The following is a 62,285-nucleotide window of genomic DNA, read 5'->3' as shown; positions in this document are numbered from 1 at the left end:
GAACATTTTCGATGGTTCTTCTCTGTCCACGTCATGCCTAGATAGCAAGCCGAGACATTCTAGTTATGGATCCAGTGTCATTGTAACTACCCCGCATCCTTTTATTCGTTGGTTCGCTAACCCCGGTGTTAGCCGAGAAAGTTCGTCGGGGTTTTCCGGCGTCATTCCCTCTTGTAAGTGGTGCAGGACAGAGGGCCTGGTAAGAGACAGTGTATAGTCGTTCGGATAGTACGGGAAATCGAGGTCTCGTTAACACATTGACATGCACGTAAGAGATCCCCTGGCAGTTGGAATTCGATATAAGAGTAGGTCGTTGCGACGTTGTCCGGGCAAAATTTCCCCTATAGCACACTGTGTGGCATACGCCCGTCTCCATTAGCCCGGTTGGAGCAGAACAGCAGGACGTTAAACCCCATTTCATTTCATTGGTATTTCGTTTCATCTCGTTTTCCTAATGTTATATTTTTTTTTTTTTTACATGTACCACATGGATCATCTCAGTTGAAAGAAATGACTGAAATATTTGTCCCTGAACGTTCCCCAATTAAAATAGCCAGATTTTCACAAAAATCAATTCTACAAATCAAAGTTACAATTGCAACGAATATAGCTCTTTATGAAGGTCATTTAATAGTTATATTATTTTAATTTGATAACACAGTTCGAAGGTACCCCCATAATATCCACGTTTACATCTTACGTCGTCATCATGTATCGTCTAGTGCATAGTGGGCTTTATGGTCATTCACCTGTACATTCCACGCCCTAAAAAATACGACGGAATGTGACGCAGTATTTTCAAACAATTTGAAACAACTATAGTAATATAGGTCGTCTTTATCTATCAAAGTGAATTATCTGAAGTCGCCCTCCATGATTCTTTACACAAAAGGGTAAAATATGCCTTAGAATGAGTGTTAATGTCAAATGTAAAAAAAATAATAACAGGAAAAATGTTGACTATGGGTTTTGGACCTATAGGCTATTTCGTTGAAATTTTGTGAAAATGCAGAGCTTAACAGAATATAATATTACTAATAATATTAATATTTTGTTTTATCTTTTGCTTAAATCTTGTGCTTGTACATGTATCTGTAAATCGCTAGCAAGCATCGAAGTTCGAAATTGCACAAATGGCGATTTAAAGGACAATTCATATTGACTTCAAGGAGGTAAAGTACTCTGTTAAAATGTTAAAATCATATTTGATACCAATTTTAGAAATAATCTCTCTTTTCAAATTAAACTATTGATTAGAAATGGAGTTTAATGACTCGTCAGCACGGTCATTATATTTCGCAATTTTAGTTTCATTTTTTGCCAATCTTATTAAAACACAGATCCAATTTCGTTTCGTTTTTTATAGTTCAAAATTTCGTTTTACTTGTCTTTACTACACTAGTATCTGGAAGAGTTGTTATATAACCCGCGTTCTGGTTGGTGTGCGATGTACGGAACTGTAGGTATCCTACAAGAAACATCAACGCTGATTGGTTAATCAAATATTTTACGTCATAGGTCAAAAGCCGCTCGTACGAACCCTGTCGCGACCTCCGACCAGATCTTGCAGTAGATCTGTATTTTAATCAGATTGATTTTTTGTTTTCCTTGTCGATATATTGACACAGATATACACGTATCTCAACAATGGCTCTATATGTGGTTATATAGTCTAACGACAGGAGATATATCAGATAAATGTTAAATACAATTTAATTTGAACACCCCCGATATCTTTTATATCAGATCAAATTATTTATGGACATTATTTTATCCGATCGTGATTTATTTGTATATTGTAATCTAATCTGTTGAGGACAATACATTGGTAAATCTAACAATGCTGTATTAATATATATGTATTCCAGGTAATCTAATGAATGAAAAGAAGCGGAAAATAACTTACTACTTTTCTCCACTTATTGTGAGTGAATTTTAGCCCGGGTAGCAGTTGAATTCCAACTGTCAAATGTTCTTTTACGAGCACACCAACGTGTACACGGGGGCTTGGTTTTTCGACCAACCGAATGACTAGGTATTGTCCTCACCAGGCCCGCTTGTCCTGCATCACTGACAAGGAGGAACCAGACTGGAAAATCACACAGCGACCCCCTTAATGGCCAATCTAATAAGTCGCTCGACAAATTAATCTGCAGTAGTTTTGTGATACACTGATATTGTGCTGCATGTGTGTTGACAAAAACCACAAGTGAGAAGATAAATGAACATCTATTGGTCAAGCCCATACCATATTGATGAATTTACTTCAGCCATTTTGACCAGTAATGTCTAAAACATATGCACATGACCTTTAATGACCATGCAGATAAATCTTGAATCACAGATGTTGCTTGTTGTTTCTTCTTTTAAAAGAAAAAGTTTTATCATAATCAAGTAATCATCTTATTATCTTTCACAAAAAGGCATTTTAGGGTTGTCAATAGATTGTCGTGTATATCGTGTTGGTTAATTGACCAATATGTACGTATAGTGTAAACGACAGTGAAGGGCTGTGTTTTTGCACACGTGGTGTTAGTTTTACAAACTTTAAACCATGTGAGGTATAAATTCTGTCAATCACCCGAAAAAGATCACACAAGATGTCCTTGATAGCCGGTCATTTCTCATTCAAGACAGTCTAGCTAAAAGAGGTATTGAAATTGGAGAAAGAAAATTGGGAAAATATAGTAAATAACAGCAGATCGGGTAAGCCATTTTCAGTGATAAATATGCATGTATTATAGTTTCCATTGCAATCTGTGACTACAATTTAAAGAAAGGTAAAATTAAAAAAAATAAAAAAACATTGCTGATTTTATTTGTGTGTGATAAAACATATTCAGATTGTCTTTTAAAGTTTGGGTTTAATGTACATTTAAAATTTAAAGTAAAATTATAACTCTTGTGGTCCAAGTTCAAGAAAATAAATGTAATTATTTAACCCCTGTATTGACCTACTTAGAATAAGATATTTTCACTGACGTTCGTAAAATACACCGAAAACCACAAAATGATAAATTAATGATAACTATAGGGATTGTCAGGCTTGTCTCAAATTTCGATTACATCAACTCGAAAATAGTTTTTTTTACCAATCGAGCAACGCCATCAAAGTTATAATTCTTCTTTAAAATGTCAAGCACTAGGTATGTTCTCACTAGACAAGAAACGTGGACATACGCATTGTCTAGGGGATCTGCCTACGTCACTTCCTGCTTACTTTGTAATTTTGAAAATAAATGATTAGAAATGTTACATTCCCTTTAAAGATGCAATATATAAGATATAGAACTGCCCGTTCTTGGTTCAATAGTTCACTAATAGATACTGAAAAGTACATATATTGAAAATTTCATTCAAATTACTATATTCTGAGCCAAGCCATAACTGTTGGAAGATGTAGCTGGCGTTCTAGCCAATTTTAAATATCTGCCACCCCGATGTTCTAGAGAGTTGAGTATGGCCTTGTCATGTTAATATATGTCGGAATAATAGTTTATATAACATTTGAAGCCAAAAAAAAGACCCACAATAGACAGATTTAATTCTTACACAATGTACCTTAAAGAATTTATAAAGTACATATAACACGTGGTAAAATTATTTGGTTTCTAGCCTTTAAATCTAAGTGAATAAAATCATCAAGTGTCACATACTTATGGAAAACAGCAACTATTATATTTTGTCGACCTTTCGAAGAGTATTCTGTCAACGTTATTATTAGTTGTGCGCGAGTCCGGATTAACTGATTCATTTTCGGGAAGTGATGAAAATTGGAAAAATTAGATTGGATTTGTTTGTTTTAAAATTTGTCAGTGATCATTGACTGGGGTCCTGGCACCGAAAAATGTCTAGTGTCGCCATTGATCCGGTGGGTACAGAAAAGTAGGACGTTGAATGCTTTATCATAACATTTAACATTCCATTTGTTTTCAGGTCGTTGTTTGATTTGTAACAAATTATACACATATAATTAACATATCTATTTGGAATGTCGTTAACGCACGGTGAAACAAAAGAAAATTTCTGGGTTTCGGATGTTTCATTTTTAGATTTTGATCTTGTGTCCCTGGATCATTTTCCTGGGATAATAGCCTACCTGTTATAATGGTCTTAATCGCACGCTTTAGATCTAAAGGTATGTCACTGAGTCAAGTAGTGTTTTGATTTCCTGCTTGTATGTAACAAGGAGTAGGGTCGCCTGTCCAACCTCGTGGGTTTTCTCCGGGCCCCCGTTTCCCCCCGCTGCTCAAGACCCATCCATGTACGTAAGAGAATTATTATTGAAATAAAATTGAACCATTTGATAATCTCGAAATGAACTAGTTTGTGTCGAGTGGACGTTAAATCCTATATCTCTCTCTCCCCTGTATCATCCAAATTACATGAATATAAGTTACATTACTTCAGATGGTCCGTACTATATAATACAAACTGAAGAAGTTGTACACGGGAGAGAGAGAGAGAGAGAGAGAGAGAGAGAGAGAGAGAGAGAGAGAGAGAGAGAGAGAAATGGGTTAACGTCCACTCGACACAAACTAGGTCATTTTGGGACTAACTTATGGTTCAATTTTATTTCAATAATGCGCTTGCGCTTTTGGGTCTTTGCAGGGGGGGGGGGAACCCGGAGAAAACCCACGAGGTTTGACAGGTGACCCTACTCCTTGTTACGTAAAGCCGGGGAATCGAAACCACACCTGTTGACTCAATGACAGACCTTAAGATACAGCGCGCACGTGCTAACCATTCGGCTACCCCCGTCCACCACAGATTTAGCCTCCTACTGTTCTACCTGGCTAATGCATACGGGAAGGCATATATTGCCAGATAGCGGCCCTTTACCCTTATTTCGAATTCCAAATGTCTTGCGTTCTTTTACGTTCACGCCGATGTGTACACTGGACTTCGGTTTTTCGTCTCATTCAATCAACAATATAATGGGAGGACATATTATGGGTATGTGTTTCGGTGTCGATTAGTGCCGGGCGATACACCGAACGTGACGTCATTTCCAAAATTAATATTGTTCAGATTAAAATTGGTTTTATGATTTTTGGATATTTCAAATTAAACATCATATATCGTCATCGCAGACCGAATCCATTATATTGTTTGTTGCCAGCTAAGTACAGTATGAACTACATACGTCACAAACTATAAATCTATCAGAACTCGCGCACTAGTGCTAATCCTTAAATCAGATAAAGCAAATACTCTCTGTCAAAAGCTAATGATAAATGTCATAATAATCGGTAATATTTAATTTATATTTTCTAAAAATAATAGCTACACTTACTTATCATAGTAAATATTTTGGTTACTACTTTATACTTTCGAATTAGGTGAATTTGCGAACAGTGCGACCTTATGTGAATTAACAAAGTAATGAAAAGCCACGCTTGAAATCCATGTTATCAATTCACTTGGCTATTTAACTGCACGAATCGCGAATATGAGTAGATATGTTAACATTTATTGGAATATTTCCAATGTTTCGGGGACCGTTAAAGATTGGCGGGAACTATGATATAATATTAGGATATGTCTAAGATTGCATATCAAAGCTGTTGGCTGGTAGTTGTAGCCAGGGTGCCCTTATGGCTCCCCAAAGCTAAATATATGACGGTCCATTTATAAAGTACCTCACTTTGCCAGGGGCAGGGACAATATTTAAATTAATCATATTGATATTAAAGCAGAGTATTGGGTAGCAGTCCCGCCTCCACCTACTGTTTTTTTTTTAAATTTCCGATACCTAAAAACAACATTATTGTTGTAATTAATTAAGCCAGTTTTACGGTGTGTCTTGTAAAAATATAATTCCCGGCTAAAAGGGGAGGCGTGCGAGTGCATATATCTAAGGTCGTTCGACACAAATATGCACTGCACTCGCACGCCTCCCCTTTTAGCCGGAAATTATATTTTTAGTAAAAAGTAAATTAATTTTGACATTTTAATTTGTGTGTAACCAAATAAGGGCGAAGGGTAATTTTAAAGATTTTACAGGTTTATCGATTGTTGTTATTGTGTAAGCGGTTATGTAACGTTAGTTTAAACTCTATAATTAATCTTGCATTAAACTTTAGAATTAATCTTGCACCATTTTCATGTATAGTATAATGCAGACAGATGGATATACAGCTTTCATTGGACTATTAAACCTGTAATTTTAGATGAAGTAGCCGACACAACATGGACGAAATGCAATTACCCTGTCCTCCCCTTTCGCTTTCACAATGGACGATTGATAATGTCCACTAACATAATGGTAATGCTTCTCTGTTAAAGGAAATTTGATATCCCCTGTCCAGTACTGCATAACACCTAAATCACTTGAATGATTCATTTATTCTTAAGGGAACAACGAGTTGGTTTAAGACAGAGGTCAGATCAAGAAGGAGGGAAGGATGAAGAACGGTTCATATTCTTCACTGAACGTGCCTCAAAATGCACAGGAGAGCCAGTCGAAGTTACAAAGAATTAAAAACGGAATTTTGGAATTTTGTAAACCAATTTTGGCAGAAAATTACAAACTGAACGAAAATTCGGGATGTTGGCACCAACTGAAATACAGTTTTATGTGTCCAATACATGGAAAAGTTGCAATGTGGGTTACCAAAATTATAGGTGCAATAGCTATTTGGGGAACTTTCTGGGCTTTAACTGGTGAGCAAGCATTACCTGGAGGAAACTTTTTCGGTTTGTTAATACTCATCTACGCTTGTGTTTTAGCAGCTGCTTTTGTGGAGTTAACTCCCTTTCCATCTCTTCTAGGTAAGTTGTTATTGTGTCACGTAAACTGTTTAGTTATTCTTGATGTGTGTGTAGCCGACTGATCTCGCTGTCAATTATTAGAGCAGTTATCCATGTGATGGGTTCAACAACAGGCTGACAATGATATCAATTTACTGGAAATTTAAGAGTACAATGTCCTTGGGATATTTTGACACTAACACATCGATATTATACTATAGATTCTTATATTATAGTATTTTAACAGATAAGATCGCGTCAGTGGGTACTGTCAAAGACCCTCACCCCTTTAGATAACACCCGCACAACAAGACTATGATTAAATCGCACTTTCATTTTTTTACCCTAGTCAAAACGGTCTTGTCATTTTAGATATACGCAATTATTAATTAAATTTTGTTATTATATTTTATGTATAAAAATGTTTATTATTACTATTAGGTATGCTTCTTGTTGGATTTTGCTTGAGAAATGCTCCGGTTATAGACGAAGCTACTAAAATTGATAAAGTGTGGGCGTCAACTCTCAGGTATATTTACATATATTTATTTTATAATTAATTAAAATGGGATCGTATGGCACCAATGTATAGCAACTGCACAATAATATTAAAGGCTTGGCAAACATGGCATTGTGTTCATTTTTAATTACAATGTACTAACTCTAAATTAGTTTTGGATATGAACCCTTGTTCAGTGCCCAGGGAAGAGACATTTACAGGGGTTTTTCCTCCCACCCTTCAGCGAATCGAATTTAAACTGTCAAGGGGCCATTTTGTGCACTTACACCTAGGGCAGACGAGCGTATTTTTTGGCCCGATCGCGCCGATTTTGAAAATAGCTCGACAAAATCGCCCGTGTGCCCGTTCACGGCAACAACGATCCTGCTCGGCGACCATTCGAACGACCGATCGTCCGTAATTAGCATGTTAGATATGTTCGGTCAGATATATTACATCGGCGATCGATTCGCCGGCATATCCGCTCGTCTGCCCGGGTCCAGCGTATATTGTCGCGAAACATTTTCATAAGCCAGTCGGAGACATCATTGATATCACATGATCTCAAAATGACTGCCTCCACTGCCGAATCGTGGAGTCTGACGAAAGAAGAATTGGTGATTCTTTGGGCAGAAAGGACTTGTGTGTTTGATGTCACGAATCCAGAGTTTTAGGAGCAAATAACTTCGCCATTTTGTACAAGTCACGTGATCGACGTAATTTACTCGTGTCTCCGTTTGTGGTCGGCCGTCAAAAATCCCTGGCGAATTTCAATCGCCGCGATCAGGCGAAAAAATACGTTCGTCTGTCTATAGCATAAGCGTCATAATCATACCAAACACTGAAATAACACAATGTTAGTAAAATTCATATAAAAAATGATACAAAAAGCGATGTTTATCCTGTTAAAAAAAAACATTCCATAAAAAATCAACTTATTTGTTTTATGCCAATTAAATGACTAAATCAATTAATCATTTAATGGCCGGGTAAGAATTTATTATTATTTCAAAACATGTATTTTCCTATTTGCCTAATTGATTTCAATTCAGTTAATTGCATGTGAATACAAATATGATACGGTAATACATTACATTTTCATTAAAACATTACAAAGAAATAAATGAAACTTTTGTTAAGTCTAAATACAAACATCCTATTTAATTAAAGCCTGTGCACATAAAGGATTAGCCCGACATTTCGTCTGTAATATATAGTGCACTGTGTTGGTGAAATATGTTTCCAAACACAATGAATAAATGAAATAACGTTTAACGTCCTACTTTCAAGCTATAATCAGGCTAATGAAGATGGGTATATGCCATGCAGTGTACTATGAGGGAAATTTTGCCCAGACAGCAATACAATTCCAACTGTTAGTGGTTCTTTTAGGTGCAAGCCAAGATTACACGCAACCTTATTTTTTCGTCCCATCCGAACGACTTGACGCAGTTCCTAGCCAGAATCTCCGGTATGTACCACTGACAAGGGAAATTTGGCGGGAAAAGTTTCCAAAAGCAGTCTTTGTTTACTTTAGTCTTTAATTGTGCCCATTTAGTATAAACTAGTCATTGTATGGGTTAACGCTTAAATAAACTTTGGTCAAATAAACTGAAATGAAATGGGAAAACGTCACCAAATAGGATAGAATCGGAATTCATTTTAAATTCTCTTTAATCCAATACTTTGGTTATTTTGAGACTAAAGCATGCGGTAATTATTTTTATCTATGGTCGGAAAGAGAATTTTGCGGTGCTTTCCACAGGCGGTACCTCTTAAACAAATGGGAATCTGGAGATTCAATTCTAGGTCCACGCTACAAGTCAGGAGTCCGATCAAAAACCGCGTATGACCTCCCCAAATACAATACGATGGTGATGGAGACTATTGATGCAAGATATATTGGCGAATTCGGTATGGTGGTCGAATTATCCGCTTGCATGAAGGGAGAGAGAAACTGGCGTTTAACATCCACTCGACACAAACTCTAGGACATTTCGGGACTAATGGTTCAATTTCATTGCAGTAATAGGGGTCGTTAGCAGTGGGAGCAAACTAGAGGACCTAGAGAAAACCCTTCTGTTGGTCAGTCGACCTTTTTCCTTGTCACATACAAGATTGGGATCGAAACCACACCACTTGAATCAATGACAAACATTACGATCTAAAGCGCAGATCTTAGACCATTCGCCCCTCCCCTTCCCCACAAGGATGAAGGTTGGGTTGGGTTTTTGAATTCATCTTTTAGTTTTAGTTATCTACGAAGAGCATAACAAAGTAATTTCGGTACTCGAGGCTGCTGATGGATATTCACTAAATACTAAACAAATAAATGACAAAAAGTGGGGAAAATTCTTAAAATATCTTCTTTTGCTGTTGTTGCGTATATATCTATATGTTTCAGATTTAAACATGTGTCTATTTCAGAACCATTGCTTTAGTAGTAATCCTAGTGAGGGCTGGATCAGGGCTGGATCCAAGAGCTTTGAAAAAAGTCAAATGGATGGCGCTGCGGTTGGCATTTGTTCCGAGTATCGCAGAAGCCGTATCTGTAGCAGTTTTGGCTCATTATACTTTGGATTTCCCTTGGATTTGGGCATTTATTATAGGGTAAGTTTACAGCAGCCAACCATTATACTGTAAAGTATTTTCATTACCGGGCGACGTTAACTGCAATCACTTGATATTATCATTGAGACAATGGCCTCTATCATTACGTCTTGACTAAATACTATGGTGCCATTAATTATGACCTTATATTGAAAGACTTTATGCATGAATTTAGCGATATAGAGTGCCTCGTCAAAGTTGAATCCCTAATAGGAATTCTAGTCCAAAGGTATTTACAAAGATATGACGAACTCAAAATTCCATCGATCTATGCTGTGGGCCAGTTAAAAACCCGGGATATAATCTAGTGATTGTATTTTGATTTTGTTTTCACAATTAAATGATAATCATTCAATCTGTGTACATAATTATAAGCATGGATTAAGTTGTAAGAAATTTGATATTTTCCGAAAAAAATGCAAATCACGTTAAGTGATAGTGATAAACAATGACCTGTATGATGACGTTATGATTTGTTCAAGCCAATAGAGAATCCCATAAATTAAGGTTTGATTTTTGTCTGACTGGTTTACATATGTCAATGATATATATACAAGAGGTCGGGATACAATCAATAGGTACAGTCCAATAACGTAGGTGGAGTCGGATTCGCTCAAGGTGTTGGTCGAGAAAACAGAGGTTTCGCGTTCACAGTAACGTGCACGTAAAAGAACCCTTGACAGTTCCAATTCAACATAAGAGTAAGTCGTATCTCCGCTGCCTGGGCTAAATTTCCCTCAACCCACACTATTATACGTATTGTCGTCTTCGTTAACCGAGGCGGCGCAGGAAAGTAAAACGTTTATCTCCATGTTATTTCATATTTTGATGATTTTATAGATGTGAAATGTTGATACAATTTATTCCCTTGTTTCGTTGATAGTTTTACATTGTCTGCTGTATCACCAGCTGTTGTGGTACCAAGTATGATTGGAGTACAGGAAAAAGGATATGGTGTCGCAGAAGGCATACCTACTTTATGTATAGCGGCTTGTAGTTTAAATGATGTGTTTGCAATCAGTGGATTTGGTGTAATGTTGGGAATCGCCTTCTCAAATGGTAAGTGAATTTCTTGTATGATTTTAAAATGTGTAAAATGAAAATTTACCAAGGTTCTTCAAATCTTTCTTATATTTCTTAACACTAATAAGAGTAGGTTTGCATGTCCAACCTCGTGGGTTTTCGCCGAATCCTCCGGTTGCCTCCTACTGCTAAAGACCCCTATACACAAATGAATTATTGATATGAAATTAATCGCATTTGTTAATCCCGAAATGACATAGTTTGTGTCGAGCGGGCGTTAGCACTCATTTCTCTCGCCCCGGACACTGGTAGAAATGCTTTAGTAAAATACAGACGTCTGTATTAATGACCTCTACTAAGCGTCCATTGTCGATGGCTTCAATTCAACAAATACTCTTTGGCCTGTCCATGCTCTTAGGATCATCTTCACCGTGTTACAGAATTCTTGTATACCAATTATACATAGTCGAGTCGTTCGTGTTTGTGGACCCATGGTGGCGAAGTTAGACGTTGAATAGCTAACCTAGAAATCCCGTGTTCGAGCCAGATGTTGGCCGAGAAAGTTCATAGGGATTTTCCGGCTTGGCAAGGGACAACGTATAGTTGTCCGTATGGGATGGAAAAACTGAGGCCCCGTATACACATTGACAGTTGAAATTCGAAAAAAGAATAGGTCGTAGTGCAGTCATCCAGGCATAGTTTCCCTCACAGCACACTCAATAGCGTATGCCCTTTTCATTAGCCAAGTCATTTCATTTCGTCCCAGTTGGAATTTGACAGAGATAAATAACAAAAGGTCGTGATAGGTACGACAAATGAGTTTCGCTAATATTTTTCCCTGTTAAAAGTCAATTAGGATATTGTGAAGATGATTTAAGACAAGATTAAATGTTTTTTTATAAATACCCACCTATAATTTTAATGGAATTCTATAATTTTATTTTTCAGCTGATCTTGTGTATAATATATTCCACGGTCCACTAGAAATAGTACTTGGAATATTATTTGGTGTTGTAGTTGGTGTTATAAATTGGTATATCCCCAATAAAAACAGTGTAAGATTCTCCTTCAATATCCAAATAAAAGTACAAATCTAAAGGCACATTCGACTGTTTGATACGTCTTTATTGTATGTCAGCTGCTGTGTGTATTTTACGAATCCGGGAATGTGGTTTCTATTTCCAGTTCAGTGGGGGAGGTTATTTGCAGACGGAAAATTCATTAACGCGGGAATTATGTGTTATGGTTAGGGCTATGATTAGTGTACGTACCTCGGTCGGTGCTTTTGACGGAGTTGTCACTTGTTTGTGTCAAGACTCAACGTGTTTTACTACCCTTATGTTGTCCTTGTGGGAATTTCTCATTTGATTTAGTGGCGTGTTCCTTGGTGAATAATCGCCATCTTGAATTGAAATAATCAACACCATCAGGCGGACCTACAGATTCAAATACCGATGTTTCGAATCAGAAAATCTTTAGAGCATAAACTGATTGTATTTCGACAATCAAGCACGTCCTTATGACCGATCCTGCGAGATTTTGTTCTTTTTTTCATCTACATGTACAATATAAATATTTTTCTATTTCATATTTATTGAAGCTCGTATATCCTAATACAAGTTTCTTAATGATCATAGATTCTTAAATAATTGTATATTTGTTTGCTTTTTTTCCAGAAAAATTTATTAATGTACCGATTGATATTAATTTTATCCTTGGGGATGTTGGCTACCTTTGGGTTTCGTGTTGTTAAATTCCCAGGTGCTGGAGCTCTTGGGACACTAACGATGGCTTTTGTTGCTGGAATAGGATGGAGGGCGCGTGGCTGGGAAGATCATGTAAGTTCTCCATGTACAACAATTCATATATTGATTTCAGAATTTAAAGCGACATTAGTGCTTTTCGGGGTCTATTTGGTTTTGACTAGTTACACTGGGAATGTTCAATTTAATGTTTGCAAATTAAACACGAATCAAATAAATAATCGCCGTAAAGATATAGACGTTTCAATTTACGCGTCATACAGATATTTAGTGGTTTTCATGGAGTTTAAGGAATTGTCGTGAAAAATACATTGTTATATACTGTTATTTTGGATACTGGATTTTTTAAAATATATTTATTTTTTGGTAAGAAGGATAAGGCCTTTTCATACTCAATTCTAATTCATGATCAGTAAAAGAAATGTGAAATATTATAGCTTTCGTAAATAATGCTCATGATTTTTTTAGAGTGTCAGTGCAAAGGATCGTACTCATTTTTAAAATCAAAGAGAAGTAATTTTCGAAATTAGGCGGATATGCCGCTAGCCGGACAAAATCTTCCCCATAGCACACTGCATGGTGTATGCTCGTCTTCATTAGGGCTGAAAAGTAGGACGTTAAACATTAATTCATCGATTCTTTCAGTACCCAATTAAACCGGCTTTAGCTAAATGTTGGCAAGTATTTCAACCTTTACTATTTGGACTCATTGGTAACGCCGTATCTATTGAAAATTTACAAAGTGGAAATGTTGGTAAGTATGCTTCTTCTCTAGTCTATTAAATATTGATTTTTCTCATAAGAACGGGTATTTATTGAAATGATTTCATAGATTAATCGGTTAATTATCAATAAATATTTTTTTATGAATAGAAAAAACAAAACATTATGATTAAATACTTCAAAATATAGTGTATAGATATTGATTTTACACTATATGTAAAGACAGCCGGATTCGGAGATAAAACAATGCCTTGATTTTTTCTTTATTTATGACACGATCAGAATGTGGGATTAATCTTTAAGCAGTTATGTTACATTTTAAGGTCATTTAGGTTGCACGTACCCAACTATAGTTATCCATACGTGTATCCATAACTCTAAACCATTGATCAAAGACTTAAAGTATTTGCATGATCGGAAACAGGACAAATTTTGAAGCCTTCAATCAATTCGCGTAGTTTTCTATTAATGACCTTCATGATACGGATAATTTTCGTATTAATTTTAAGATTCTTCTTTTGACGTTAAAGTCTATAAATGGTATGGCACCATGTTATTTAACTGAACTTTTGGTACAGAAGCTTATGGGATAGCCTCGGTTTGGTTATAAAATTACTTCCTGGTGTAAAATTATACAGTTTACAAATTCAATGGTTCTTTATTTAAATATTTAAATTTTTCGTTTGTTTTTTTCAGCTCTTGGTATGCTCACGTTATTTGTTGGTCTTGTTTTTCGTCTCATAGTAACATTTTTCTCGGCTTATGGAATGAATTTTAGTATTAAAGAGAAGTTATTTTTGACAGTTTCCTGGTTACCCAAAGCTACTGTTCAGGTAGGAAAAGGGGTGTAAACACAAAGTTCTTTTATCAATATTTTGCGTATTCACTTGCATTGTTTGAGGGTGTATATGTTAATGTCTGAATTAACTGGTCTTGGAATGTGTAGTTACTTGGTTCCAGTCCCCGTCTTCATTAGCCCAGTCGGGGTAAAAAAAACTATGACGTTAAATCTCATTTCATTTCATTTTGGTTTCAACCAACATTTATACTGCACAGAAATATATTTCATATCTAAGTACTGGTTGTTATTTGTGAGGCAATCGCCAATCCGAAAGGACAAAATTCTGACTAAAAAAAAAGAGACCGAGAAAAGTTCATTGCTGATCGAGGTGTCTTACAAAATAAGTTATAAAAATCAAACTCTGTAGTAGTCAAATATTCAGAACACCCCAATCCACCCCCTAAATAATTAGAAAAATGGAAACGAAATCTTGCATATGTGATGTATTTCGCTTCGTGATTTGCCGAAATCTTCATGCCGAATGACGATCTGTGCATTAGACTTCTAATACGATTCCGATCGAATTTTAAAAATCGGCCCAAAATCAGTTCGGTTATGATAGGAGGAAGAGATGATTCGGGTTCGATTCGTAATCGAACATCTTTAATCTTTAAGTATGATTCGGGTTCGATTCGTAATCGAACATCTTTAATCTTTAAGTATATTTGATGAAGCGTTAAGCCGGGTGTAATATCTAGTGCATGCTAAAAAAAATGGTTGTATTTTATATTATATTTTAGGCAGCTATTGGTCCAGTTGCCCTAGACACAGCACGAGCTAAAGGGGCTAGCGATGAAATTATTGATTTTGCAACGAATGTAAGTCATTTTGAAACAAAATTTATGCCGTAATATGATAGAGTGCAATCAATGAATTATGGTGGCAATATGAACCAGAGGGTGGCTCATCCGTTTCTATTTTGTAATGTGTAATGTGGGTCTAATTCGCTTTGCGTCTTTCATAAACACAGAAAGTAAATAAACATTTTCGATTTTATTAATTCGAAGCAGAATACATACTTCTCGAATTCTCGAGGTATTAGTGTTTTCGACTGAAATCGTCTATTTATAAATAAAAATGTCGGTCAATAAGCTTCCTGTCTGCTCTCAAGTGGTGCAGACAGCTTAACTTTCAGAATATGATGTATACAGTTGACATCGTAACTTTCGTATGATATGCAATGATGGTAGCTACTCGCGATGAACTTTTAGAAATATTTTGCATACCCTTAATAAATGAACCCCGCCCCTCACACCTTATTCCCACAACCTTAAAAGTGGTGTTGTGTTTAGTATACAGGCCAAATGTATTTAGTTTGTGTAATTTAGAGTGGCGTTTGTACGGAGGCATGTAAAAGCTTTTAAAAAGATGCATTCAAGAGCTAAATCTAACCATTGGCCTTTCTTTAGGACTTAAATGTTATATAGATTATTGATTAAACATTTTTTTTTTAACTTACCAAGACCATAATCAACTCTCGATGAAATGGGATACTTAAGATTTTCAACGGATTTAAATACAATTGACAGTTAATGATTTAATTTTAAAATGGATAATCTAGACTTTGTTTATTATCGTAATAACGGTAGCAGTGACAATCGAAGCTACACTGTTCTTCTAAAGCCAATAACTCGGCTCAGAATGAAGTGATTTAACTGAAATTTTCAACATATTCCCGTTTCAGTACCTTCTTGTTAACTATTATAGCGAGAACTGTCAGCTCTTTAAGAGAGAATTCTAGTACATATGTTATCGTTATCAATCTATTGTTGGAATTAAGGTTATCTAAAGTTTAAAATGATCTTTATTTATAAACATAGAAGATATTTTATCAATCGCGACAATCAAGTCTTTATGTTCATCATTGATATGAACTGTTTGGCTTCATCGACTAAAACCTTGTTAATATTCTATTAAAAAACTAAGGTATTTATTTAAAACATTTTTTATAAAAGCAATATTTATTCTATTTTAGATTCTCACGATTGCTGTATTATCAATTCTGATAACGGCGCCCATTGGAGCAGCGGGCATTGCAACTAGTGCTCCGTTATTACTTAAAAAGAGCGGCACGGACGAAACTGAATTAAGCGAAGATATTCCTGATCCACTGGAGGAAAAGGAGAAAAAATATGAACTAAGCAATTCCCTTATAACCTCAAAGACAGACCCCGATTCCAATTGTTGATATAAACTGGTTGTCTCTGGGGATTTTCTTTATTCTGGCAAAATGGCGAATCAAACCAAATCCGTGAACATAATTTAATGCAATTGAATCAAAAATACTTCGGATTCATTGTGTACGGGCTAAAGAAAGTGGCACCGACATGGATTGGTTTGTTTTTGTCGGTGTTTGCAAAATCTAATGAATGGCTTTTGATTTCATTATCAAATTACTATATATAAATTTAGACTCCCTAATTTCATATTGTTTAATGCATTATACTTATATGCATATGTACATACCCACAACATGCATCATAATCCTATAATCTACTTCCAATATAGGTCATGTGAAAGTAATAAGTTTTGTTTTTCCAAAAATATATCATATCTTAGTAAATCAATAACTACAAGAGATATATTGTGTTTGTTTTGTTTTGTACACCAAAGAAAAGTAGTCTATGTTCTAATATTGAGGTCGGGATGAATTTATATTATAATAGAAATCGCAAAAAAGTGGAATATTCCGACAATTTGTTTTTCATTTAATCAACTGTTAAGGATTTATTATTTGGTTGAGATTTTCTTGATGGCGTCTCACAAATTAGGGCGTCCAGGATTCGATCAGGGTGCAGGGCGGATGGTCTGGTAGTCGTTCAGATATGGGACGAAAACCTGAGGTCCAGTGTCCACACTGGCGTGCACGTAACAGAATCCTTGGCAGTCGGAATTCTACAGCAGACGGGAAGTCACTGTTTGCAGTAAAGCATGACAATGTAAATACATGTATATATATCTGACAGGGAGAGGGTTTTAATATATAGCCCGTTCAGACGCTTAAGTTGAACTGGTTTAAAAAAAAACCGGGATCGTTAAACCAGTTTAACTTAAGTGTCTGAACGCAAATGTGGGGCAAATAAACCAGTTTAAAAACCCCTGCCGGCGACCTTTTTTCGAGAAGGCTTTTTATTTTAAACTGGTTCATCTTAGCCGTCTGAATGGGTTGGCTTAAAAAAAAACAGCTCCAGCTTGCTTCGAGCATGCGCAGTACGCAGTTAGTTATATTCCTGTGAAAATATTGGGGTCAGACGGTGCCAATGTTATCGAAAGCGTGCGAGAACCGAATAAAGAATATGAAGCTACCCATGCGTAGTTAACTCTAACCTCCGACCGAAGAGGTCAGAATAGTTAAACTGGTTTGGCTTATAGTACGTGTGAACGCAACACGATGCTGTCTTAAAAACCCCAGCGATTATGAAATAAAAATATTGTTTATAAAAAAGTAGGACGTTAAGACCATTTTATTCCGTTGATGACATAAATGATACCAAAAATAATTGGGATATACAATCATCTTGTATAAGGTCAAACAAAGATGTTACGTGTGTAAATATACATAGTTAATGGAATAAATGAATTCCATTAATTGAGGTAATTATATCGATATTGATATTTCATGGTGTATTGTTATTTTACAATAATTTACACGTCGTAACAGCTACCGCAAATATAACGTGTTTCGATTGCCTCCCCATAAAACACCGGGTATTCATTTTAAAATTCCATTTAATATTTCAAAATTGGATTAAAGATACATTATGGGAGATTTTTTTATAGAGAATTGGCCATTCTTGCTATAAATGTTCAAAAGTAGATGATGAAAAAAGAATATATTGAAAATTTCAGTCAAATTACTTTATTCTGAACATAGTTATCATCGTTGTAATATTTGACTAGAAATGGTAGTGAAATGTGCCTTTACCTTGGCCGATCGTTTGATTGACAGGCGTTAACTCCATCTACATATCTCGATTATCAAGTAAAGTTTTCAATGGCATGCGGAAACGCTCTACAGCGGCCTCGCTAATGATATTTTAATGGAAATCGATAATAGAAAATGTACATTTTTAATTTTATTAGATTTATCTGCTGCTTTCGACACGGTGGACCCTTCCATTTGTCATCTGGGGTTCCCCAAGGTTCTGTTCTTGGTCCGATTTTATTTACCCTCTATACGTCACCATTAGGAGATATTGTCAGAAAATATGGTCTCAGCTTTCATTTGTATGCCGATGATACTCAATTATATATTTCATTTACACCTAATTGTCCATCTTCTTTCAATTTATCAAAATTGCAACTTGAGAACTGTATTAGTGAAATTAGAAAATGGATGTCAAAGAACTTTCTAAAATTGAATGATGATAAAACCGAATATTTGTTATTAGGCTCAAGGCATCAATTAAGTAAATCTGCACAAGATAACCCCCCTGTTGTAATTGGTAATTGTGATATATTTTCATCTTATTCTGCTCGTAATATTGGCGCTATCTTTGATAGTTTTATGCTTATGGGAGCTCAAGTAAATAATATTTGTAAATTGTGCTATTTTAATATTAGAAATATAGGTAAAATACGTAAATGTGTAACTGTAGAGGCCACTAAGTCACTTGTTAATTCTCTGGTCACTTCTCGATTAGATAACTTTAATTCACTTTTAGTTGGTTTACCTTTAAAGCTTATAGATAAATTACAAAAAGTACAGAATACTGCGGCTAGACTTGTTACTTTAAGAAATGTGACCACATAACTCCTGTTTTATATAATTTACACTGGTTACCTGTTAAATATCGAATTGATTTTAAGATTTTATTACTTACTTTTAAATGTTTAAATAATTTAGCTCCTGTTTACCTCTCAGATCTTTTAGAACTTTATACACCTGGCCGAACATTACGTACATCAGATAAACTACTTTTAAAGCCCAAAACTGTTCAACTAGTCTCCTATGGTCAGCGCTCTTTTAGTTATCAAGCACCTTTTTTATGGAATAATCTACCATTTAGTTTAAGATGTTGTACATCTCTGTATTCTTTTAAAAAACAACTTAAAACACATTTATTTAATCAGGCTTTTAACTGTATACAATCGTTTACATGCCCATAATCTTGTTGTTTATGTGTGATTTACATTGTCACTTTGTAAAGTGCCCCTGAACATGTTATATGAAAGGGTGCACTATAAATATGCTGTAATAATAATAATGATAATTTAGCCTCGATCTAACTGACGTATTCTTATCAGGATGCGCCATATTTGAATTAATTAATAAGTGAAATCCTATTTAAATCCGAGCTGTAGCCGAGCCATCCGTGGGTCTACAGAGTTGATTTTGGGCTTGTTGTTTAAATAAAGATCTAATTTATAATTTCTATTACATCTGAAGCCTAAATTAAGACTTGCAATAATCAGATTTTGCTCTTGCATAATGTATGTTTAATAAGACTTATGTTAATCGATATCGACTTGAATTATTATATTAATCGATATTGATATTAAGAATACTATACTGCTTGTATAGTGTATAAATCAACCGCCTGTATTTTTAACCAGCTTGGGGCCGGTTGCTCAAAACACAGTTATTTTAAAGATCCGTTAAATTCTAACGGATCGTTATATTGCTATCCCGTCGTTTGTTAATTGTCCGTTAAATTTCTCTTTCTGGAAAGTCCAATTCATTAACCGTTAGCTAGGACTGATTAAAGTTAATCCAAGAGAAGACTGTTCAATGGCTGAATTTTAAATTTAATGTACATGTATAACAACTTCATAGAAGTTAGTATTAACAGGAAGAAAGAGGGACAACTGGGCAGTCCGTACACAAAACTTGAAACCCCCCCCCCCCCCAAAAAAAAAAATGCAGAATACTTTAGTATTTTCCATAAATTTGTAGGATTATATAATTTGCATTACAGAAACTGTAGAATATTTGGGCTGTTATTGCCAACAGCCCCCCCCCCCCGCCAAAAAAAAAAAAAAAATTATGTAGAATACTACTGAATTTAATCCTATAGAAACTGGGACCCCCCCCCCCCCCCACACACACACACAGTATTCTATAGAAAACTGGGGGTGTTGGATGACCGAATGGTTAACACGCGCGCGCTGTATCATACGGTCTGTCACTGAGTCAACTGGCGGGGTTTCGATTCCCCGGCTGTACGTGACAAGGAGTAGGGTCGCCTGTCCAACCTCGTGGGTTTTCTCCTGGTCCTCCGGTTTATTCCCACTGCTAAAGACCCCTATGCGCAAGCGAATGATTGAAATAAAATTGAACCATGTGTTAGTCCCGAAATTACCTAGTTTGTGTCTAGTGACGTTAAACCCCATTTCTCTCTAGAAAACTACACAGGTAATCAAAAGGCCTTTTTGCTAAGAGTATACTTCGAGTGACAGCAGACTAATGCCATCGTTAAACAGATGACGGAAGCCAACACCTGCGTTAAATATAACGGCTAGTTAACGACATGTTAAAGTTAACTAGGCTTCCAGCAACAGACTTTCTCTCCTTTAAAGATAACGATCCGTTAACTCCATGTTAACGAGTTGTTATAAGTTAAAGGACAATATTGGTGCCAGTCATTATCACATATGTGATAGAGCTGGTTAAACACATTTCAAATATAATTTTAACACAGAGATCATTGCTACGATAGCTGAGTAATACAGGTTTCCTGAATCGGAAGTGACGAACGGCAAAGGAAAACACGAGCCATCCCTCTATATAACTGACTGATGCAACGAGTGATACGATACACGGCCGAATTTCTGCTCACTGATAATTCTTTCGAAGACCAAAAGTTGTTATATGGGACTGTAAGAGGATACCTGACAATTCAATAAAGTAATTGAATGTCATTAGATAAGAGAACACGAGAAAAAAAGAAATAATCCGTACATTCCCTTGTTTATATTCATTCTATACCTTATCAAAACATGGTAATGCACCGACTTTTTCTGTTTTTCTTTCGTGTTCTCTTATCTAGTGGCAGTCAATTCTTTTTATGAATTGTCAGATATCCTCTCACAGTCTCAAACAACAACTTTTGGTCTTGGAAGGAATTATTAGTGAGCAGAATTTCGTCCATGTATCTGTTATCACTCGTCACTTCAGTCAGTTATATAGAGGGATGACTCGTGTTTTCCTTTGGCGTTCGTCACTTCCGATTCAGGAAACATGTATTACTCAGCTATCGTAGCAATGATCTCTGTGTTAAAATTATATTTGGAACGTGTTTAATTAGTTCTATCACATGTGATAATGACTGACACCAATATTGTCCTTTAACGGAGCTTTGAGCAACTGGTCCAGTAGTGTCGTAATCCTGTAGTGGTGTGGTCAATATTTCCATGTACCAAGTACTAAAGCCAAGGGTCAATCCATGTCTTATTGATTAATTTCGTTGCAATAAGGAAGTGATCTTTGGCTATATTTCCTAAAATTGAACAAAAAATCTCAAAAAGTTACCTGAAAGAAAATAAATATAAATAATATATTTTGGTAAATCTGCTTAAAAGAGATAGATGAATAAAAATCCAACTATGAAATGTTTAGCTGTTGATCCGCGTTGGTATACAATACATCATTAATTTCATTTTCACAAACAGGTCATTGAAAATTACTGATGCAAACAAAGCAAGACTCCATACTAGTCCATACCAACCCACAACAGTAAATTTGGTGTATATCTGATAAGGTTTTACTCATGAGTGGGGGGAACAATTTTAAAGGCGAATTTGAGGACAACTCAAAAGCCGTAAAAAGAGGCCTTATTATGAGTTTCATTTAGCCAGGGATCATCACGAATAAAGGTCTGATTAGCAGTTATAGCAGAATGACGATTTGTAAGGCAGAATGAGAAATCGTGTAATCTTTTATTGGCAGGAATAGCAGTGTCGGTGAGGTGCAGAAGAATGGTATATTTACTGGTGCCACTCCTTTGGACTGTCCAGATGATCTTGAAATCTGGGTACAAACATATTGCTCCAGTTTATTTGCTGAAGGGTGACGTGCATGTAACGGGCGTGCTTTACTCGCTTAGAACCCCTTAGCGATCAGTTATGATTTTAAATGTGATGCGAAAGGTATACACTGCACCCAGGGTTTTTTTTGTAGAGGAAATTTCTCGACCAATATCTGGTTTGAACCCAGGGCCTTCCATTTAGTGAGGCATTGCATTAACCACCAAGTCACCGTGACCCCCCAAGGAATATTGGTTTCGTTTGCTTGATACAAGACGACATTAGTGATTTTTATTCCATATTTAAGATTCATTGTGTTATACGCGTCGATTACTAAATGCCACTCAAAGAAGAGGGCATCTTTTGTTGTAGAAACTGTTAGACACATGTGAAACAGTTCGCACTCTTACATAAATGGCCACTCATTATTGTAAGATGAAAATTGCAACTATTAAAATTTATATTGATTTTGAGTTTTAACCTTAATGCAGAAATATCAGATGACAGGAAATAAAAAGGTTCCTTTGTTATTAGTATAAATATATATGAAGCCTTTATGTTACGGATCACGTAGAGTTTAATATCAAACAATAAGGTGCAAGTTGAGGTTTATCAAAACTGTAATATTGATTGAGGTAGTGATGACGTGGCAAAGCCAGGAGTACACGTGCGAATTTCTTCGCTTGTTGAAACAAAGAGCAGATGTTGGCTCAGGAACTGTTACTACTAATCTTATGACTAGTCAAACTGACTAGTTTAGGCGGTCACAATTATTTCAAATCACATGCTATTTTAGCCTCTGCTGATTGATCAAACCAAACAAATTAATGGCCAATTAAACGTCGCATTGGGCATAAGCCCATTATGATATTGTTTCAGCCAATACATGGCCACAGGCCGTAAATAGAAAGATTGTAAAATTATATTCTAATATACAGAAGCAAGTATCGGTTTCTCCTAGATCTTGTTCGCGATATCACTAGTGTGGAAGCAGACGTCAAACGACTAAGGTACACCAGGTTTGAATTTAAATATCATTTGAAGTACTAAAGCACCTAAGTCAATTTATACAACGCTATGGAAAAACACTTCTTTTCATGAATAGCACTCGAATATAATATGTTGTATTCCGATTTATTTTGTCATTATAAAGAGGCAACAAAGTTAGAGCTGTAAGTATTTATAGATCAATAACAATACCAAGACCAATGCTTTATTAATGAATGGAACGTTTATTAAACTAATCTAAAATAATTTTAAGGAATTTTGGCTGACGTCAATTCCAACATAGTTGTGAAGGTTGTTAAGTTCTTGCTAATAAATCGCGAAGTAGTACTTAAAACAATATTTGACAAAGCTTACAAGAAGTTTCATTTAAAACTATATTTAACTTTTCAGATGGTAATAACATTTCAAGAAGTCCAATGTTACTACTCGATCCATCAACTTTATAAAATTTAAAAATTGAAATTTGGGTGTGCTTAAAATTATTTAATTGTTTACAATAGTGTATTGCTTTCATTTAGTATAAATCGATATCTCCGATTTATTCAGTCGATTGCCTCCGTCATAAAATATAGCAGAGCTTATTCATTATTTTATACAGAAAAAGAAAGGCCAGATCACGTGAAATGAAATAGGTTTAACGTTCTACTTTTCTGTAGCGACTGGGCTAATGTAGAGGGCCATACGTTATACAGCGTGCCGTGACTGCAATTTTGCCTGAACAGCGGCACTACACTCTTCTATTTTATCGAATTCTAACTGGCAATGACTCTTTTACGAGTACGCCAATGAGTACACGGGACCTCAGTTTACATCCCATCCGAACGATAAGACAGCTGTCAATGTCAGAACCTCGGCCCTGCACCTAGAAGGGAAGCCACACCGGAAAATCCCGATGAATTTCCTAGGCCAACACCGGAAGCGAACTCAACCTCCAGGCTAGCGAGCTAGCCTCTTACTCACTGAGCCCCCCGAATCACGGAATTTGTTGGGTAAATACTACTATTTTACTAAACGTCTCTGTTATGAAGTGACCATCCGTCGGTGTTTATAACTCGATTGACAATTTGCATATATTATCACAAAATGTTAGATAGTTTCATGTGACAAGAAATTGTTAACACATAATTTATTAGTTTTATTCACTAAAATATATCCAGACTAGATTTACAATCTATTAAAGAACTGAAAAGAAAGTAGAAACCAAGATTTTAATAAGGTGAATTTCATGAACTGTTTCTAATTCGGAGTACAAATCTATAGCTTCGGGCAAACAAAGATGAATTTCCATCTAATTTAAAATCGTTTAACCTTTAAAAAAAAGCAGCTATATCATTGACTTTCAGTTAGGGACGATGAGGATGATGTGCTGTTGGTGGTACAATTTGGGATTTAAAGGTGAAATAATCTTTTGAATAACCAGCGGCTACCAGGCAGGATACGCCCACAATTTTCAAGAGATGGATAGAGAACAAGCTAAAAAAAAAAAAGATTTTTCGTACAATCAAGGGCAATAATTCAGGAACTTACGACATGATATGCACGCCTATCAACAGGAACCAAGATCTTTGGGTTATAAACATGTGTTTCGAGTTTCATCAAAATCGGATCAAAATTGTGTCCTCTAGAGGGTCCACAATCTTGATATACGATATATTTACGCTATTTGCGTACGAGGGATGGCCATTTTGTCCTGCAGTTTTGGTCCGATTTTCACGAAATTTGAACTCAACCAACATTATCGTGTAACGGTGATAAATTCAAACGTTTTCTTAAATTGGATAATAATTGTGACCTCTAGAGGGACCACAAGCTAAAAACGCGGTTTTCCATACAATCAGGGGCTATAATTCAGAAAGTTACGATCCGATATGCGCAAATATTAAACGGAACCAAGATCTTTGAGCTATAAACATGAATTTGAAGTTTCATCAAAATCAGATGAAGATTGTGACCTCCAGAGTGTCCACAAGCTAAACACGTGATTTTTCGTACAATTAGGGGCCATAATCCATGAAGTTATGGTCTGATACATGCCAAAGGAACCGAGATCTTTGGGAGATAGGCATATATTGCAAGTTTCGTCAAAATCGGATAAAAATTGTGACCCGTAGAGTGTCCACAAACAAATTGTGGACGGACAAACAGACAGACGTCCGGACGGACATGTGCGACGACAATATGAAGAGATAATGGCTATTTATTCATTTATTAGGTGTTTAATTAAAGGTGTCTATTGTAGTGTTATATAAATTACAATTCAGATATTTATTCACATGACAAGCTCATAATCAACTCTCTAGAACATCGGAATACCTGGATATTAAGTGGATTAGATAAGATCTGCCAAATCTTCGTTAACCGGTAAATGGATAATCGAGATCTCGTTTGTTATTGTAGCAATCGAACTTCACATTTGATCATTTTTAGGCTATATTTAGGCTAATATTCATAACTTCGCTCATAATACATTAATTTGACTGAAATTTTCAATATATTGACTTTTTATTATCTATATTAACGACGTATAGGAAGAACGACCAGTTTTGTTTATCCACATATTACATAATGGATCTTTAATGGAGGGGTCGCTTTCATATTTATATGCCATTGTATAACTTTATAGACGTATGATAAACAGACTATCTTTGATACTTTTAGGAAACCACAAATCATGTTTCTAAACAAAATTTAGATCGCTTTGACACACGATCATAGAGAGTTAGTCTCCTCACGGCAAATCCTTTGATCTTCCTCATCTCGCCTAACGTTCATCCAGCATTAGTTTCTAGGATACATAAAGAGATTCACTTTTATTTTTTTTTAAAAACAAACAGTGAATGTAGATAGAATATTAATTGCTATTAAAAAGGTAAGTAGATGTAAGTACTGCCTGAGCTAAAACCCAATACATTGAATCTGAATGTAACCTATATATAATTAAAGATACATTATGGGAGATTAGATAAAGAGCTGGCAGTTCTCACTATAATAGTTAAACACTAGATACTGTAAAGGGAATTTGCTGAAAATTTAAATCAAATTGATCCACTATGAACCGAGATTTTAGCGATTGGATTTTCGAACTAAAGTCGGTAGGGTAAAAAACATAGTCTCGATTATCCATTTCATGATTTAATTATGAATGGAAGTCGAACAGCAAATCGGAACCTAATCCAATAAACATCGCAGCCTAGCGATGCCATCGAGAGTTGATTATGGTCTGGATAAGTTAATTAATGCCTAATTAATAATTTAGATAACATTTCAAGCCCAAAGAAAGACCTACAATAGACAGATTTAGCTCTTGCATAATGTATGTTTAATTATAGTCTTACTTTGCCTGATACTTTATTAGACGGTATACCGCTATATTACTAATATTTTTTCATTATGTATTACGTACATGTATTATCGTGTACTTCACTGCAACTTCCTAAGAGGTCGCTATATAATATGTAAAATAAATCAATACCAACCTACAGAGGGGGATTGGATGGCCGAATGGTTAGCGCGTGTGTTTTGTATCATAATGTCTGTCATTGAGTCAACTGGCGTGGTTTCGATTCCCCGGTTGTACGTGACAAGGAGTAGGGTCGCCTGTCCACCCCCCCCCCCCCCGTGGGTTTTCTCCGGGTCCTCCGGTTTCCACTCATTGCTAAAGAAGCCAACGCGCAAGCGAATTATTGAAATAAAATTGAACCGAAATGACCTGGTTTGTGTCGAGTGGACGTTAAACCCCATCTCTCTCTCTCTCTCTCTCTCTCTCTCTCCAACCTACAGTCTAGTGTTCCGTATCACCGATTTTGTGGGCTACTCACCAAGATCTAACATTAGGAAATGAAATGAAATGGGGTTGAACGTCGTACTTGTCTGCACCACTCGGGCTAATAAACACACTGGTATATACCATTGATGCAGTGTATATGAGAGAATATTTCTGTCAGTGGCGCAGCGGAAAGCTCTTATTGCTTGATTTCCAACTCTCATGGGATCTTTAAAGATAACCTGTTTGTCCATCCCATCCGACAGACCTATAGACGATTTTCAATGCCAGACCTTCCGACCTGCTCCACTGACGAGCGGGAACCTGTCTGAAAAATCCAAAAGATCTTTCTCGATTAACCCCGGGATTGGAACGTCCTAGTTAATGAGCCAGTGCCATAATCAATCATCGAGTCTCTTATATTAAACAGACATTATGCAAGAGCTAAAATCTGACTATTGTAAGTCTTACTTTGGGCCGTAAATGTTATCTAAATTATTAATTAGACATTGATTAAAAGGGAATTAGGTAAGAGAAGATAAAGAGCTGACAGTTCTCGCTTTAATAGTTAAAAAATATAATAAAAACAGAATATGCTGAATATGTCAGTCAAATTGCTTTACTCCGAACCGAGATATTAGCGATTCAATTTTAGGCTAGCCTCGGTCGTCATTACTAACGTTGGTGCGATAATAAACAAAGTCTCGATTATCCATTTTTATGTTAAATTCTCCATCACTAAATGTATTCAAATCCACTAATTATCACAGGCTAACGATGTTTATAAATGTCTAATTAATAATTTAGATAACATTTCAGACACAAAGAAAGACCTGCAATAGGCAGATTTAGCTCTTGCATAATGTATGTTTAACTTACCAAGACTATAACCAGCTCCCAATGCCATCGAATACTCTAGATTTTCAACAGATTTAAATACGATTTGCGGTTGATAATTTAATTTAAAAATGGATAATCGAAACTTTGTTTATCGTCGTAACAACGTCAACAATGACAATCAAGGCTACACTGTTCATGTAACGGCGATAACTCGGCCCAGGGTGAAGTAATTTGACTAAATCTTTTAGCATATTCCATTTTCATTATCTATTTTTTAAATATTATAACGAGAGCTGTCCGCTCATACATAATAATCCTAAGTAGAATAAAACTAATCACTTTCAATCAATATACATCGTATTTTATAGTGGAACAATCAGTTTTATAATGGAATTGTAGAATTGGTGTAATCAATATCTATTTATTTAAAAAGAGCTATATATTCCAAACTAAAGCACAAATATCGACGTCATCATGTCTTATCAAAAAGCATAGTGGTCCTAAAATTAATAAAACAAGCGGCTGCCAGTCAAGATACGCCCACATTTTGCAAGAGATGGACAGAGAACGAGCAAAGAAAAAGGTCAATTTTCGTACAATCAGGGGCCATGATCTCTAGGATATTTTAAGTTGTATCAAAATCGGATAAAATTGGCCCCTCTAGAGGATCCACAAGCTAAAAAACGCGAATATGAGTACAGCCAGGAATTTGCCGGTGCCCAGTGATTAATGATTATATACAGTCATGGCATATTGATTTTTGTAAGTCAAAGTGAAATTTTGTTATTCTTTATGCCATTATAGATCCGATCAGTCTTATCCCAAGGTAAAACATTCTGAAGAATATTAAAAGTTGATCGGATACCGGAAACAAATAAATATTAGTTGATAAAAAAATATTATTTAAAACATTATTTAGTCTAATGAAGTGCTGGAATTTCATTTGACGATAACTAACAAAGAACAGTTCAAATATTAATAGGCATGTCGACTATCGAGATTAATCCATCTTTTTCCCCGAAGTTACAAGTCAGCCATTTAGGATCCATATCTATGCCAACAAACGCTAAATTATAACGCTTTTTACACCCAGAGAAGCATCTGGGGGATTGAAAGTTCGTGCAGTAACTTTCTTCTGTATGTCGTCATGACGATTGAAAGGGGCGGATGCAGAATACGTCCACGTGAAAATATGGTCGTATATAAAATGGATGGTAAAAGAGTTATAGACAGACGCAAGGTAAAATAAATGATCGATATTTTCAAAGAGATGGCTGTGAAATACGTCTTAAAGTAGCCAAGTCTTTAAACATGCATTATGCAAGAGCAAAATCTGCTTATTACAAGTCTTTCTTTAGGCCTGAAATGTTATCTAAATTATCAATTAGACATTAATTAACTTATCCAGGCCATAGTAAACTCTCGATGTCAAGGCTAGCCTTCGATGTAGGCTGGATTAGATTCCTATATGCCGCTAACATCAAAAGATAATTAAATCAGAAAAAGTGGATAATCGAGACTATGCTGTTTATATTAATGATTTTAGTAATGATAACCGAGACTATGCAAAAATTTCACCGGCTTCTTCCTCGGCTCATAGTGGATCAATTTTCAGCAAATTACCTTTACACTATTATAGCGAGAACTGCCATCTCTTTATCTTATCTCCCATAATGTATCTTTAACTCAATATCATCCACAGTCTTCGACATTGAAAACAAGATTTTTTTGTCAATTTAAATCAACATTGATGTTGTGATCTTACAGGGAAAATATCTAATATCAAAGACAAAATAAACATGTTACCATTGTTACACGAATCGTGTACCATAATGCGTTTCAGTGCCATTTGTAACAAGGGACTCGAAGAACGAGGCTAGACGTATTCCACAAGTAATGTTAAATCCACTCGGCAAACCTCAGCAGATTCCAGTACCCTACATCTAGCCTCGGTTGTATGACGAAGTCCGCCATTGGAAATATTTTCAAGTTCCAGAATTTACCAACGGCGTTGCTCATGACGACGCCTTTGAAGAATGTTTTATCATACAAATATTTCAAAGTCTGAAGCTGTTTTTCTTTCAAGTTTTTCCGATTTTCTTCAAACAAGGACAACTTTGCACTGAAAGTTCTAAACACGCTTCCAACGACGCAATTTTGATAACTTCTTTTTAAAAGCGGCAAGTTTTCCTAATAAGTAAACCGGTGCCGCATCGCATTTGCAAGGCGTAGGTACATATCACTTAACGTCATACAGCCGATGCTAGATGTAGAGTACCGGAATCCTCCGAGGTTTGCCGAGTGATGTTAAATCCATATTCTTATCGGGAGAGCATGCGCAATAAATACTACCCGTGTAGACTTCAATAACCAGATGCTAGAGATTACCATTTGATTGAGACTTCTCGAGTATTTCGCCGAACATAACTGATTTGAAATTAAGGTAAAAGCGAAAGCGATTGAATGTAAATCATTTTATATACATTCATATTACATTATTATATGCGTTGCGACTTATTTGTGTCAATTTCTAAATCCCAAATATTAGCGATTTAGCTTCTTTAAAATATAGGTCATTCCAAGGGTGTTTATTTTCATTATCAGGTTTTTTAGCTGTGAACTCGGTAATAAACTTTCTATATTATTTCCTCATTATATTCTTCGCTATTATATAAGGTATAATTTTCAGTATTTTCATAGTTTTAGTTTTAAAACAACATCCAATTACTCAACACTTCTCCCTGAAGATATTATGTTTTGTCCCGTGCCTAATAATTTATTAGACATCATTATGGCTTTATTCTTTATCAAATTTTTCGTCGAATGTGGTATCGTTTGTTATTATTTGATCGTCACAAAGTTCAATAAAACCATAGACATCGAATATCATACTAGTATCGCGTGAATTCGGAAAATTTATTGAGCGTGAATTGTTAATCAATACATACTTATAAACTTGAGTCTTAGAAAATATTAACACTGTACGATCTATTTCACATGATATAAAGTGGTGTGGTGTACAAAACAACATTGATGATTAGAAAATGGATTTAGTGCTACACCTTTTATTTACCGTAATAACTTATAAATTTATAACGGGTAAGTTAAGCTCAGTTGATTATAATTTTAAGGATGTATTCTAACTCTTACCAAGATCTAGTTAATAGGGAATAATATTTAAAATTTAGACACATTTATCGAAAACTCTAGCAATGACTTTCTTAGAGCAAGATACTTTTCCCAATGGTTCCTTAAACTAGTTGAAAACCACCCAAAATTAAAACTTGGATATCGCATCGCGAGCTTTGCGGATTTATTTATTTTGAACACGCCACAAAAATAGTTTAACGTAACAGAATTGTTCAAAGAAGAAGCATGCCAATTTTTATGTCTATCGGACTTGAATTGACTGAGCTTTAGGCTTTTCGAAGAGTGTCACCCCAAGAACAAGGTGAGTAGAATTAGAATGCAACATATTACTGCCAAAATTAAATAACAACTTGCTAAATTGATACATCAATACAATAAGAAAATTTTGACCCAAGCAATAACGTTTCCAGTAACTCACCCAACGGTACCAGCAATTTTAAAATCAAACTATTTAACACTTCCGACATGATGGGTAACGGCAATATTTATTCCTACGACAAGCCCAATATTACGAGACTCTTAAGTCGGTTTCGTTCATTCTTATTAAGCTGCGTTCACACTTCATGCGCATTCAATGCGAATTCCGGAGACCGGCCTCCGGAATTCGGATTGGTTTGTCTCGAATTAAAAACGGTGCGCCATATTACAGCTTATTCGGATTAAATTCAAATTAAAAGGCGCCACACTGAATGCGCATAACTAGCAGAAGTTAAGGTCATTCATATGAAAAATCGATACGCCCATCATTCGTATTCGTGATCTTCTGTTGCTAATATTTAATTTCTTTGGGCGAGCAAGGCTACATCAGCGACGCCGGTCTTGCATCTTCGGCATCTTGCCATTGAGCATCGGGCACGATTTCGTCTGCACCAGAATCAAAAGCGAATGAGGATGATTACTCTTCTGGTCGCGTTTCTTATGTATCAACAAGTATGTACATGCACTTCACTCTCGACTCTGTACTAGCGAAGATACATTTCGTAATCAAAATTCTTTCACACTAAACATGCATAATGCAAAGCAACAGATTTTGTTGTCATTTTCATCCTCGTGTACTTACTCTATACTAGTACAATACATGCTAGAGACTAGACTCAACTAAACTCAAGACGTCTGAATCTGGCCTGTCCTGCCCCTAAGATTATAGACCTTAATTAATGATCAGCCGTGATCTGAACACACCATATCTTTGTGTTTGGATTTTTAACTGGTTATATTACCGCAGTATATATTTCAGTGAGGTATGGCTACGGCTATATAGGCTATACCCCAATTGATCTGTGTTTGCAATATTAATTTTTATTTATTTGCAGAATATTGCCCCGGAAAAATACACACGTTTCTCCCCACCCCAACCCAAGCGACAAAACGGAAGTAAAAGTGAACATGCGTTCAAAGTTATTCGGTTTCGGTAAACCCGTTGATCTGAATCAAGCGCGCCACACTCAAATTTTGACTGCGAATAACCCGATCTGGAATAGTTGTTCCAGATTGAATTCGGAAAAATATACGGATTCGTTATTTCAGATTGAGTTCGAATTTTAGCGAATTGAGCGTGACGCCTAAATTCGGAATAAGACTTTATTCTGAATTTAATTCAGATTAAACCCCCAGTGTGAACGCACCTTTAGTATGATAGTCCCTTTGATCCGTATTCTGATTATTAGGTTTTGTTGACAAGGGCTATATTTAAATTTAAAACAAAAATATGCACTTCTAGTACAGAATTGCACATGCAAGGGCAATAACTCTGCAAATAAATGGCGCGTATATAGCGTTTATAGTATTTAATCTAACAAGTTTGAGCACAAATATCTAAAAATGACGCTTAGTTTACAAATAATGTAATTACTGTTTATGAGTATCTCATATCGAAAATATGGGAAATGAAAATAGGTGAAATAGGGTTCAACGTCCTACTGTTCTGCTCCGACTGGGCTAATAAAGACGGAGATACGCCATACAGTGTGCTATGAGGGGAATTTAGCCCGGACAGGGGCCGTGGTTTTTCGTCCCATCATAACAATAATATATTGTCCCGAGCCAGGCCCCAGACCCCAGTCCTACGCCACTGACAGGGTGTGTGTGTGTGTGTGTGTGGGGGGGGGGGGTTCACACTGGCAAACCCTTCATATTAACTTTCTCGAGCAACACCGGGATCGAATTCGGGACTCCAGGATGGATAGCGAGCTAACTGCTTACTCAATGCGCCACCGCCACTCCCTAAATATATCTGGCTAGTGCAATAAACATTAGGTATCCTTACAATTAACTGTGTGTTTGTTTTTTTTTATGGTTTAAAGCATCTTGTCCAAGCAATTCTATTGAGTTTATACTCAGGGGAATATGTTATCAGCTAATAGAAACCGCAGTCAATTTTGAAGGGGCGGAAACCGGTTGTGGAGATTTAAATGGTAATCTTGCTAGGATCAAATCCCAAGAAACTCAAGATTTCCTGTTACAGAATTATGATGGGTAAGTCTTTAATATCATCAAGATCATAGCTATTACAAGGGAGAGATAGGGTTTAACGTCCACTCAACACAAACTAGGACATTTCTGGACTAACATTTAGTTTAATTTTATTTCAACGATTTGCTTGCGCGTAGGGGGCTTTAACTGTGGGAGGAAACCGGAGGACCCGGAGAAAACCCACGAGGTTGGACAGGCGACCCTACTCCATGCCACGTAAAAGCGGGGATTAAAAACCCTGCAGAGTGACTCAATGACAGACCCTGTGATCAAGCACGTACACGTAAACCTAGCTACGAGAACGTAGCTAAAAACGTTGAGATATACTGATGCGTTTGTTTTTAGCTATGATTGGGTGCCTTCAGTTTCACCTGGCAAATTCAATTTTTTTATTAATACATGTAACATCTTAAAAATAAAATAGTTTTGTACTATTATGACCAAACAAACTTACAGGGGCCAATGGGGTGACATAACTATCGCCTTTTCCCAAATATTCGCGTTTAAATTAATGAAGAGTTGTTTGTATCCGACTTGAAAACACCACCGCAGTCCATCGTACACGCTTCTTTTCATTCGGAAAACTTGCACATCAGGGGCCTGTTTCACGAAATTTTAACTATAGATAAAATCCAAATTTTAGTAGATACTTCAATTTTGATTGGCTAAGCACTAAAATCAATCTTATATTATCCAATCAAATTACTAAAATCTAGATTTTATCTTAGTTAAAATTTCGTGAAACAGGCCCCTGGACTGCATCTGGTACCCTAAATCTATCTTCAGCTGTGTGACGGTAAGTGGTATCATGGACCGTAGGTACGGCAATTGTGATATGAAGCTACATCCATACAATTGAGATGTGGCTACCGGTTTATTATTAAAACGTGTCGCTTTTAGAAATAAATTCTCAAAATTGCGTCGTGCGAAGAGTGCTTAGAGCTTTCATTGCAGGGTTGTAGGGAACCGGAGTTAACCGAGGTGTGCCCGAATGGCTTCTTTTAATAACATGCAACTTTTTAAAATGGCTCCCTAGTAACGGCTTACAACACCTCGATTTAAAATGCGATGTTTTATTGGATGTGGCAGAAATGTTATGAATAACAATAACCAATCGTTGTTTTAAAAAAAATATTGTCAATTGCATTAATGAAGCCCGATGTGTCGCACGTCGGGGTTTGCAACGTAAAACTATATAGCACTATCTGTTATCTCGAAACACCGAGGGTTGAGAGATGAGGTTTCTTATCTAACGTTAACCATTCAGCCACCTAATCCCCCTATTATAAACGTTTGTTAGGTCATAATAAGGTATAGTGACCCCCGGAGTGCAAATCGGGGCGGACATTGATTGAAATTAAAAGCACTGGGGCAATTTTCTTTACTGAACACCAACATTTTGAAATAAGTGAGTTTTTTTTTTATTTTATTACCCAACAGTGGTGTTCTTTGGTTGTTTCTAATGTTTTTGTTTGGCTGTATGCGGTTACTAAACTAAATTGTTTCCCGCTTCTTATATCAGTGGGCTCCGCGCTTAATTTGGTTGGAGCAGAACAATGGGACACTAAACCCCATTCAATTTCATTTTTGTTTAATTTTCGAGTAGTAAATGATAACAACTAGACGTTAAGCTATACGGCGATCCCAATTAATGTTTGGGACAAGGAATGACTTCCCTATCTATTTCAAATAAATGCGAAAGTTCAATTCTCTATTGTAGTGAAATTTCCAGCCTTAAAAGAAATATGAGAAAACAACATTAAAACCTAGCCCAAACGTGCGATTATTTCGCTTGCAGAGCAATGAGCAATTTTTACGCAACCCGCGAAACGGTAGAAAGCGGCTTTGAGTATGCGCATAAAGCATTTTGCAGGCGAGGCGAGGGTTCAGGGATTGCCACCGCTGATATTGCGACAAATCAAAATAGAGACGCCCATTGATGAAAGATCACCTCATATTTTATCGTTTGCATATTGGTCATACAAACAAAAAACGAAGAAGAAAATCCATTAATGTCACTGTGTCCCGGACGATTTTTTTAAGCAATATATGGTGAAATATATATTTTCTTTGGGAACAATGTTTGGCGATGGTTTCTGATAGAAGGGACCCTAGTGAATGTAATTGTTGTTTGCTACCCGGGCTAACTTTCAGGAGAGCCGAAAATCCAAGATAACGGCCATAAATGGTCGGAAATAGAGATTGGTGGAATGACCTTGCAAAATGTCATTTTACAAATTTTTTCACTAGGATCCCTTTTATCAGAAACCACCGTCAAACCCATTTGGGGGTTGTGCCCTGAACATTGTGATTTTGCGACATCGTCGTATTAATTGTTAGATAATATCCGCGCCTTTTCATTTCTTATAGGCCGGCGGCCATTCCTCCCATCACTACACCATTGTTTATGTTTACTGACGACTCAATATCAGTTAGTTAAGACATTACTCTCATTCGTGATATTATTGAACTTAATTATTGATGTTCTATCTTTATAGATGACCTAATGTGAGTTCGATCAGCCATTACTTTATGACACCACGCGATGAACACGTGAGATAACGCAATTCAAAAATGTGATATCTTGATGTATCTGTGGTTTGTAAAGAATTAAACAGAAATTGCGTGTGAAATCATGTTGATCAAATATTTACTGATAACAAGAAACGGTTGTTAGATTTTAATTATTGATCACAGACCCATCAATAAATAAGTTCATAAATAAATTAATTTGTAGGCCCATAGTGTAATGTCGGCAGTCCTGTCCGTCGGGACAGAGAGAGAGAGAGAGACAGACAGAGAGAGAGACAGACACACACACACACACACACACACCCACAAACTATGTCATTTCGGAACTAACAATTTTATTTCAATAGTTCGCTGTCTTTAGCAGAGGGAGGAAATTGAAGGACCCCCAGAAAACCTACCACGTACAACTGGTGAATCGAAACCACGCCAATTGAGTCAATGAAAGATCTTATGATACAGCGCGCACGCTTGCTAAAAAGTTTGCAAGAGGCTATAGTTTTTAAAGAATCTGGTGGGAAGCATTGGGGTTATGACAGGACAAGCTCTATTGATATTCAGCGCTCCGCGATCGCCCGTTCCATTCCCCTTGTATGTGGTGCTGGTGTAGTTGTTCGGATGGGACGAACAACCGAAGTCCCGTGTACATATTGGCGTGCACATATTGGCACTTGGAATTCGATATAAGGGTATTCTCTCATAGCATACTGAATAGCGTATGCCCGTCTTCATTATCCCAATTGGAGCAGAACAGTTGGACGTTAAACACCATTTCATTTTCGTCCGTTCCGGAGTTTTCAGAAAACCTTGATAACACGACAGAGGCTACGGTTCTTAACGAATTTCGTTCACATTATGTGCGAAGCATTAGTACCCTTTATATGACGAACGATGTTTACCGATTATTTTTTCAGGAAGTATTTCTGGATTGGATTGTCAGACCCTAATAACGATAACATGTATACGTGGGTGGATAACTCTGCTTTAGTGTATCAGAACTGGGATGGACCTCAAACACCAGAAAAAAATTGTGCTTTTGTTTCAAAAACTGGAAAGTGGACATTGTCCGGGTGCACCAGCTCCATGTATTACTTGTGTGAAGTACCTAAAGGTATCCCGTTAATCTTATCTTTAAAGTATGTTATTGTTTGAGAGGGAAGGGGGGGGGGGGGGTTAACATCCACTCAACACAATCTATGTCATCTTGTCCATAGGCGTAACGGCCGATGATTTTTATGTAGGGTGGGGTGCGGAAATGAAAGAATTTTAATACATAGACTATTAAATACAAATCCGACGTATACATTTAAAAGGATTTCGAGCACTTTATTTATTTTTCGAAAGCCATTTGCCAGAAAAATCTGATTGCCCGAAGCTTAATAAAACTTCATTTTTGGATATATTAAAGACACCCACAAAGTTAATTAGATTGGGCTTGGACGTCTGGGAATCCATTATGCATTATACTGTTTCAACTTTTCTATTTTTCAGTTGCAGTTACCACAGAATTGGACGGAATTCTCTACCAAGTACAAAGAAATCACAACCTATATGATATGTCATTTTTTTCCTCACGTGATGCTGTAAATAATTTAATGTGCGCACAATCATGCATAAATCACAAAGACATTTGCGAAGGATTCACCTTTGACCCTGAAACTAATCTACAGAATTGTCGAATTTACCAGTACAGTTACGGAAACGACAACAACTTTACAACCACGGCGCTTTTAGTGTATAAGGTATTTTCTTAGAACAAAATGGCACAAGACAAGTTTGTATAGACATAACACGAAGATATGACTTTGTTTTATCGACAATAGACGTGTGACTTATTTCACTTAAAGCAACATGTGTGTGTGTGTGTGTACTTTTATTCTTTCGATGCATGTCCAAACGTTTGATAAAACATATAATATAATTACTTCGGCGGGGTTATGGGTACAAAATGTTCAGGAATAAAATTTCCGAAAGAAGAGTGACTAAGATAAGCACTGTCTGCGACACGATGAATTCTTCTCCTTGAACTAAGAACTAAGAAATGTCTCCCTACATACACAAACTTTTGAAGATATATAAGTCTATCGCGCTAAGCTTAGCTGAACGAAATTTAGTGTATGTACTGTACCAAACCATGGTCCCGTTACAGAATGTCGCTAAACAACTGTATGTTTGCTTCTATTCAGAAACATCTTATGGACGAAGTAGACGTATATATGTGCATATATAGAGTTCACTGCTAGATCAGAGCAGTGTTAAATATTATTCGGCTATGTAAATGTACTTTGTATGTCATCAGATACAATGCACATTTTATATTTTTGAACCAGATGAAATTAAGACGGAACCTGGATTCGCGGTTTTTGTTCGGTTTGTATGTCCAAAGGGCAACAAATTGATTCTTGATTCTGATCTGATAGAATTTGTCGTTTCTGTATCTCCGACGTTCCGGAGCCCCTGAAAAGGTTTGAATTTAGAAAACAGTGTTTTCAATTTAGTTCAAAAAGGCACCTTTTTGTTATACACCTCACCCAATACAGCTCCTATCGATGTATAAGATTTCTTCTGATTAGTAAGCCTGTATGTGGCTCTGGTTGATAATCTCGTTTTAATTTATTACATAGCGGTATGACATAGAACATGGTATGGCAATGAAGGAATCCAAGAATCCCGGTTTCCCCCCACTGCTAAAGACCCCTACGCACAAGCGAATTATTGAAAAAAAAATGGTCTAAATGCTAGTCCCGTAATGACCTAGTTTGTGTCGAGTGGACGTTATACCCCATTTTTCTCTCTTTCTCTCATTTCATTTCTTAAACTCATTAAGGCGGATCGAACTCGACATAAACCCTATCAAATAATTTGGGAGCCTTCAAATAATTCGGGCCTTAATCGCCATAACTACTACTTACCCCGTATTGTCTGTTGAAAAAGCATGGTTATAATATACCCTACACATTATTGTGGTGTTATATAACAGTAGATAAATATGACAATCCGTACAAAATAGCCGAATAAGATGAACCTATCTTTTAAAAAGAGGAAGAATCTGTTCGGGTATTAAATTTGAGAATCATGTTTTTTAAAAAATAATAATAAAGGTACTTTTGATTTGGTATGTCTTATATCTATATTTAACCTTCATTCTGGTATGTTGTGGCTGTAACAGATACACATACATCAATACAATAACGCGAAACAATGTAATAGGAAATGGAAAATGAAATGAATGGACGCTTTTCCTTATCTGACCCCCCTTTCCTGCACCAAGTGGAAATTTCGCCAACACCGAGATGGAATCCGGGACCGCTATGATTTGGAAACAGGCATTGAATTTGGGATATACCAATGTCATCAGTGCATAAACGTGTTTAAAATACAGATGTGTCGTCACCCTTTGATGTTGGCGTACCATTATTTCAAATAATCGTACGGGCAAATTGCCAATCGTACATCATTTATACTAGTGAAATATTGGACTCGTGTGACGTATTTAACTGTAAAAGCACGTGTGGGGTGTCTGTATTTTAAGTCGTTTAATGGTCTCGAGCTAAAGACATTGCGTAATATATTGTAAAAACACTTGGGGCTCACGGCCCTCTTGTTGTTACAATATATTACTTAATGTCTCGCTCTCGACCATTAAACAATACATAATGGACAGTAGTGTCTAGAATAAATTACAGTCACAGTTTGCAAATATGTCATATACTATTCAAAAAAAGTAGGGGATATTTGATTTTGGGGGCATAATACTAAAATATGCAAATGACTACGAAAACAGTCACTATAGAATCTAACAGAAGAAACATTTCCAGTTACATGTGACGCCCAAACGCACCAATAGCTACCGCATGGAATGCAGGTGATGCCTGGGATCATCATGGGGGTCCAACCCAAGATTTGCACGACTCTGACTTTGAATGTTACAGTCATTGTGGCATTGAATTCCAGGGTGGAAACATCAGTTTAATTGTTTTAGTGACCAGAAAACAAATTTTGATATGCGTCGGCTTACCCAAAATACAAGGTTACGTGCCCTTGGCATGCTACAGATCGGCACAACACAGGCGGTTGTGGCGCGGACGATGAATGTTTCTCAGTCTGTCATAAGCAGGCTATGGTCCAGATACCGTGATACACAATCTGTACAGGACAGACCACGCTCAGGTCGACCAAGGGGACAACTCAAGCCCAGGATCGATTTATCCGTACCTTGGCCTTGAGAAATCGTGTCATCACAGCAAATCAGATCAGCGCTCGTCTTCAAACAGACACTGGTGTGAGAGTGAGTGGCCAGACGATTCGGAATCGACTGCATAGGGGTCACCTTCGCGCCCGACGTCCTCGCGTGATCCCTTGTTTGAGAGATCATCACATTCAGGCAAGACGTCGTTGGTGTAGGGATCGTCAACACTGGGATAATCGACGCTGGAGCAATGTGATGTTTTCAGATGAGTCAAGGTTCACTGTTGATTTTTTGGACAGACGTAGGAGGGTGTGGCGTCGTCGAAACGAGCGCTTCCAAGACGTTAACGTCATCAGACATGATCGATTTGGGGGTGGTTCTGTTATGGTGTGGGGAGGCATCACTGTTGCTGGAAGAACGGCTTTACATGTTGTTGCAGGGCGTGTTACAGGCCAGTACTACCGGGACAACATCTTGGCAGTCCATGTTGTGCCGTTCGCACGACGTCATGGCCGCCGTTTCATCTTCCAGGATGACAACGCAAGATGTCACAGGGCCAGGATCGTTACAGGTTACCTCCAACAACAGAACATCACCACATTACCTTGGCCAGCATTGAGTCCCGACCTCTCCCCCATCGAGCATGTCTGGGACATGCTTGGACAGAGGTTACGTCAACGTCAACAACGTCCTGCCAATGTCCAAGAACTTGCTGCTGCGTTGCAACAGGAATGGGACAATCTGGACCAAAATGACCTTAGACGTCTCATTAAGAGTATGCCACGTCGGATCAATGCTTGTTTGGCAAACAGAGGAGGATTTACCCGTTACTGACTTGGTTGTGATGCTGTGGTAACTTTGCTGTTTGACCCCGGGTATCATTTTACCCTTATAATGGTCAGTCTGTGCCTTACTTAGTCTAACGATCATTTGGAATAAATCGATGAATGTGAACTTATTTCATTTTGTCATTTGTTTCTTCGTCAGTTTCATTAGGTGACTTTAATAACACTTAAAAATCAAATATCCCCTACTTTTTTTGAATAGTATAAATGCGGCCGGATGTTAGGTGGTCGAACGGTTAACGCGTGGGCGTTGCATCATGAGGTCTGTCATTGAGACAATAAGTGGCGTGGTGTCGATTCCCCGCTTGTACGTGACAAGGAGTAGGGTCGCCTGTCTAACCTCGTGGGTTTTCTCCACGTTCTCTTGTGTAATTCAAATAAGTACAACAAATTGATTATTTCTTTGTCACTTTATGCAGGTATGACATTTTCGTATCTGTTTTGCTTTCAATGGCATTTATACTATTCTGGATTTCTGCTTTCTTTTTGTTTTTTCATAATTCTTGTACACGTATCTCGATACGCCTTGAGTGTAAGATTGTGCACGAAATATCTTCAAGGTTGTGAGATTCGTCTGATACTAGTATGCTTGATCAAACAAAATTATAAGATTGTGTCGTTTTCAAGAGGACAAAACGACCTTAGTGGAATCGAATAACAACAATAGATCTATTCTGATAATAAGCAATTCCGAAAATCAATATATGTCTATATCATTCGAATACTGTGATCGAAGTTTTCCATAAACCTTGAAAATTGTATAGACCCCCTCCCTCCCTTCGGCTATTTTGTGTATTCCAAATCAATAAACATAACATGCGCATGTCCAATAATCATACTTAATATTAATTGCTACGTTTGATCTAAAACCGTTACCAATGACTACAATATTTGTTTTCCAAAATTGTTGTATTAAGATTCATAAAATTATTAAGGATTTTAACGTAACTTTGTGGGTAAATAAAATCAATTCAAAACATTTTGTATAATTATTTTTACTGATAGGAACATCTTAAAAAAGCATATTATCACACATGTCTAAACTCAACATAATCAATGATCATAGCCACATCATCTCCGTGCCAAGTTGGTAACCAATTGTTTCTGTTTGACCAAAATTGTGCCATTGGATCTTTAGCATTATTCTGCCATGGTTTAGGATATGCATATGTAACTCCGTTTTCTCCAAATATTCCAGGAGCTCCACCGGTGGCTACGTTTAATATCAAATAGAACTGTAAATGATAAAAAGAAACACTTAAAGGAGCCAAATCGCTAATATTTGGGACCTAGAAATTGACCCAAATGGGTCGCAACGCATATAATAATGTAATCTGATTGTATATAAACTGATTTACATATAATTGTTTCCGTTTTGACTCTAATTTCAAATCAGTTACGTCCAGCGAAATACGGCATGAGTCTCAACCGAATGGCAATTCCTAGCGTCTTGTTATTCCAGTCTATTAGGCATGCTCTCTAGATAAGATATGGCGTGACCGTTTGACATGAGATGTGGAATATGTCTAGCCTCGTTCTTTCTGGTCACTTGTTACAAATGACGCTGAAACGCACTATGGTACACGATTCGTGTACCAATGGTAACATGTTTATTTTGTCTTAAATATTAGATAGCAGAAGCCTACTCTTTCCCGGTAAGATCACAACATCAATGTTGATTTGAATTGACAAATAATTCGCGTTTTCAACGTGTAAGACTTAGCTACTTTAATTTTGAATTAAGAATTTGAGTGATAAATTACAACCGAAATTTATACATATTAATACATAAAGTTTTGTTTCTCATTTCAAGGATCTTTACATACTAATGTGTAGCCGTCAAGTAAGCAAAACTAAAGAAAGCCGGATAAAAAAAATATTAGGCCAAATTTTGAATTTAAACGAGCATCCTCGGTTTCCTTATTGGTCTCATGGGGATGTCAAACAAGTAGATTTTGATAGTTAAGACACGTCTGGTTCTTGTAACATTGCAGGTCTATTTCATCCATAAGCTTTCGTGTTATTATAGTACTGGTGTGTGTCCTGCACGAGGCAACTTACCGTTGCGAAACACATGTTACTACTTTTCCAATGGGGATACACGCTTTACTTACTATTACACTTAATTATTAGTTCGTATATATGGCCTTACAAATTTCATTATCATTTAGGATCGATGATACTCTGTTTTAATAATCGATAAATTGTTGAATAACGTTACCATACTTCCATTTATAGACTTAAACCATGACTGTCAGCCATGGCCGTATCAATTAAGTACCTTCCCAAGCACAAACTGTGTGATTTGATAATATATTTGGACTAAAAACATATTCAAACTAATTAAATCAAAATTTGCTTCAAATCCCTCTCAAAAATTCGTATTCATGAGAGATACCCCAATCTATAAAAAAATGAACTATTTTCAGAAGCCATGTTTGTTACCTAACTTGATTGAGGAAAGGTCCATTTTTCAGAATGTATTTGTAATTACTTACTGTCCATTTACCATACATATTAAGGTCTAAGTAAATTCTTTTTACGTTTAATTGCAAAGTCCGTTATACGTTTAAACCCCTCAAGTTCCCAAAACTACCTAACCATTCGATCAAGAAATAACAACAGCTCCCTAAGTCAAGCTGACAGACCATATGCCGTCTGGTTGCCAGTTAGTGATGGTCTGGTATTTTTGCCCAGTCCTTGCCCCATGGGTGTTTTTCGGGTAAACCAGTATATACTTCCCATATAGCTACATCGTATAGCAAATTTGCTATACTTTTGTTGGAAATAACCACCTGATAAATACTTTCGTGAGAATGCATCTTTAATAGGATACATTGGCGGAAATTAAAATACACCCACCTCCTGATCAAAAGGTGCGAGATGTGAACCACCTGACCAGATATTGTTTCCATGGAAACCAAGATGCTGCCACATGTTAGTATTAGAATGAACATCAACTCTTGTAACCATTTGATCATCAACATACAGGCTTAAATATATCAATAAAATTTGATCTTTTATAATGTTGGACGCCCCCCCCCCCACACACACACAGATATTTTTTAAATGTTGCAAAATAATAAATGTCAGTTACCGAAAATCTAAATAATATAGTTGTTTATGGGCTTTTATGGAGACTAATAATCGCAAATTTTGAAGTCAATAATTATTCTGGGTGTCATACGAGGCAGTAGTTGTCAGCAGTGGTCCATTTAGATCGGCGGGTTTCTAGATACAACGCGAGAGTCGCCGTTAAGCCAGCACGACGAAAAAAGCGCCGATTTTTTTCGGCGACTTTTTCGTCGCGTGGCTTAACGGCGACTCTCGTGTTGTGAAAGTCGCGGGTCGCCGTTAAGCAAGTGCTGGCTTAACGGCGACTCTCGCGTTGTATCTAGAAACCCGCCGATCTAAATGGACGCTTTCAGCCACCATAAATATGGCTATCAACCAATTTTATTTAAACTCATCTATATTTGAATGCCTAGTGGGGCGCTAACAATTATCCAATGTAGTTCAGTGTACTTTTGTGGTATATAGTGGGGAATTTATTTTGATACGATTTGCACCCAGTTGTAAATGTATAAATTAAAAGGTAAAGAAGATGATTAATCCCTTTTTTGGGGGCTCATATTCCCCAAGTAAAGAGAAGGAAAAATTATTAGGGTTTTTATATACTTACATAACGTGATCAGGCGACCAGTCTAATTTATATGTATGGAAACCATGCCAATCACCAGATGTTTTATATCTGTAAAATGATCATATCCATAAATAAGCTGTAAACAATCATGTTTTCTACGACAGTTTGTTCTTGTTGGGGTTTCATATTATGGCAACCTTCTTCTACAAACATAATGAGGAAATGTTGTCGAAAAATGAAGAAAAAAGGTGTCCAAATGCATTATATTTACTTTGCACCGGTGATATGGCGATCTCCACTTGCGTCGGGACCTAAATGAATAGATGATGTGACACGCTGAACTCCAATTTTCTGTCCACCATTGGTCCAGTGCATCACTTCGTTACCTAGAAGAAGAAACAATATTTTATCTTTAAATAAGACAAAATTAATATTTATTATGGTTTAATTAAATATAACAATAATTATATACGTCTGCAGTTATAACGAATATGAATGTCGAGGTAATAATTTAAAGCCGTTGATACGGGATGAAAGGAGTTATTTAGGCAGTTATTTAAAAAAAAAAGTACGTTAGGTTAACTACAAAAGCATAAAGATGATGAGGGAAAAAGTTATGGTAAATTGAAACTGAAGAACTGATATATTTAAATGATTTATGGATTAATATATAATTTTACTATTATTCTGGGATGTCGCTTTAAAATAGTAGAAACTTACATGAAGCCTCCATCATGTCAATTTCACCAGATCTTGGCCAATATCCATATTTTTGTGCTTTTGGCATCAGCCATATAGCTAAAATTATAATACATGTAAATTATAGCTGCAAATAGATAAAACAAATTATTGTAGAAATAACGATTTGGTGCGTGATCCGGAAGTGTATTATTGGACATTCTAATTTTATTGATATGAGCTGAAACATACCAGGCCACAACCAGTCTCCTCTGGGTATTTGAGCTCGAACGGTTACGGTGCCGTATCTAAGGGTTGGTTTGCTGTCAACTCTACCAGATAATAATGGTGGTAAAAGTCCATCTTTTGCATTTCTATAACACCCATGGAATCCATTATCTGTACACACACCCCATGTTTCTTAAATTATAGATAACACAGAAAACTCAATTTAAAGTTGTACAAAAGAGGCAAGATCAAGTTTCTCAAATTAAAAACAGATACCACGGGAAACTTAATTTAAACAGAACTCAAAACTCTGTACACAAACTCCATCATGTTACTTAAATTATATCACATACACCACGGGGAACTAAATTTAAAGCTGTACAAAATGAGCAAATCAAGTCTTTAGCATTTTGTTTAAACCTTGGGCTGTGATTGAAATAAACAAATTGATATAACTCACTTTTCACATCGAGTATTCCATGATACAGATCATTTTCAGTAAAATGGGGATTATCGACTGTTAGTGTCTGAAAAGAGAATATGACTAATAGAAAATAGAAGTTTTAACTAAAATGCTAAAGATTCTTGATGTTTTATTGTCATAGCATTTGAATTGGACTCTAGTATAGTTGAATGTCATGTGTAACAATTCAAAGAATGTATTATGTATAATAATCACGATTCAATAATATTTAACTAAACATGACTTACCGGTTTCAAGTATAGATGACCATTCCTGAGAAATACGTTCTGTGGATCATGTGTATAAACTTGAAATTCTCTGTGCTGAATAAAACAGAACAATCAAAAAAAAATCATCACTATGTAATTAGAAGCGAAATAGAGAGAGAGAAAGAGAGAGAGCGATTGGGTTTAACGTCCACTCGACACAAACTATGTCATTTTGTTTCAATAATTGGCTTGCTCGTAGTGGTCGTTAGCTTTTAATTTTCCAGTTTTCTGTTTTAAAAAAAAAGGTTTCCAATAAATTGGACAAAATCGAGTGTCATAAAGAAATGAAACTAACCCATTCACCTGTTGCAGTGACTTGTATCAACCAATTATTAGTATTTAAGTGGTTTCCATTAAAATCATCTCTAAACATAACAGCCCCACGCATTCGTCTAGGCGGTAGGGTAGCCATTGGTGCTATTTGTAACAAAAGTAATAATATTAGTTAAAGCTAACCCTTTTCAGTTTGTGGATATTACGTGTGGAGGATATCTCTTTATTGCACGAAGCAGGTAAGGAACTTCTTCACTCCTCATTTTTATGATTCTGCACTTGCTGATGAAGGCTTATCCGAATGAATTGGAATTACATGGACTTACCTGATTTCCATGTAATCGTCTGACTTAAGGCGATATCCCCATTGCTCAGAGTAGCCATGGTGAAATATTCAATGCTTCCAGAAGCCGGTATTTTTGGATCCGTAAAATACCAAACATTATCTGAAACAGTTTAATAAACGTTTAAGTAATAAAAATAATAATAATAACATAGGACCATCCATTCTTAAGTCCATAAATGCAAAGTGACATCCTCGCCGTTTTAAATACTGGGAAGGATCTGGGGTAACCAGGGGTGGTATTGCTTTATTGGCAGCATTTTGTCTTTGGTATAAACAGCTAAGGGCTAAAGGGAGGTAATCACACTCTATCCTAGAGACCGGTGTAACAATTTTAGCGCGCTTTGGCCCTTAGTGATGTACATAAAGCGCATAATAAATATACACATTATTATTATTATTACCTAAAAATTGATATCCACGTAATATAAATAAACCAATAATACTGAATCGAAAGACAAAAATATTTACCTATTTTAATGGCTTCTCCATGCTTTGGAAATTCGCCATCAACTGCATATCTAAAGCGTACAGAAATGGCATCTGGTATGTCTGTAATTACATATAATGAAGATGCAGTGTATCATCCCTCTCAACAATGGTATTATACGTGAACCCCAATTGCGTGCGTTCGTTCCTAGAGTTTTACGTCCACTTCCACCAAGGGTGATATCGTAGACAAGCACCCCAATTCACGAATCAGCATTTAATTTTGGAACAATTTTTTTTATTGGATTTAATTGCTCATCCCAATTCACGAATCAGTGTAGTACCGTGCAATGCTATGCAGTCGCTGGTTAGATGTGGAAAATATGCCGGGAATACTCCCCACATCCAACGTGTGACGCATACTCTCTCTTCTCTGCTACATATTTAAGAACAGCCCTTGATCGTCTTTGTATTTTCACTTGTCGTCTTTGCTTCCCCTACACGTTGTGTATTTACTTCTTACTGTTTTCTCAGTTAGTTAAGACGTTTGTCTTACCAGGAATAAAAATGCAACAGTTATATACATTTTATATACCATAGCTGCATACATAGATACAAGCATCGTACAATAACAGTAAAGTCATTCTCTGAAACCCCATCCAGCCAGACTCGCTGGGGCGATAGAAATTGCTACATCTTTTTTCTTCCAGAATCAAGCTGCTGTCGGACGAATTCTCACAAATATGATAGTTTTGTAGCTTTGAGTTTTGGACCTTCAGTTATGTAATTGGTCAAATATGATGTAAATAATTATAGAGATTGGCTAATTAAGCTAAATGACGTCGAAACCCACTCTTATATGGATAGTGGAAATTTACCGGAGAAATTTCCCACAAGATATCTGTTATCAACCTGGAATTGAATGTTTACCACATTATGACTTTTTTTATCTAACAATCTGTCACTCATTCGCTAATTTGATTTAAGTAAATATTAGACAATATTTATGTTTGAATCCCAAAACTTGCCAAAGACATGAATTAATACAATATAATGCCATCCCTTTTTTTTATTCTATAAATTTGAAAACAATGTCGCAACGGCAATATTTCTACATAGCATTTAAATCCAATATTTTTTAAAAATTTAAACCAAATACATTTTCGTTTTCTTTCGGTTTATATTCCTAATTTTATATTTTACCTGGATCCCAGCCCCATGCTAATTTGTTTCAAGCTATTTAGTTTTTTGAATACTTTTCTAGAAAAGTAATATGGGAAATTTTTATTTTTCTTGCGTAACCCAGTTAAAGGACAATATTGGTATTAGAGAGAGAGAGAGAGAGAGAGAGATGGGGTTTAACGTCCACTCGACACAAACTAGGTCATTTTGGGACTAACATATGGTTTTAATTTTATTTACATAATTCGCTTGCGCGTAGGGGTCTTTAGCAGTGGGAGAAAACCGGAGGACCCGGAGAAAACCCACGAGGTTGGACAGGCGACCCTACTCCTTGCCACGTACAACCGGGGATTCGAAACCACGCCAGTCGACTCAATGACAGACTTTATGATACAGCGCGCGCACGCTAACCATTCAGCCATCCAACCCCCCTATTGGTGTCAGTCATTATCACATATGTGGTAGAACTAATTAAACACATTACAAATATAATTTTAACACAGAGATCATTGCTACGATAGCTGAGTAATTCAGGTTTCCTGAATCGGAAGTGACGAACGCCAAAGGAAAACACGAGGCATCCCTCTAAATAACTGACTGAAGTAACGAGTAACAACAGATACATGGGCAAATTTCTGCTCACTAATAATTCCTCACAAGACCAAAAGTTGTTGTGTGAGACTGTGAGAGGATATCTGACAGTTCATAAAAAGAATTGACTGCCACTAGATAAGAGAACACGAAAGCAAAACAGAAAAAGTCCGTGCATTACCATGTTTGTATAAGGTATAGAATGAATATAAACAAGGAAATGTACGGACTATTTCTATTTTTTTCGTGTTCTCTTATCTAATGACATTCAATTACTTTATTGAATTGTCAGGTATCCTCTTGCAGTCCCATATAACAACTTTTGGTCTTCGAAGGAATTATTAGTGAGCATAAATTCGGCCGTGTATATGTTATCACTAGTCACATCAGTCAGTTATATAGAGGGATGACTCGTGTTTTCCTTTGGCGTTCCTCACTTCCGATTCAGGAAACCTGAATTACTCAGCTATCGTAGCAATGATCTCTGTGTTAAAATTATATTTGTAATGTGTTAAACCAGCTCTATCACATATGTGATAATGACTTGCACCAATATTGTCCTTCAAACAATCTTGGCGATAATTTACCGATGACCAAATTCAGACATATTGATTGGTATATCTATACCACCTGTATCACCAAAATCCATGGGACCCTTAAAGATTTAAATTTAAGATTAAATACAAACCATCAGAAGAAAATTGTCCTCCTCCATCAGCTAATAATATAAATTTAGGATCCGGTACGGGTATGGCACACGCCACACAAACAGACCAGATAAGAATTAAAAGAGGCACCATTTATATAATGTCTGAAAAATGTTAATGATTTCGTGATGAACACGCTTTTATATGTAACCAATTCATGCTTTTGCGATAAGGGGTTCATTATCTACATAGATCATTCTGACCTACATAAAAACTACCAGGTTCATTTCTACTTATGGCCTATCTAACAATGATAGATGAATGCAATTTCTAGTGTCCTATGTCAAACCATTACCCTGAATTACAGATATAGTGAAAATCTCCAGACTTGACTGTCCCTTTTATTGACGGTGGACTAGAAAAGGTATACAAGAAATATGTAAAACGGTGATTCAAGTAGCCATCATCGTTATTTATCTACTTCTACATGCAATGATTAAATTTTCAACAAAACTGACAAATAACTGGTAACATTACATTTAAACAGTAGTCTCTTATCCTTACGACGAATATTTGTGTGAATAAATGGTCATCGTTTGGGCATATATAGGTTTCTGGTTAGATTGTCTGGTCTATTATGTTACTATGTACGAAAACGATTTTGCTTAACAGAGAAATCTATTGGCAATACCCGTTCAACATCCAATACTCCTAAGTTTTTTAATTGTAATTTCCCCATTTTAATCTATGGATTTTCGTTATGTTAAGCGATACAGCTCGTTGCTTTTACTTTAGCTAAAATATTTCATTGGCCACGTGTTTGGTTATTATGTGACCATCATAAACTCTACATGTGTGTAATTACATCTGATAAAGGTGATATCTAATCCTCCTTTTGTTTGAATGAATGAAATTACAACTACGAATGTATATTTGGTCATAATACACTAAGTTATATAGATTAAGTATCTGTTAAACCTTCCTTTGGGTTCTAACAGACAACAATATCAGACTTTTACTGAAGTGAGAACCCACACCTTCATTAACCTGGTTGATTCAGAAAGGTAGAACGTTAATCCACAGGCTTCATTACAAAACAGAGTATAAGCTTACTCTTCGGTACCACTTTCCGCTGGTCTAATCTGTGACAATATATTGCTCACAGAGGTAACGTCTAATAACTACAATTTTGATAATAAAGTCACATATAACGTCAATTTGCATGGATTTGTTGGCTTCTGCACCTATTGTAGGTGTTTATTTAATTAGAATTTATCTCATCTTGTTTCAAAGTTTATCTTATCTTATTCAAAAGGCCAGGTGGATTTGTCTTGTCTTATCATGTTTGTCTTAAAGTCTCTGTGGACTTAATATGGCAATCAGACACGGTTAAAAACCGGTTTTTATATATAAATAGTTTTATTAAGCACAGCCCAATCAAAATTTTATTACACATGTCTGAACTCGACATAAACCACATTTAGATCATTTTTATGCGATTTAAATCTCATAGAATTATTAACAACTGTGACTGATCAAACGAAGGAACATTTTAAATAATATTCGAAAAGCTGAGCTACTGACACAGGGGTGTTTAACACGTAAGCTAATTAAACATACATTATGCAAGAGCTAAATCTGCCTATTGCAGGTCTTTCTTTAGACCTGAAATGTTATCTAAATTTTTAATTGGACATTAATTAAATTATCCAGATCATAATCAACCCTGGGTGTCGTCGCTAGCCTTTCGATGTTTATTGGATTAGGTTCCGAATTGCTGTTCGACTTCCATTCATGATTTAATCATGAACTGGATAATCGAGACTATGTTTTTTTTATCGTACCGACTTTAGTAATGATGATCGTGGCTAGGCCGATAATCAATCGCTAAAATCTCGGTTCAGAGTGGATCAATTTGACTGAAATTTTCAGCAAATCCCCTTTACATTATCTAGTTTTTAGCTATTATAGTGAGAACTGCCAGCTCTTTATCTAATCTCCCATAATGTATCTTTAATATATTTTTATTATTTTTCAGCAGGAATCACGTATTCTATTTCCTTGCTGATCTATTACTTGATTTTATAAAACTTAGGTGTTAATATTATACTGGCGTTTGTCCTATACGAGGCAGTGTATGCTCACTCTTTTCGAAATACGTGATACTATGTTTCCCATGGGGGCACACGTTTTACTTACTATTACACTTATTTTTCATTTCTTACATATGGACTTTGGTTGGTTGTGCTATTGTAAAAATTAAAGATGCATACGGGCTTGGTGAATGTTAGGGGGCAGACTTGAAAAATGCCCGAAAACATTCCTGTGTACAGACGGCGGCTGACCTGATTTCCAAACAATAAATTTATATATCGCCGCGGGGTATGAAGGCCTTACCCTCTCCGACTCCGAGAAAATGTAACAAATTTAGCTGACGCAAATGCGATTTTTGGCTGTTCTAGCCCGTGATGTAAGTAACATCAAAGTTGTTCAATCGTTTTGCAACCGAAATCCCACTCTGTGCCGAGCTGAATTCGAATCATCCAATCAGACTGTTGCAGCTGCATTCACAAATAATGATAGATGCCCGCAACATTTCACACAAAGCAGAGTGGCCTCAGGCAATATTTGCGATATTCAATTAAAAGAAAATTAAAATTAGCGTTTGATTATTTTGCCAACTAGACGATATAATAATTTTTTTGTTCGAAAGTTAGGAGGGCAGCCATGATGATTTATCCCTTACATAATGCATCTTTAATATATTGTTGAATTTTACATTTTGAAAGAGTTAACCAATAATAACAATGCTAGTACCACATGAATTTAATAAGCCGAAGAAAATTAATGATATGGTATAATGACCTCCTGATCAAAAGGTGCGAGATGTGAACCACATTACCAGATATTGTTTCCATGGAAACCAAGATGTTGCCACATTTTAGTATTAGAATGAACATCAACTCTTGTTACCATTTGATCATCAACATACAGGCTTAAATATATCAATAAAATCTGATATAATTTTTGATGTCATTCGCACTCATAAAGTATTCTAAGTACGACATATGGGTGTTTGTTATCGCTAACATTAGATTTTATGCATTTTGTTGAAACTTTGGGCTGTCAGTGAACTAGACTAACTAACTCACTTTTCACATCGAGTAATCCATGATACAGATCATTTTCAGTAAAATGGGGATTATCGACTGTTAGTGTCTGAAAATAGAATATAACTAATATTAAGAAGGACTTTTAATTTTATGTGTAAGGATTCGTGCCGTCCAATTTGTCACACCATTCCCATTTTATTCTATTAATTAATGATTGACATGCGTTACTACCAACACAATTTAAACAAATTATAAATCTATAACATACACTATTCAGTGGTATTTACCTAACAATTGTTTTATATATCAGAAATATAACTTACCGGCTTTAAGTATAAATTACCATTCGTGAGAAATACGTTCTGTGGATCATGTGGTATAAACTTGAAATTCTTTGTGCTGTATAAAACATAATGACCAAATATCGTTAGTTAAACTAATTAGCGGGAAATAAGTAACAATATAAATATAGATATAAATTAGGTTCATACACGCCTTGTACATATTTTCAGCAAATCCCCTTTACATTATCTAGTTTTTAGCTATTATAGTGAGAACTGCCAGCTCTTTATCTAATCTCCCATAATGTATCTTTAATATATTTTTATTATTTTTCAGCAGGAATCACGTATTCTATTTCCTTGCTGATCTATTACTTGATTTTATAAAACTTAGGTGTTAATATTATACTGGCGTTTGTCCTATACGAGGCAGTGTATGCTCACTCTTTTCGAAATACGTGATACTATGTTTCCCATGGGGGCACACGTTTTACTTACTATTACACTTATTTTTCATTTCTTACATATGGACTTTGGTTGGTTGTGCTATTGTAAAAATTAAAGATGCATACGGGCTTGGTGAATGTTAGGGGGCAGACTTGAAAAATGCCCGAAAACATTCCTGTGTACAGACGGCGGCTGACCTGATTTCCAAACAATAAATTTATATATCGCCGCGGGGTATGAAGGCCTTACCCTCTCCGACTCCGAGAAAATGTAACAAATTTAGCTGACGCAAATGCGTGGATCATGTGGTATAAACTTGAAATTCTTTGTGCTGTATAAAACATAATGACCAAATATCGTTAGTTAAACTAATTAGCGGGAAATAAGTAACAATATAAATATAGATATAAATTAGGTTCATACACGCCTTGTACATATTTTGTTTCAGTTCCTTAATCCCCCACCCGTTTCTATCGCCATACTATCAATGGGTAGTCTTAGAACAATATCTTACCTCAAACGGACACATCCTAATGAGAACAACTGTTTTTTAGGGTTTCAAATTTGTGTTTCAGAAATAGATTTTAATGTAGTATTCATAAATCAATAGTCCACCCCAAACAGTAACAGTATAATGAAAAGATAAAAATGTCTCTAGGAGTCAAAATTCGTTGTATTTCAAAACAAAATTTCTAATTAAAGCAACCAAAAATCTTAATATTTAAACTTTATAATTATGTGTTGCAAAGAGACAAAACTGACCCATTCGCCAGTTGCAGTGACTTGTATCAACCAATTATTGGTATTCAAGTCATTGCCATTAGAATCATCTCTGAAAATAACAGCCCCACGGATTCTTCTCCGTGGTAGTGTAGCCATTGGTGCTATATGTAAAGACAAGTTAAAATTAACACAAAAATAAACAATACTGTAGGTTGCGGATACGTGCCCGGAAAGAAAATATTAAGAGGATTTTGCACGTGGTCATGAAGGTTTGTCTGAAAGTTTTAACGAAAATGACTTACCGTATTTCCACGTAATATTTTGAATGAAGGCAACATCCCCATTACTCAAAGTAGCGTCACTAAAAAAAAACAATGCTTCCAGAAGCCGGTATTTTAGGGTCCTTAAAATACCAAACATTATATCTAAAACAGTTTAATAAACGACTGAAGAAGTTGACTTCTTTCATAATGTTTCTAATGAAAATAAAAAAAAAACCATTATCCATAAATATTGATAAATTGAAGATTCTGCTCACAAAAAATGGCCGTAAACGGGTATTTGAGTAAAATTAACTACATTTTTTAATTTAGTACTGAACCGAAAAAAAAACCCAAACTATTTACTTATTTTTGTGCCGTCTCTAATCTTTGGAGTTTCGCCATCGACTGTATAACCAAACGTTACATCAATGGCATCTGGTATGCATGTAATAAATGGTAGTTGGTTCCTATGAATTTAAACAACTAAGATACGAATATTTAGCGGAATGCAAAATACGCATTCTGTTTGCCCCTCACAGCAGACACCATCCGGTCAGTAGCTGGTGTTGGCGGGACAATTATTGGAGAGCCGAAAAACACTCATTCAATATAATCCCCACTTGATGTTTTAAATAGATTATCTATAAAGAAGTTAATTACTATTATAGATTTAGATCCCCAAAAAAACATATTGGACTGGGTTCGTTTGATGTGATATTTCCATTTGTAATGGTTCCAGTCTCTTTACGATGAGGGATCACGTGGCTAAGTGGGTAAGACGCTAGCCTGGAGGTCGGGTGTTCGATCCCTGCATTGGCCGAGAAAGTTCATCCAGATTTTCCGGCGTGGTCTTCCCTTGTCAGTGATGCAGGATGGAGGGTCTGACAAGGAGAACTGTCTAGTCGTTCGGATGGGACGAAAAACCGAGGTCTCGTGTATATATTGGCGTGCACGTAAAAGATCCCTTGGCAATTGGAATTCGATATAAGAGTATGCCGTAGCGCCGCTGCCCGGGCAAAATTTCCCTCATAGCACACTGTATGGCGTATGCCCGTCTTCATCAGCCCAGTTTAGGAGCAGAACAGTAGGACGTTAAACCCCATTTCATTTCTTAACGATGAACGAATATTAAGTGGAATTAAGCCGGCTTGTTTACTTTACTAATTAAGTTAGACAAATCAATTTATCGTCGGATATAATTTTTCAACTACTACAAATCAACTTTAAAAATCCAGTGAAATCAGCCAAATCAAAGCCATTTGAAACTAACATCTGAAATCCATTCGGCCATTAAGCAATCGTTTGTTTCAGTTTATATTCCTTATCTTATATTTTACCGGGCTCAAGTACTTAAGGCTAGTTCGTAGTTAAGTACTGTCATTGAGTCAACTGGCGTGGTTTCGATTCCACGGTTGTACGTGACAAGGAATAGAGTCGCCTGTCCTACTTCGTGGGTTTTCTCCGTGTTCTCCTGTTTCTTCCCACTGCTAAAGACCCTACGCGCAAGCGAATTATTGAAATAAAATTGAACCATGTGTTAGTCCCGAAATGACCTAGTTTGTGTCGAGTGGACGTTAAATACCATTCCCCCCTCTCTCTCTTGAAGAAGAAGGCAGCCGGGGTCAGCTGTTCTGAATATATGTAACATCTTATAATTTGTAGAAGATTAGAACCATAGAGTCGTAACAAAATAAGAAATCATTTCAGTTAGATTGAAAATTGATAAAATTCTGACGTTGAAAACTAGACTAATATTTTAGAACTGTCTAGTTCTGAGTAAAAGGCACTTGCTGTATATCTGGAACACTGTGTGACATCGGTTATTATGCTTTTATTGTGGTTTTCCAGAAAAAAATATTATTTTGAAGACAAGTTAACCGACAATTAACCTACTAGCGTTTATCGGATAACAGAATGGAAAATAATCATTTATCCCTTACTGGTTAGCAATTATGTCGATCATTTCCAGATGGCTAAATTTCGCCAGACATTTTGATTTAAATATTTATATCTAATAATTAAAAAGGACACCATTTATAAAATGTCAGATTTTTTTTAATATTTTGAATGACTTCGTGACATACGGTTTTATATACATGTATAATTTTTATGATAAGATTTATTATCTAAATAGATCATTCTGCCTGACATTAAAGTGGCACGTACAGTTTCACTTGGTGTCATAAAACAATTGTGGTCTTATACATGCATGTTTACGATTCAGTGGTATCAAAGTGAAAGTATGATTTTAAAGGTTGCGTATAAGTCTCTAGGTGAAAACACTGGTACATGAATGACAGCAACTCTATTCAACCATATTACAAATTAAAGTGGCCATCTAGACTTTAAAAGTATGGAGTCTTTTAGTAACGGATATGCTTTGAGTGTATTAGCTTGATTTGTTCATTTGTTATTCCGAAATTAATTTTATTAAGTATTTACTGTTTTCGATAGATCAATATTGGCTCAAAGAACTTTACTGATTTCGATAGACAGCTGGTGTAGTGACTTTGACGAACGTGACTTTTAAAGGTGGCACCGGAAGGGGATACAAGGAAAGTTTCGAGTAACCACCGCCGTTAGTCATATGCAATGGTACAATTTAATGTTGGGATTTCCCACAGAACAGATAATTTCGATTTGAAAAATTCACGGTGGATCAGTGAGTAAGATTCTGGCTCGCTAACCAGTGTGGAGCGAGAAATTTCCTCGGGATTCTCGGGCGTGGTGTCCCCTTGTTAAACCCATTTCATATCGTTTTTGTCTTATGCTTTCTAGATGTGTGACAAACCCCCTTTAAACGTACCTTCACTGTTTTCTACGTAGGCATACCAATCCAGACGTGAATGGAGAGTGCAAATCTGTTCTATCATTCATGAAGAAAGTGGTTTTATAAATTTAAATTCGTTATGAAACAAACACCAGTCAGACTGGTAAATAGCGAGGAATTTTCTTGGTTAGTGGGACAATCCACACAACACCTAAATTTCGTTATGATACCGATGTATGCACGGTGGTTATGAACAGTACAATTATACCCTAAACATAATCGGAAGCTTGCCTTCATTTATTCAAAAGTAAAAAATATGAATAGAGGACAAATTTATTCCACATGCATTTGTTTTAAGGTTTTTGTGAAGCTGCAATGGGAAACGTATAACACAGTTCAAAATATATATTTTTAATCAATACACCTCAATAGGAATATTATTACATATGTCTAAACTCAACATAATCAATGATCATGGCCACATCATCTCCGTGCCAAGTTGGTAACCAATGGTTTCTGTTTGACCAAAATTGTGCCATTGGATCTTTAGCATTATTCTGCCATGGTTTAGGATATGCATAGGTAACTCCTTGTTCTCCCCATATGCCACCTGTTCCGCCGATGGCCACATTCAATATCATATAGAACTACAAAAGATAGACCATTTTGATCACTTTCATCTGATATATTGTTACATACAACAGGTTACTAATACTAATTTCGAAAACATACGTTGTTTATTTGTAGCCATAGACTTTATGTAGCGAGAGTGACTTAAGCATAGAGACTGAAATAATGTAATATATTGATAAAAACAAAATTATAAATACGAAATAAATATATTAAACGCCAACCAACCTCCTGGTCAAAAGGTGCGAGATGTGAACCACTTGACCAAATATTGTTCCCATGGAAACCAAGATGCTGCCACATGTTAGTATTAGAATGGACATCAATTCTTGTTACCATTTGATCATCAACATACAGGCTTAAATATATTAATTAAATTTGATATAGTTACATGTGATAAATTCCGACATCAATCAGTGGCATTCGCGATGGCGTCGCTTAAATATATCAATAAAATATCATGTACTTTTGTTTATGGACGTGGATAGGAACCACATATTACGGTCATGGCCAAAACTTTGAGACTACAACTTAATGCCCTATGTTTCCATTCCGAAAAATTAATGATTCCGTCAGCAATTGCTCTTATTAAATCAGCAGTTGACCAGTGGTCCATAAAAGTGATTTTATTTTCTGATTTTGTAATGCACAAAAAGCTCCTCTATCGGAGATTACGAGAGTTCAAATAGTGATTTTTAGTAGGAAGAGAGAGAGAGATTGAGAGAGTGAGGGTGTGTGTGTGTGTTAAAGTCCATTCGACACAAACAAGGTCATTTCGGAACTAGGAAACCCACGAGGTTGATTTAATAAATGAAGTTTCAGTGGTGCCATTGGCAGGCAATGTTCTGATGGCACAATGTGTTGTTATTTGACAGATTGAGCATGCCGATAAAATAAACAGATGGGTGAATTTTAGGATTATAATTAAAGCAAGAAATAATGATATATATAGTAGGCGATTAAAACAATTTGTAGGACTGGCATACCTGATAAAACATGTAGACGTGTTATATACTTACATAACGTGATCAGGTGACCAGTCCATTTTGTATGTATGGAAACCATGCCAATCTCCAGAGGTTTTAGTCCTATAAAAGAATTATATCACATAGACCCAATGCAGGAAATGTTCCAGTTCTATTATTTGTTATCTTTCACTTTATTTGCCTGACGAAATGAAATTGATGTCAAGCAATAGAGGAGTTCCAATTTAATATAGCTAACACATTTTTATATTACTGTTATATTTACTTTGCACCGGTGATATGGCGACCTTCACTTAGGCCAGGACCTAAATGAATAGAAGACGTGACACGTTGAACTCCAATTTTCTGTCCGTTACTCCAATGCATCACTTCATTACCTTAAAGAAGAACAGATATGTTGGTATGGTCTAATTTTGAGCATCGTGCTAAAACAAAAAAAACCAAATTGAATGGGGTTTAACGTCCTATGTTTCTGCACCAACCGGGATAATGGAAACGGGTATATGCCACGCAGTGTGCTGTGTGGATAATTTTGTCCAGAGAACGGTATTTTCTCCCAAATGTCAATGATTCATTTACGTTCACGCCACTACATAATTGTTTCTTGCCAGATCCTCCGTCCTGCACTCGATATGCAGTTCGTAATATGGTTTAAACTAAAGGACTTGCTGCATTTAGTTGGTGCATTGGCTTAAGAAAGCAGTAGTATCTTTGGGGCTGAAAGGTGTATTTACATAGTAATTTTAAAGTTAGATTAGCCCAATGTTAGTGGATACATTATATTTCATATCAACAGGATAGCAGCGTGAACGCAACTTAAAACAATGGAAAATTCAAATAGCCACACACAACAGTTGAGGTGCTTAAGACGTATGTATTAGTTTTCCGTCAAAAGTAAAGTTTAGTTTGTCTAGACTGCGTATTGTCAGTAGAAACTCACATGTAGCCTCCATCATATCAACTTCACCTGATCTTGGCCATCCTCCATATTTGCCTGTTTTTGGCATCATCCATATAGCTGAAATTGTTAGTAATACATTGTAATTTTATAGTTGCATAGCCTTGTCTCGAAACAACATTCAAGCTTATCCGAAAGCAAAATTTGTGGCCTCTAGACAGCGGACAAGCAGCATTACGCTAAATAAAGGGCCATAACTTCAAAAAGAAGGAAGCGGTTGCACTCAAATTCACTCCCAGGTGTCGTCTTCTCATAAAAATCATGGTTCTAGGGTTTGATAAATAGTCAAAAATGGTAACCTCTATTGATCAGACAGCAACAGCTACACTAATTATAGGACCGTAACTCACAACGAAAATAGCAATTGCGCTCAAATTTAAACTATGAGTGAGCGTATAATAAGCTATGTTATATGGCGTCCTGGAATAAAAACTTCTACTTTCGCACAACAGTCTTGTCAAGTGTGTTGCTGGGGGATTATATTTTGGGATTATATTCTATTTTTATTAATACTATAAATAACATACCTGGCCACAACCAATCTCCTCTAGGTATTTGAGCTCGAACGGTCACGGTGCCATATTTGAGAGTTGGCTTACTGTCAACCCTGCCAGATAATATAGGTGGCAGAAGACCATTCTTCGCATTCCGATAGCAGCCATTGAATCCACTATCTGTACACACGCCCCATGTTTCTTAAAATACAAGACAAAAATACCATGGGAATGCCACTAAACGAACCCAGGGTTGTCTCATGTTAGACATTTATAAAAACTGATCCATTTTTTATTTGTAACTTACTTTTAACGTCTAATATTCCGTGATATAGATCATTTTCTGTAAAATGAGAATTATCCACTGTCAGTGTCTGAAAAAAGAATATAATTTAGAGAAAATATGATTTTTGTATTTTTAAATTTAATTCAAGGTGTCCTGAAGCGTTTACATGAATATGTATTGAACTATGAAATATGTTATTCTATTTGTTACGTACTTACTAGTACACTATTTTGGTTAATGGGTTTCGAGTGTTACACCAAGACATCAAATACATTTTCTTCCTAAAACCCCATGTTCTAGTGCATTTAGCTAAGTGTTTATTATATACCTATACTATTCAAAAAAAGTAGGGGATATTTGATTTTGGGGGCATAATACTAAAATATGCAAATGACTACGAAAAAAGTCACTATAGAACCTAACAGAAGAAACATTTCCAGTTACATGTGACGCCCAAACGCACCAATAGCTACCGCATGGAATGCAGGTGATGCTTGGGATCATCATGGGGGGTCCAACCCAAGATTTGCACGACTCTGACTTTGAATGTTACAGTCATTGTGGCATTGAATTCCAGGGTGGAAACATCAGTTTAATTGTTTTAGTGACCAGAAAACAAATTTTGATATGCGTCGGCTTACCCAAAATGAAAGGTTACGTGCCCTTGGCATGCTACAGATCGGCGCGGACGATGAATGTTTCTCAGTCTGTCATAAGCAGGCTATGGTCCAGATACCGTGATACACAGTCTGTACAGGACAGACCACGCTCAGGTCGACCAAGGGCGGCAACTCAAGCCCAGGATCGATTTATCCGTACCTTGGCCTTGAGAAATCGTGTCATCACAGCAAATCAGATCAGCGCTCGTCTTCAAACAGACACTGGTGTGAGAGTGAGTGGCCAGACGATTCGGAATCGACTGCATAGGGGTCACCTTCGCGCCCGACGTCCTCGCGTGATCCCTTGTTTGAGAGATCATCACATTCAAGCAAGACGTCGTTGGTGTAGGGATCGTCAACACTGGGATAATCGACGCTGGAGCAATGTGATGTTTTCAGATGAGTCAAGGTTCACTGTTGATTTTTTGGACAGACGTAGGAGGGTGTGGCGTCGTCGAAACGAGCGCTTCCAAGACGTTAACGTCATCAGACATGATCGATTTGGGGGTGGTTCTGTTATGGTGTGGGGAGGCATCACTGTTGCTGGAAGAACGGCTTTACATGTTGTTGCAGGGCGTGTTACAGGCCAGTACTACCGGGACAACATCTTGGCAGTCCATGTTGTGCCGTTCGCACGACGTCATGGCCGCCGTTTCATCTTCCAGGATGACAACGCAAGATGTCACAGGGCCAGGATCGTTACAGGTTACCTCCAACAACAGAACATCACCACATTACCTTGGCCAGCACTGAGTCCCGACCTCTCCCCCATCGAGCATGTCTGGGACATGCTTGGACAGAGGTTACGTCAACGCCAACAACGTCCTGCCAATGTCCAAGAACTTGCTGCTGCGTTGCAACAGGAATGGGACAATCTGGACGAAAATGACCTTAGACGTCTCATTAGGAGTATGCCACGTCGGATCAATGCTTGTTTGGCAAACAGAGGAGGATTT

The 62,285-nt window shown here is 36.4% G+C and overlaps 2 protein-coding genes and 1 long non-coding RNA gene across 5 annotated transcripts; 1 reads left to right on the top strand and 2 right to left on the bottom strand.

The window, feature by feature from the left end:
• The first annotated feature begins 2,521 nt into the window (after positions 1-2,521).
• On the top strand, positions 2,522-16,709 carry LOC126829539 (sodium/hydrogen exchanger 9B2). Of its 2 annotated transcripts, XM_050559484.2 has the most exons (11): positions 2,522-2,706; positions 6,358-6,774; positions 7,195-7,282; positions 9,680-9,862; positions 10,746-10,921; positions 11,834-11,940; positions 12,562-12,723; positions 13,294-13,402; positions 14,068-14,204; positions 14,953-15,030; positions 16,188-16,708. In XM_050559484.2, the coding sequence occupies exons 2-11, from the start codon at positions 6,408-6,410 to the stop codon at positions 16,398-16,400; spliced, it is 1,620 nt and encodes a 539-aa protein (XP_050415441.1). In that variant the 5' UTR covers positions 2,522-2,706; positions 6,358-6,407; the 3' UTR covers positions 16,401-16,708. The 2 variants fall into 2 exon arrangements, with proteins under 2 accessions (XP_050415441.1, XP_050415442.1); XM_050559485.2 differs by lacking the exon at positions 6,358-6,774 and having other exon boundaries at positions 16,188-16,709.
• A 25,271-nt stretch (positions 16,710-41,980) lies between these two features.
• LOC126829545 (beta-1,3-glucan-binding protein) lies at positions 41,981-49,875 on the bottom strand. Its single transcript, XM_050559494.2, has 12 exons — positions 49,761-49,875; positions 47,342-47,422; positions 46,854-46,973; positions 46,550-46,671; positions 46,234-46,308; positions 45,983-46,049; positions 45,547-45,714; positions 45,337-45,414; positions 44,888-45,002; positions 44,656-44,724; positions 43,836-43,965; positions 41,981-42,208 (listed from the first exon to the last, which is right to left on the bottom strand). Exons 1-12 carry the CDS (start codon positions 49,870-49,872, stop codon positions 42,002-42,004), a joined length of 1,344 nt encoding a protein of 447 aa, XP_050415451.1. The 5' UTR covers positions 49,873-49,875; the 3' UTR covers positions 41,981-42,001.
• Positions 49,876-52,584: 2,709 nt separating this feature from the next.
• Positions 52,585-59,275, bottom strand: LOC126829561 (uncharacterized). 2 transcript variants are annotated; one of them, XR_008788942.1, is made up of 4 exons: positions 59,198-59,275; positions 58,966-59,034; positions 58,175-58,304; positions 57,755-57,963 (listed from the first exon to the last, which is right to left on the bottom strand). It is a non-coding gene; the product is annotated as an uncharacterized LOC126829561 (long non-coding RNA). The 2 variants fall into 2 exon arrangements; XR_007683451.2 differs by lacking the exons at positions 57,755-57,963; positions 58,175-58,304 and adding an exon at positions 52,585-52,714 and having other exon boundaries at positions 59,198-59,266.
• Positions 59,276-62,285: the final 3,010 nt, after the last annotated feature.

This window comes from Patella vulgata, chromosome 8, assembly GCF_932274485.2.
Source record: "Patella vulgata chromosome 8, xgPatVulg1.2, whole genome shotgun sequence".
Taxonomy (NCBI): domain Eukaryota; kingdom Metazoa; phylum Mollusca; class Gastropoda; family Patellidae; genus Patella; species Patella vulgata.
Note: the sequence above shows the minus strand (reverse complement) of the source record. Positions and strands in the feature narration are given on the sequence as shown.

Excerpts from the sequence above, each read along its gene's own strand:
- LOC126829539 (XM_050559484.2), top strand. The coding sequence starts at position 6,408 with ATGAAGAACGGTTCATATTCTTCACTGAACGTGCCTCAAAATGCACAG. Across the intron at positions 11,941-12,561 it reads ATATCCCCAATAAAAACAGT|AAAAATTTATTAATGTACCG; the intron begins GTAAGATTCTCC and ends CTTTTTTTCCAG. Across the intron at positions 15,031-16,187 it reads TTATTGATTTTGCAACGAAT|ATTCTCACGATTGCTGTATT; the intron begins GTAAGTCATTTT and ends ATTCTATTTTAG.
- LOC126829545 (XM_050559494.2), bottom strand. The coding sequence starts at position 49,872 with ATGGTGCCTCTTTTAATTCTTATCTGGTCTGTTTGTGTGGCGTGTGCC. Across the intron at positions 45,715-45,982 it reads TGGAATACTCGATGTGAAAA|AAACATGGGGTGTGTGTACA; the intron begins GTGAGTTATATC and ends CTATAATTTAAG. Across the intron at positions 42,209-43,835 it reads TCGCACCTTTTGATCAGGAG|TTCTATTTGATATTAAACGT; the intron begins GTGGGTGTATTT and ends TATCATTTACAG.